This window comes from Papaver somniferum, chromosome 2, assembly GCF_003573695.1.
Source record: "Papaver somniferum cultivar HN1 chromosome 2, ASM357369v1, whole genome shotgun sequence".
NCBI lineage: Eukaryota > Viridiplantae > Streptophyta > Magnoliopsida > Ranunculales > Papaveraceae > Papaver > Papaver somniferum.
In genome coordinates, this window is record NC_039359.1 from 77,359,239 (window position 1) to 77,431,327 (window position 72,089).

The window sequence follows — 72,089 nt, forward strand, 5'->3', positions numbered from 1 at the left end:
TTTATTTATTCAACAAATACTTTTCTAATACGTGGTATCCAAGTATGTGAAGTCGATCCAGCTTATAAATGCCCTCGTCAAATCAGCCCTCTCATATCATCGTTCAAAACATCTATTTCTATTTGAAAATTTTCTTGATCTCCATTTGAAATTAATCTTCTTAATCAATCAACTTATATGTTCGCCAATAATCCAGAACTCGATTTTCAGAAGGATGATCCACTCGTCGTCGATGATAATATATTCTCGGGTGCACCAGAGGTGAACGGAGACTACGTGCACATTCGTGTACAGAAGCGAAACGGAGAAAAACGTCTTACAACAGTTGAAGGACTAAAGAAGGAACTGAATTATGAGAACATTCTCAAACAGTTTAAAAAAGAATTCGGATGCAATGGTAATATTGTAACCCAATATAAAGAAGTAAGCAGAGTTATTCAGCTCCAAGGCGATCAACGCAAGAACATCCGTTATTTCATTGTGAAGGCCGGTGTTGCAGATCGAGACTATATCAAATTGCATGGTTTTTAGCCTGAGTTTCGATTCAATTTACACAAGAATATGCGCTTATAGTTTGATAATTTGTATTATCAGCACAATTGCTGGTTAATTGTTGTTTAGTTACTTGGTACTTCAATTGTTGTCTAAGGTCACTTTAACATTACTTGGGAATGCTTGAAGAAAAGAACAGCATTACTTGGGAGATTCACCATTTTATTTGAGATCTTATATTTATACTTCCACAATTTAAGTAATGAAATTGTTATCATGTTACTGAGAAAAGATGTAAAACAGTTGTTTTCCACGGAATTGCATTAGCTTCTAATTACAACAAAACTTCTATAAAATGATAGGCCTAGGACCCTTGATCCTATTATTTTCATCAAAATATTTCAAATAATTTCAATTTACACAAAATTGGTTAAAAATATCAAAATCAACAATTCTTGGGTGAAAAGGACATTTATATTTTAATAATGTTTAAAGGGGAAGGATCGGCTCACAGCTTTAGTCTTTAGAGGGACAGAGTTTGTCACAGACTCTTACAGCCGTTAGATATCTCTACTATGAAGGCCGAGATTTTTAATAAAAACACGCAGGTTACAAACTTTACCCAGGTCCGTTTTAATAGTTAAAAAAATCTTCCACTTGTTATTTTCTCTCTCTTCTACTAAATCATATTTTGGTTCCTGATTTCTTCTTTATCGTAATTGTTTCCTCTCCCTGTAATCTCGATTTTTCTTTTGATGCTTTGAAATGGAAGATGAACTATGTTTATTAATCCTTCAAACAACCTAACTATATCAGAGGGAAGATTCACAAGGGAGCCTGGATCGCTGATGGTGGTCTTATTTTCATTTATGGTGTTTTGCTGTGTGAATTAGATTTTGGTGCAGAATTTTATCGTCGACGATCAGTAATTTTTAAACCTAAAATCATTTTGAACTTATTACAATTTCCAATCCCTTGTGTATTTTATTCTCAATTTAAGAAATTTTGTAGAAGTTCATCTAAATTACGATATGATAATGGTAGATCTGTATGTTTTGTTGCTGCTTATAAATCTGTTGTTCTATAAAGAAAATGTGATTAGGTCTTGATAATTTCATGATTATGTTTTGTTGGTGCTCATAAATTGCAGAATAGCTAACTATGATCAATTTATTTTGCTGTTAAAAAGTAGAAGAAAGAACTGAGAGATAGAAATGGAACGAAGAAAAGGTCGGGGGAAAAATCAAAATATAATTTAGTAGTAGAAGAGACAACCAAAGTCGAAGATCTTCTCAATTATGAAAACGGGTCTTCGTAAAGTTTACAAACCCGTTTTTCTGTAATTAAATCTCAGCCATCTATAGTAGCAAAATCTATTGGTTGTAAGAGTTTGTGACAACTCTGTCATTCTAGAGCTGTGACCCGATCCTTTCCCATGTTTAAATGGACAAAAATGTAAAAATAGCCAGGATGTAAACAGTTCCATCCTATCCATTTTCAAATATGTTTTCTTATTTTTAATTTACATCAGGATGCATCCAGTTTCATCCTTACTATTTTTTAAGTTTAAGTGAGGATGAATCCAATTTCATCCTTGTTATTTTTTTAGTGTACATTTCACCCATACTAATTTTTACTCGTCCATTTGAACCATGTTTTAAAAATATTTGGACAAATGACCCATTTTCCGTTCAATTTATTACTATAGAAGTATCAAATTTTAATAATAATCATTTAATGCAATCGTCTCAATTAATAAAGATTTTGGTTCCCAATTACTTCACTCGGACTCGATTCTTAAATTCTGCATAAATTGGTTCAAAATTTTTCTCATTTTTTTCAATAACCCTCTAATTTTTTCACCATATTTTCCCTCAATACAATTATAACTCCGCATCATCGGTCATCTAGTGGATAGAAGAGTCGGATATGGACCAAACCGATATGATTTTCTTTGTCTCAAATTTCTGCTACCGAAGCTGGTTTTATTTTTTTATTTTACTTATGAAATCGAATTCGTTCAAGTGATACATATTTCAAATAATTTGAAACCTTTTGTAGTTTAATTGAAAGAAATTTATGATAAATTCCATGGATTGGATCGAATTCGATGGATTTAAGAATAACTTGAAAAGCTATATTGTTTTAATTTGATCGAAATTGAAGTCAAATTCGGCTGAATCATTAAAATTTTACAAGAAAGGGAAATTGATATACTTAGTGTTTCAAAGAAATTTGGCTTTCCTAATTGTCCGAGCTTTTACATATTTTGGAATTGGGGAGGATTCCCTCACGCTTTTATTCTGACTCTTTGGTCACCATTTTTGTTAATAAAACCAAATGGTAACGGATTCAAGCTAATATTTCTTGGAGTATATGTTCCTCTTACAAACCTATAGCTTTCTACAGAAAACGAGCGTATTCTGAGATATATAACACCACCATCTAATACTTTGAAAATGAGCGGTTGAAAATCAACAAATTTTTTATCATTGGTTAAGACTGGTAGATTGTGAGGCTTAGTATTTCGGGATGTACTCATTTTGGTAGGTATATAGAGCTTTGTAAGAGGAACGTTTCCCTAAGATATTAATTTCGAATCCGATACCATTTGGTTTTTATTCACAAAAAAAAAAAACATCCAAAGGGTGAGATGGTGTGAGAATAAAAGTGTAAAGGCATCTTCTATCTTTTTTTTTTAAATGGAAAAGTTAAAATTCATTAACTAATTGACGTAGTACAATCAATTTACAATTTCATTTTTATCAAAAACATTGGGTAAAACACATGATTTTCGAACTCTTTATCGTAAATGGATTGACATATGTTGAATATTTTTTTATCCTTGTTTCCTTTGCTATGTAATTGTTTACGGGAGAAAATGATTTGCTGGTTTTATAGGAAAATAAAGAGACGACCGTGCGGAGGAGACTCCTCGACCGAGCAAATTGCTTTAACCTTTTGCAAATAGATGCACTTCAAAGGGAGTGCTTTGAATTCGAGAATTCAATCTGTAGGACTCCGTCCTAAACCAAGACAATCGTTGTTCCAGAGTCAATTCGGTCACAAGAGAGGATGGGTCGATCTGTAGGAGGGAAGCTGAGAAGTGAGTGAAATCAATGATGATCAAGGATTTTGTATGTGTTGTGTATTCTGCGAGAAGAAATAAGATAAGTTCTGATTGATTGAATGTTTGCTCTGTTGAGAGTGATTGCTCAAACGATGATAATTCTAGCGGGATGAGAATTCTTTGTTCAGGCGATCGTTCTTCATTCTTCAATCATGGATTCAGAGACTTATTTATATTGAAAGAATCGTGGACACGTTGATCCCAGTAAGTGTGACAGTTGCTGGATTGAAAGAGTGGAAAAGTGGGAAATCGTATTAAAACCAGTTACTCATCGTGCAAAGACTTGGTTGATTGGCCACCCACTATTCTGCTAACTCTTCTAACCGCTTGTACGACTTAATCACATTCTCATCGTGGATGAACACACGTGTCGTAGTCCGCCAGACCAAAACCCTAGTTAATATACCCCCATGTGACATGATTGGTGTCTCATGATTTGTGTGGTCTGTAGGGCAGACGTACATTTAATTAGTCAATTGTTGACTTGTTTAGACGATGATTCTAAGTATTGTTCAGTCGAGCATGGTTGTAGAATGCTCTATGATTCATGGATTGAACATGTCTGCTGGGACATATAATTCTCGAATAAATGTTGATAGTTGAATCAACATGATGAATACTGATAGTCTGAGCAAATATTGCTCGTATGATGAATTGTTGAATATTGATAGTTGAATCAATATTAATACTCTGAGCAAATACTGCTCGTCTGAATAAAATTACTGAATATTGATAGTTGATTAATATTCCTCGTCTGAGAAAATATTGCTCATTTGATAAATTATTGAATATTGATAGTTGAATCAATATTCCTTGTCTAAGCAAATATTTCTCATTTGATAAATTACTGAATATTGATAGTTGAATCAACATTCCTCGTCTGAGAAAATATTGCTCGTTTGATGAATTATTGGTAGCATGACCAAATAAAATATTAATTAAAATAGTGGTAGCTGGATTGAATATTATATAATTAGTTAAGATGTTGATTGTTGGATCAATAATAAAAACTTGCTTAGAATTATGATTTGCAGAGCGCTCAGTTCGAAATCCCAATTTTGATCAATTGCTGATCAATTGATGATTTACTGAAAATTAATCACTGAGTGACGGAGAGACCGGCTACATGGGATGATGGCCGACCATGTAGATCCCACGTGAGCGAGTGAGCATGCACCAAAGTCCTTTGTTAACCAGTTGGTGAAAGGATGATTAAAGTTTGGTTTAATCATTTATCAAAATAATGCTCGTCTAAGCATTAGGCAATAAAACCTAATTATGGAGAAATGAGGGTCCGACCAAGAGGGCATGGAACCGAACCTTGGTGTTCGTGGGACCGACTGACGATCGTTTGATGAAATTTCAAGTTATTTGGAAAGAGTTTGAACCCAATATGAACAAATTAGGTCAAGTTATGAAGATGCGTGGGACTGGCTGCTCGCATGCCAAAGGGACGACCCTGGTCGGTCATGGTGACATGTCCGTGTCACCATAGTGTCCGTGTCTTAGTCCTGAGAGTTTTGGTATTTTCTGGTGCGCGTTTGAGCAATATTTTGGATTTTCATAAGAGTTTGATCTTGACTGAAATTCTCAACTTTGCTTGAATGAGCAAGTAGGACATTGCTCATGTGATCAATATTTTAATATTTTTCGTGAGTAGCTTAGTCGGTCATGTGACCATTTGACTTTTTGGATTTTTGATGGTTTGAGCAATATTTGAGAAAATATGGGAAAACCAGGGTTTTTGCTCAAACAAAGGAGTTTCATGAGATGAAGGAAATAATAATGATAATAAAATAAGGGATCATAAGGTGTGGGACCGGCCACGGCTAGGGCATATCCGTACGGCTATTGGAACGGTCCCATGACACCTTTCCATCGTGTGAAGGAAATATGAGGAAACTGAGAGTTTTTCTCAAACGAGGGAGTTTTCTCAAATGAAGGAGTTTTCATGAAATAAGAAAAATAATAGATTAAAATAATATAAAATAACGGAAGAGGGGACCGGCCGATGGGCCGGTCCTACGCCTCTTGTTTATTTTATTTAATATTATTTTCCTTCCTATTTGCATAGGTTCCTCGTTCGTCCATATTTTTGAATGCTCGTTTGTGCATTATTATTAAGTACACTCGCACCATTTTCTCAGGGCTTACTCGGTGGTGGCCCGAATGCCCGTACGTTGAATATTTATTACTAATCCTTGGAATTCTGGTGGGAAAAGCCATGAATTAAAGTAATTAAATATTATAAAGAACGTATTATGTTTTCTAGGAATTTAATTGATGAATCTTGCGACTAGAAATAATTAATTGATGGCTCTATACTAGCAGGCACGCCATCTAAGATCATTATAATTATTCGACAATCGAGGTATGAGCTAGTAGAAGCGCCATACTCGTTCTGAATGTTTATTCTGTATAATCAGGGAACATTGAGACATCCTGAAGACGTTATTGATCTATACTAGTAGTTAATACATATAGGAACCATCCAATCATTTTCGATTTTATAAAGAAGTGATTACTGAGATTTCTCAGCATTGAAATATGTCGTGGTCTCAAGAGACTGCATATTCATATATTCTCTGACAGGCAATACACTCGGTCAGAGGTTCTTATGGATGTTCTGAGAGGCAATATACTCAGTCAGAGATCATCATGGCATGATCTTTCATGCTTAAGAGAGAGATATGAGTCTCAATATTCGTCTGATTATTGGATCAGGAATATGCAAGGCTATGATTTTACGATTTTATCCTTTGTCAAAAATCCACCATAAACAGTAATTTACTGCTATATATGTTGTGTTTTCTGCTTATGTACTTGACCTAATCTTGGGGTAGATTTCTAAAAATTGTATAGGTTTCATGCATTGTGTTTTCAGTTGTCCAAGGAGTGCCTATGCTAATCTTGTTGATTAAATCTGCCAGAGCTTTGCAGTTTGTTACTATGGATACAGTTGAGAATATGTTTTTACTAAAGGTTTTTATTTTTATTTTTTGGTAAGCATATCAATTCCTTTTATTTACCAGATTCCATTATTCAGAATATGGAAAAGTCTCAAAGAGACTTATGGTGGGGGAAGGATGGTCATAGAGGAGTCTATTTCAAACAATAGGACAAAGTGTGTACTAATAAGTTGCATGGAGGGTTAGGTTCCAAAATGTTAAGATAAATGAACATTGCTTTGTTAACAAAAACTGCTTGAAATCTCATTCACTCTCCAAATGAATTATGGGTTATCATCCTCAAATAAAAATAATTTACGGATTGTGACCCTCTTCATTACAGAAAACCTTGGAGCATGTCATGGGTCAGGTGTAGTATATGTCATGGTTATGATATTATTAAACAACATGCACATTGATACATTGGAGATGGAAGTAGTGTTGAAGCTTTCTTTGACGATTGGATTTTAGAAGCAGTGAAACCAATATGCATTACCAACCCTAATCTCATTATAGGGTTGCTGAATTTATAAAGTTCAGGATTACTTTATACCTACCAATAGGCAAAAAATATGTAGCATGAGAACCCCCTATCTGGTTGTGATAAACTCATCGGGCCTTACACTGAAACAGGGGAGCTCACTGTTAAGTCGGTGTATAAACTGCTTGCTAATAAACTACCTCACAAAACTAAACCTAACCCTACGTTTCCTATCGACAAGTATCTATGGAGTGATCTCATTCTTCCTAAGTGTTGATGGCGGATTTTTGACAAAGGTTAAAATCGTAAAATCATTATTTTGCATATTTCATGACCTAGCTTCATACACGTATGTGATATTGTATTAGACGTAAAATCTCATGTCACAATCTATGACTGAGCGTAAAACCTCTCAGATCATGCATGAATATGAGATCATTAAAGCCTCTCAGCTGAGCTTTCAATATTTCGCATATTTCATCAATACTGAGCAATTTCACTATTCACTTCTGTATAGAATCAATAATAATTGGACGACTCCTAGACAGATTGCTTGATAGTATAAAGTGATAACGTCTTCAGGATGTCTCAGTGAACGAGTATCTATGATGCTTCTACCATCTCATACCTCGATTATCGAATAAACATAACGCTCCTAGACAGATATATTGCTTGCAAGTATAGATCCATTCATTGATTAATTCTAGCGAACGATTTAATTCCTAGAAAATAATCATAACATCTCATTACTCCATTTCATGGCTTTTGTCAGCTGAATTCCATAGATTAGTAATAAATATTCACTTTTCGGTAATTTGGGCCAGCACCGAGTAAGCCCCGAGAAAATAGTGCGAGTGTACGTAACAATAATGAACGAACGAGCACCAAATTACGCATAAAAGAGCAACCAAATATGGACGAACGAGGAAATGGATCTAAGGAATAATAGTAAAGTTAGGGAAGAGGTGTCACGGGACCGGGCCCACCGACCGGCTGGCCATGCCACGGACGTGGACGGTCCCATACCCCCTATTTCCTTATTCCATTATTATTATTTTCTCCATCTCTTGAAGCTCCCTCATTTATGCAAAACTTTTAGTTCCATATTTTTCCAAATATTGTCCAACTCTCCAAAAACTTAGTCCCACGACTATTAGGTTTTATTTTATCAATAATAATATTAAATAATATTATTTTAATATTTCAAGATACAGAATGCACGTGCGAGAAAGTATGGACACCTATGCATAAAAAAAAGAATTAAAGAGGTGCACGCAAGGTACCAGGATCACTACACCATATGGCCCGATTAGCAACCTTTTGATTTTTGGGTGTGTGATAGGCTTTTAATGGTGTAAGAAATAAGAATAAATGGATGCCTACAGTGATAACCTGCAAGTGCACAGGGTCAAATTGTAGTAATGTGTGCAAGACAGGGTCATTCCACAGGGACTTGGGGTGTATTGAAGCATTCCTAAGCTAGTTAATCTAAATGCAATGAGTGACAATGACACAATGACGCAAAGAGAGCAAAACAGGGCCTATACAAGGTGAGTTAAAGGTGACAGTGGCATATACAATGGTATTTAGGCAGTGGCATATACAATGGTATTTAGGCAGTGGCAAAGGCAAAGCAAGCCAAGGCAGTGAGGGAAACAAAGATAATGAAACAGAGGTAGACATAGGCTTTACAGGGCAGTGACAGTTGCAAAATAAACAAAACAGATGCAAACCAAGGCTACAAACCAAGGCTGTGAGCCAAGGTCAGTGATGGAAGATAAGGGATAAGGTGAGAACTAAGGCTTCAATTCCACCCCTAGATGCATATAATTCTCTAAGATGATATACTAGTCTTCTCCTATCACAGCGATGCCTTAATCTCAGCTATCATAAGTCAATCCCCTAGCATTACTTGTCTTTCTAAGGTACAAGCAATCTAAGATTATACTACATTTAGTTCATATAGCCTTTTCGGAAATTAAAACATGCTTGTCATCAAACTGTCATGGAAAAGAAGTGCTCATACAATAGGGTTATATTTATCTAGAGTTTCATCTCTGCCTTAGTAGTAGAATTAAAACATGATGAAGTTCACCCTAGTTCATGCTATGCATTCTCTTATTGAAATGTTAAACACAACTATAGTTCTTTCCAAAGTACTAGTTGTCTTTTTAAGGTACAACTAGTCAAAGGTATGTGAATTCAGCATGAAGTTGCAGCTTAAACTAAGTTCAAGTGTTCCTAAACTTGTTTAACATTCTAAGGCTTTTGTCAAAGTATTACACAGCAGGGCTAGGGCAAATGAAACTATCCTAAGAACAAATCATAAGAACAAAACATAACATAACATAAACATGAACATGAGCTTGATGTAAATTGTAACAATCACACACTCAAATTCAATACATGTTGGAGTTCTGAACAGCTGATATTAACAATGCATTTGAATTGAGAATCATGGAATTGAAAAGATTGATAAACCCTCAAAGCTAACAGTTCATGGAAATAACAAAACTAAACTATTCTACTGATGCTCTGGCTAATCCAGGCATAGCCCATTACAACACCCAAAGACCCCTATTTATACATACAATGGAAATCCCAAAAAATCCCCAATTAACAGCAAAATTAGGGTTTGTAAAAAAATACAATTAAACCCAAAATTGGTTCACCTAACCTACTGATAACAACCCAATCAACCAGCCCATGCTTCAATTAGACGTACAATCATGTTCCCCCAATTATCCCCAAATTAAGAAATTAGGGTTTATAAGAAATAGAAATTAGGTTTACCTAATCACTGCAAACTCTTGATAGCTCTCACCCATGCTTCCTTACGGTCTTCTGATGCTTCCCACGCCTCCAATTGATCTATATCATCAACTAATTTCACCAACTCACTCCTAGGGTTCAGAGGTGAGAGAATAGGCGAAATTAGTTGTTTGAGAAAGATTAGAACGTGATATAGGTGATGGGTCGAGTGTGTATGATGATTTGAGAAGAGATGGTGGTGGTTGTGGTGGTTGAGAAGGAGTTGGTGGCGGAGCAGGAGAAGGTGGTGGTTGTTTCTCTGCAGAGGGATGGGGGAGGTAAAGTCGATGGAGAAGAAGGTTGGGGTGTGTTTGGTTGATGGGTATAGGTATTAGGTACTATGGTGTGAGGTGGAGATAGCAAAGTTTGATGATCTGCGATGCTGAGCCGTGGGATGTATAAATGATAGATCGATCTAACGACTATACGTGAAGAGCTTGTAGCGACCGTTGGATTGTATAATACAACGAAATTAACGGCGCAAGATGGAGTTAGGTGCTGTAGTGTTAGACAGGAGCTTCAGACTTTGATGTACTGGCGATGTTGCGACCATTGGATTCAGATGTGTCCAATCTGAGGGCTAGAAAGGGAAACGGGTATGGATATAGGAAATGGATCTGGGTGAGGGTTTTGGGCCTTGGATATGCCAATCTCATATCTTCTTTAAGAACAATTCTTCCTCTTCAAGCCCAGTTCTAACCTTTTGGTCTTGTGCACAACATTCTTCGCGGCTTCCTTGCGTAATTTCTCCCGGCTTTTCACTACTTTTCTGCTCTTTTCCGCTCCGCAATTCATCTAACTTTATTTATTACCTAAAAATGCAAAATTAATTAATAAAAATATTTATTCTTGAAAACAAAGAAAATACAGAATATGGGATAAAATGTAGAATTAATGCACAAAAGATGAGTTAAATGCCAAGAAAAATATATAGAAATATGCACTTTTTAGGACTCATCAAATACCCCCAAACCTGAATTTTACTTGTCCTCAAGTAAAACAAAACTAAGGAAATCCTACCTATACCACTGTCGCTGGTATCTCGAATGCATTTAGCGTATGCACTAAGCCTTTTAAACCACTAAGTGTCCCTAGTGGACGAGTGAAGTCTCGTGAAGGTTTGCTTAGAACGTACCTACAAAGTTCTAGGACAAATTATAAGCTCATATTCCATCAAATGTGACATGTGCAAGACAGTTTAAGCTCACAGCAAAATGGAGATGTCAATCTAGCTATCAAAGGCACAATCCTAGCACTGATAACAAATAAAAACATGTGATAAGAGTGTAAAGTGTATCTACACATGTTTCTAGAATGACCTGAAGTTATGACTACTAACCACCAAGAGATAGTTTTTAGGCTAAGAACCGAATTCTAAGCCAAGCTAGCTGTCCGGCTTTACGAGAATTGTGAATGTTCACCCAATGAGTTGGTGATATTTCAGTTTACCCGCGTTATACATCGATGGCTGCACCCTCCTTGCTTATTACAAGACTATTTACAACAAAAAGATGACTCTTTCCATGACTCTTATTTACATTGATTACTCTCTTTTATTTTTGGAACAAGAGAGAACTATTGTCTTTAACATGACAAAACATGGAATAAATAAATACTTGATTTTTTTATCTTCTTTTTTTTTTTTTTTTGTAAGAAATAACTTTGATCTTTACAACATAGTGACACTTTTGATACATGAACAAAAAGAAAAACATAATTACATGACTCTTAGCAAGAGGTGGCCCTTATCGAATGCATCCGGTCAAATTCTATGGTTGCTTTTCTTAACGTATCCTCCAACTTCTATCCCAGCCAACCAAAGAACAAGCTAGTCAAGTTTCATTCAGTATTCTAAAGTGATTGGCAATCTAACTTCCTATCAAACACCTTGAAGATCGAGGCTATACATGTATTGGTAGATCGTGCGTGTGCAAGTTTCTTATCACTATGTGAATTGTGCTAGAATCAGGGTGCCTAAATATCTAGACTAAGAATCCTTATGTTTACATACATGCACAAGAGTCAACATTTCAAGGTAAATGAGCTCCATTTTTATGATTTTTTTCATTTTTTTAATTTTTTTCATTTTGATTTTTTCATTTTTTTCATTTTTTTTTAACAAAAAGAAAGAGTTCAGTTTTCAATTATAGCATGTGATCGTGGTATCTATACCATACCCCCAAACCTAAACTAAACATTGTCCTCAATGTTCCAAAATATGAAAGAATTATAACATACGAAGAGGATTATGCTGAGTAGAGAGAAAGGAAAGAGAATACCCGATTTGACGGCGAAAGCAAAATTAGAACTCCGTTATTCAAGGAAAAAAAATCCAACATATTTCAGTTAAGAGTCACATTGGGAGCAAAAAATGTACAAAAGAAACAAAAGATTTAACTAAGAAACTATCTACTAGACTCTATACAAGAAAATTTGGTTTTTAATGGGATTGGACTTTTTGGGAAAAATTTGGTTTTTATCGGGAGACATTTGGTTTTGATGGGAAAAAGAAAATTTTTGGTTTTTAGGGAAACATTCGGAAAACTTTGGTTTTTATGGGAGAAAAACATTTGGTTTTTAATGGGATAAGGAGACCAAGCCCACTGTTGGGTTTTGCGAAGCCCAGCTACGTTTTTGAAAAACAGGCCCACTGCTGGTGAGTAAAGCTCACTGTTGGTTTTTGGAATTTTGAAATTTTGGCCCACTCGAACTTTGGTTCAGGCCCACAGTTCAGAAACAAGCCCAGGTAACAATTTGAAATTTGGGCTCTTAAATAGCCAAAGGTCGAGGCCCAACTGGGCTTTGAAAACGTTTTCTGTTTTTGGGTCAAGACCACGGTGTAAATGTTTAGTTTTCAAATGGATGTTAAGCCCACAGTCCCAGAAATTTAGTTGGGCTTTGGCTAGCTACTAACTAAAATATGAGGCCCAACTGGGCTTTCAAAAGTTCAGTTTTCTTTAATTAAAACAACAGGCCAAATCAATCTAAAACCACAAGCCCACAAGAAATTAAACAAACAAGCCCACAAGAAATTAATTACAAACCCAACAGAAAATATAAGCCCAAATGTTGGGTTTAATATTACAAGCCCACAAGAAAAATGGAAGCCCACAGTTTGGGTTCTCTTAATGGGTTTAGGCTTACTTGCTTAAGCACAGCCCAGCTGTTCAGTTTGGTTGCAAAAGCCCAGTTGGGCTTTGGATCATCCTAAGCTTGTGTAGCCCAGTTGTGTTTTGGTCTAGTTACGCAGCAGCAGACAACAACACAAGATCAACTCAGCAACAGCAATAGGCTTGGCCTGGAAGGAAACAGCAGCAGCACCAGGTCAGTTTGTGGCAAGGTCACAGCAACAAGAGCAGGGGCAATAGCTTCAGCAACAGCAGCTCTGCTGCAGCACCACAGGTAACAGCAGCAATACCATTTGGGCTTCACAGCAGCACAACAGCAGAAAGAGGCAGCAGCACCACAAGCTTGATAAGCAACACCTCATGTACACTCTTAGCACATCCCAGCTGCTCAGAAATTTCAGTTGCACATCCCAGTTGGTCTTGGTTCTCAGCAACAACAAGCTTGGCCTGGCTCACAGCAGCGGCAACAGGACAGCAAGGGAAGGAAAGACAGCAGCAGCAGCAGGGGACCAGCAACACAGGCTCAGCTCAATAACAGCAGCTGTAGCAGCTCAAGGAAAGTTGCATAACACAGCAGCCTTTGAACAACAACACATCAAGGTACCTGGACAGCTCAAGGAGAAGATTAGTTTCTTGCTAGAAGCTAAGAAGTTCAGCTGCACTACACAACAGCTACTAAAACAGCAAGTTACACTAAAATGCAAGAATGCAATGCATGATGAGTATGCTAGAATGAAACAATATGCAAAAGAGTATGCAATGATGCAAATGAACTAACATGCAAAAACAGCCAAGAAAAATTCAACATAACACAACCAAGTCCCCGGCAGCGGCGCCAAAAACTTGGTAGGCTTTTAAGGGTGTAATAAATAAGAATAAATGGATGCCTACAGTGATAACCTGCAAGTGCACAGGGTCAAATTGTAGTAATGTGTGCAAGACAGGGTCATTCCACAGGGACTTGGGGTGTATTGAAGCATTCCTAAGCTAGTTAATCTAAATGCAATGAGTGACAATGACACAATGACGCAAAGAGAGCAAAACAGGGCCTATACAAGGTGAGTTAAAGGTGACAGTGGCATATACAATGGTATTTAGGCAGTGGCATATACAATGGTATTTAGGCAGTGGCAAAGGCAAAGCAAGCCAAGGCAGTGAGGGAAACAAAGATAATGAAACAGAGGTAGACATAGGCTTTACAGGGCAGTGACAGTTGCAAAATAAACAAAACAGATGCAAACCAAGGCTACAAACCAAGGCTGTGAGCCAAGGTCAGTGATGGAAGATAAGGGATAAGGTGAGAACTAAGGCTTCAATTCCACCCCTAGATGCATATAATTCTCTAAGATGATATACTAGTCTTCTCCTATCACAGCGATGCCTTAATCTCAGATATCATAAGTCAATCCCCTAGCATTACTTGTCTTTCTAAGGTACAAGCAATCTAAGATTATACTACATTTAGTTCATATAGCCTTTTCGGAAATTAAAACATGCTTGTCATCAAACTGTCATGGAAAAGAAGTGCTCATACAATAGGGTTATATTTATCTAGAGTTTCATCTCTGCCTTAGTAGTAGAATTAAAACATGATGAAGTTCACCCTAGTTCATGCTATGCATTCTCTTATTGAAATGTTAAACACAACTATAGTTCTTTCCAAAGTACTAGTTGTCTTTTTAAGGTACAACTAGTCAAAGGTATGTGAATTCAGCATGAAGTTGCAGCTTAAACTAAGTTCAAGTGTTCCTAAACTTGTTTAACATTCTAAGGCTTTTGTCAAAGTATTACACAGCAGGGCTAGGGCAAATGAAACTATCCTAAGAACAAATCATAAGAACAAAACATAACATAACATAAACATGAACATGAGCTTGATGTAAATTGTAACAATCACACACTCAAATTCAATACATGTTGGAGTTCTGAACAGCTGATATTAACAATGCATTTGAATTGAGAATCATGGAATTGAAAAGATTGATAAACCCTCAAAGCTAACAGTTCATGGAAATAACAAAACTAAACTATTCTACTGATGCTCTGGCTAATCCAGGCATAGCCCATTACAACACCCAAAGACCCCTATTTATACATACAATGGAAATCCCAAAAAATCCCCAATTAACAGCAAAATTAGGGTTTGTAAAAAAATACAATTAAACCCAAAATTGGTTCACCTAACCTACTGATAACAACCCAATCAACCAACCCATGCTTCAATTAGACGTACAATCATGTTCCCCCAATTATCCCCAAATTAAGAAATTAGGGTTTATAAGAAATAGAAATTAGGTTTACCTAATCACTGCAAACTCTTGATAGCTCTCACCCATGCTTCCTTACGGTCTTCTGATGCTTCCCACGCCTCCAATTGATCTATATCATCAACTAATTTCACCAACTCACTCCTAGGGTTCAGAGGTGAGAGAATAGGCGAAATTAGTTGTTTGAGAGAGATTAGAACGTGATATAGGTGATGGGTCGAGTGTGTATGATGATTTGAGAAGAGATGGTGGTGGTTGTGGTGGTTGAGAAGGAGTTGGTGGCGGAGCAGGAGAAGGTGGTGGTTGTTTCTCTGCAGAGGGATGGGGGAGGTAAAGTCGATGGAGAAGAAGGTTGGGGTGTGTTTGGTTGATGGGTATAGGTATTAGGTACTATGGTGTGAGGCGGAGATAGCAAAGTTTGATGATCTGCGATGCTGAGCCGTGGGATGTATAAATGATAGATCGATCTAACGGCTATACGTGAAGAGCTTGTAGTGACCGTTGGATTGTATAATACAACGAAATTAACGGCGCAAGATGGAGTTAGGTGATGTAGTGTTAGACAGGAGCTTCAGACTTTGATATACTGGCGATGTTGCGACCATTGGATTCAGATGTGTCCAATCTGAGGGCTAGAAAGGGAAACGGGTATGGATATAGGAAATGGATCTGGGCGAGGGTTTTGGGCCTTGGATATGCCAAGCCCATATCTTCTTTAAGAACAATTCTTCCTTTTCAAGCCCAGTTCTAACCTTTTGGTCTTGTGCACAACATTCTTCGCGGCTTCCTTGCGTAATTTCTCCCGGCTTTTCACTACTTTTCTGCTCTTTTCCGCTCTGCAATTCATCTAACTTTATTTATTACCTAAAAATGCAAAATTAATTAATAAAAATATTTATTCTTGAAAACAAAGAAAATACAGAATATGAGATAAAATGTAGAATTAATGCACAAAAGATGAGTTAAATGCCAAGAAAAATATATAGAAATATGCACTTTTTAGGACTCATCAGTGTGCAACGGATATAGACATTGCACACCAAAATACGTTGCTCAAAACCATTAATACGTTGCACTATATCCTAATAATTAGATAGAAAATAAAAAATTAGGACACGCTAATCTTTATCAGTATTGTTGAGGACTTGAATGTTGATTGCGACCTTATCATCGCTCTTTTTTTTCTTTCTTTTTTAGTTTCATTTTCTTCTCTCTCGATACATCGAGTTCTCCGCTTCTCCTCCTCATTTTTTTTCCATCTCTTCTGATTCTAAATCTAGATCTACAAAATTAAACCCAATATTTGAGAGTTAAAACCCATTTCTCCTAAACCCTTATCTCATATCAAAACTAAATCACTCAATCTTTTAATAAATCAAATTAATCTCTTCTTCTAGAGATGAACTAATGGATCTTGCAGGGTATGTATAACCATAATCTTCTTACTTGTTTTTGATATTAATTGTTGCTTTATTTTGACCTAATTTTATGAATAACATTTCTTGATAGGTACTGTTCTGTAAAGATTTTGTTTGCTTGATTCCAACCGCAAGTTTCTTTCTATGGTGAGAACTAATAAATCATGCAAAGTACGTATGACCCTAATTTTTTTTCTTATGTTATTGCTTTCTTCTGAGCAAATTCTATGAATAATAATAGAAATTGGTAGGTAATGTTCTGTAAAAAATTGTAAATTTTGTTTTTGTTACTGTATTTTAGTATGGGTTTCTTGGTGGTGGTGATGCAGATAAAAGTTGGAGATTTGACAGTAGTTTGGTGGATATTTTTCATTCCTAGGGATTGTTGGTTATAAGTGGGTGATGATTTTCTCTTGTTGTAGTTATTGATGGTGGTTTGGTATTGAAGATGGAGGTTCTGCAGATGTTGGCATGTGGGTGGCTATTGGAGTTGTTGGTGCTAGTTTGTTGATAATGCTGCTGTTTTATAAGCCTGTTCTCTTATAATATTAATACATGTATGGAGGAATTTGAGTTGGGAGTCAATATTTTTTTTATATTAAGTCGTCTTATTCGAAGTCTTACTTGGTTTTTCTTGGATTTTGTTTCAGGGTGGAGATCTGAGATACTGTCAGAAACACCCCTGGTATAAAGCCCTTTCCGAACACCCCACTGTCGTGTTTGCAAGAGATGTGTTTTATGAATGGTAAGTATGGCCAGTGTTGTTGATAGACACATTTTTGTGTCCGATTTGTCTCGATTCTATATATTGTTAGGGCTCATTTTTGTATTTATTATGGTGTTTTATTTATTTGTAGATATTTTTGGCCAATAAACATTTTTGGAAAAAATTGACTCGAAAAGTTGTCCGAAAGCACCCGGAGGACATTTGCTATTCGAACTCCCATTTTGGATAAGGGGTAACCTAATTACTAAGGGGCATCCCATTTCCAGGCAGCTGCTAATCGCACCCCTACCCTGGATAAGGGGCAACCATCTTCAACATTTGAAATTTAAAAGGCGGGAAAGTAGATACAGTTCTGGCAGATTTAGGGTTCTTGATTTGAAGGAGTTTGAGGTCGATTAAACCTCTGATTTTCATAGGATAGACTCTTTATGGGTCTAGGAATCTTATATGGGTGTTGAAATCGATTAGACTGGGCTCAATCGACGGATTTTTATCACAACAAAAAATATGGAAAGTCACGTGTGTGACCTGTTTTAGGGAAATTTAGAGAGATTAAAGTGCTGTAAACCTTCCCAAAGATTTGTATCTATCTAAGGAAGAGTTTAGAATAAAAAGGAAAGCTCAGAAACGCGTAGAAATTCTAAAACAAGAAATTGCCGCAACTTTGCCGTGAAGAGAAGGAAAGAGATTTTGGAAGTTTTGGGAGAGATTTAATCGGCATTTGTGATATAAATAGATTGTTTGGGTCATATAGAAGGTGTGTCGAGAGTTTGGGGACCTAAGGAGAGCCAGAGAAGAAGAAATCAGAGCTTTACCAAACTCTGTTTCTGCTGTTGCTGCTGCTGAAGAGGAAGAACGCGAAGAACATTGATGCACGTAAAACAGTCGCACAACAGTGTCGTTGTTTAACAGGTGAAGAACATTAAGTTGTGCAGGACAGTCGTATTCTAGGGTCTTAAATTTCTGATCCTGTAACAGTTGATTAGTAACGTATATCTTCAGTATTGTAACACCAACTGTAACGGTGACTTCTGTAACATCTATACACCGTTGCAGATCTGCTGTTTTATATATTCTCTTCAATAAAACCACTTTTTGAGCCATGATTTATTCTTTTGAACTTGTTTTTGATATGAGGAGCTAAACCCCATTGCTGAGGCGATAAAGGAAGCTATTTTTCCAACAAAAAGCGGTACAATCTATTTAATTTAATTTATTGCAGTTATTATTATGATTATTTGCCTTGGACTATTATTGAATATGATTTTTATTTGAGTGATTGTGATCTATTTTGATGGAGTATGCTTAGTTTACAGACTCTTGATGCTTCATGCTTGGTATTTACAATTATTGCTTTTGAAAATATACTTGTTGCAATAGTAAGAATCAAATTGAACAAGAAAATTGCATCAATATAAATATTGGATTAAATCACTTTGAATTTGGAAAATAGTGGAATCTTAGCCTCAGTGTTCTTTTAATATTGATATCAACTTTGATTGAGTCTGCTATAATTTTTAGTGAGTTTTCTATTTTAATATTAGAATTTAAGTCTAATTAATATCCTTCACAAGTCTCAGAATCGAACCACTTTTACCACTATCTACAAATCACACCAATTTTTGGCGCCGCCGATGCGGACTTGTTTTTAGGGTTTTAGATTTATTTTATTTTTATTTTATTATTTTATTTTTTTTATTAATTTATTTTATTATTTTTGTCTTTTTTTTATGTTTTTGGGTATTTATCTTGTGTCTACAGGTTCTGGATCATAAAGAATATTGAGCCAAAGAGTTTGGTGATTTCATAAAGACTTGGAGCTAAATACTAAAGCAAAAAGAACAGAAAAGAAGATATTTTTATTTTAGACAATTTTAGTTTAAGGTTTGTTTATTTTCTTTTTTTTTTTACAAAAAAAAAAAACTGTATTAGGGTTTATTATTTTTGTAATTTTTTTTTTTTTTGGACTTTTGGACTTTGGGACATTATTTTTTTTTACCCTATGGAAGGGTACTTTAAATATGAACTGTTTGCAGAGAAGGAGGACAATTACGATATTGCCTCTGCACCTTGGGTTCGTACACTAGACATCGGAGTCAGTGGCCCGAGTCGACTATAACCGATTCATCCCCCATCTGGAACGGGAGGTAAGATTCTAAACACTCGCGAATCCCCTGTCAGCGAGTTACTGGACTCCTTCGTATGCATATATGTTGCTGACTGAATACAGACATTTATTTTTCTAGTAAAGGGCAAGGCCTGGCCATACAAGATAAGGGTTCGGATTTCATCACCGTTCTCTTCTTGCCCGCTTTAGGAACACGTAACCTACGCGAACCTAAGCCTAAAATTTTGACTAGAACGAGACCGATAGGGTAACGAGCTTAACAGGAAAGTCATTCGAAAAATATTGGTTACTCTTTTAAGCATACTTCGAAGTTCTTGACGGTTTCTGTAAGTTGAATGCGTGACTGCGCCGCCTTGTAATACCGGTGAGGCCTTGGGTATCAAAGCTCCACCGATCTTCCCTCGCCTCTATTCAACTTACGTTAACTCGGATTGATTCCAGAGGGGTTTGCTTAAATTGTAACGAATTCCCGTTCGAAGGATTAGAAGCTGGTCTAGAAAAAATCTAAGTGGATCCATCATGCTTTTTGTTTGATAGAAATAAATAGGTTTGATTTGGTTGAGTCGGCCTTGATCTGTGTTTGCATACCCTTCCAATTTAGAAAATTCTATTGTATGCCTGAACGTAATAGAGACGCACTAGGTAGATTTGTTAAAGAGAAACCTAGTAGTTCGAAGCGTCTCGATTACCTTAATCTAGAAAGTCCGACTTTTGAAGAATCTGTTTTTGAACGTCCTTTGACTGAGGAGAGAATCCCCGTTGCTCCAATAGCGCCAGAAATGGCAACTTTGAAAGCTTTGTTGAATCCAACTAGGACTACTCGTCCTTCGTGTATTAAGTTAGCTGAAACGGAGGCACCCTATGAACTGAAACTTGGGACCTTACAGATGCTCCCAATCTTTTTAGGGAAAAAAAATGAAAACCCTTATTACCATGTTAGGGATTTTGAGGAAATTTGTAGTACTCTAAGAATTAGAGGCTTAGATGATGATGCTTTGTTAGGTTATTCCCACTTTTCCTGAAAGATAAGGCCAAGTCGTGGCTGTATAGTTTGGACTCCGAGTCAATTAATACATATGAACAACTTACATCTTCCTTTTTCAATAAGTTTTTCCCTAGGCACAAAACATAGTCTATTAAGACGCAAATATGCACATTTTCACAACAAGAGAGAGAATCTTTATATAGGTATTTGGAAAGGTTCAATGATTTATTATCCCAGTGTCCTCATCATGGTTTAGAAAAGGTTAGGCTAGTTCAGATCCTTTTTGAGAGTTTAGATTATTCCACAACGACCATGGTTGAGTCTCTATGCACTGGTGGATTTGAAAACCAAACTGTTGATGCGGCGGTGGAATTTTTTAATGAAATTGCCGAAAAAACCCAGCAATGGGAAAATAGTAGGGGACGCCAGAAAACAATTCTTTTAAGTAGAGGAAACGTTAATAGGGTAGAAGGAGGCTATGAATCAGATGCCAAAATTGCTGCTATAGCAAAAAGCTTAGAAGCCTTAGAAGTGGGCCAGACTAGTGGTAGAGTGGTGCCTTTTTAGGAAGGCCAGAATATTGAAGAGAAGGCCAATGCTCTTTATAATAACACTAGATTTGATAACCGTCAAAAGATTGACCCATATTCAGAAACCTATAATCCTGTTTGGAGAAACCATCTGAACCTTTCGTGGTCTAAGGGCCAAAGTCAAGGTCAATTTAGTAATTCTAATGCTCCCCCAGGTTTTGGCTATACTAAGAATCCTTCAGGACTAGCTCAGTTTCAGAATAAGTCAGATAAGAAAATCCTAAGTTTAGAGGAATCTCTCGCCTTGTTAACTCAGCAAACTGCAAAATTTCAGTTATCCGTAAAACAGAGTCTACAAGCTAGTAACAGGATAGGACAAGAAAATAGTCAGGCTATTTCCGAGTTAAAAACCCAGGTTGGTCTGATAAGTGATTCTTTGAGAGAAAAAGGTAAGTTTCCTAGTCAAACACAACCCAACCCTAGAGGAGTTCATGAATTAGGTGCAAAACCATCGAATCAATTGAATGTTGTTAGAACCCTTAGAAGTGGTAGAGTTGTAGACAATAAGGTAACCATGACCGATAGTGAACATACTGTAGTTCACCCCTCAGGATCTCACCTCTCAGGACCAGTAGCTGAAGAGACTGATAAAGTTTCTGATGATGTGAATTCGGTTCCTGAAAGGTATGATTTTAGGCCTAGAGCCCCATTTCCTCAACTATTAGTACCAACAAAGAAGGAATCGAACTTTAATGATATAGTGGAGGTTTTTAACAAAGTTACCATAAACCTTCCTTTATTAGATGCAATTAGGCACATTCCTGCTTATACCAAGTTTCTTAAGGATATGTGTATGCGAAAGCGAAAACTTAACGTCCATAAAAAAGCCTTTTTAGCTAGTCACGTAAGTTCAATCATTCAGAACACCACAACTCCAAAGTACAAAGACCCGGGTTCTCCTACCATTGCTTGCACAATAGGTAACTACCGGGTAGAAAAATCTTTACTTGACTTAGGAGCCAGTGTGAACTTACTGCCATTCCATGTATACTTACAGCTAGGACTTGGTGAAATGAAACCTACTCAGATGACACTGCAGTTAGTTGATAGGTCTGTTAAAATCCCTAGAGGTGTTATCGAGGATGTTCTTATTGAGGTCGACAAGTTTATTTATCCAGTGGATTTCGTGGTCCTAGATACCCAACCTGTCCCTGACCCATAAAACCAGATACCTGTGATTTTAGGTCGCCCATTTTTAGCTACATCTAATGCGATCATTAACTGTCGAAATGGTGTGATGAGTTTATTTTTTGGTAATATGACTATGGAGATGAACATTTTTAATGTCAGTAAGAAACCTCATGAGCTAGATGACACATGTGTTGAAGAGGTGAACATGATAGAAGCCTTAGTTCAGGAGTCATTACCAAACATCTTGTCTGAAAACCCATTAGAAAGTTGTTTATCCCATTTTGGTTTAGATTTTGACGACGATAGCACTATTTAACAGGTGAATGCTCTATTAGATTCTACCCCTTTGTTAGACACTGACAGATGGAAAGCTAGGTTCGAACCGTTACCAGTTTCTGAGACTACCCTAATTCCTTCTTTAGAAGAGCCCCCAAATTTGGACCTTAAACCACTATCCGATACTCTAAAGTATGTGTTTTTAGGCCCATCTGAGACTTTACCTGTGATTGTAGCTTCCGATTTGGATAGTGATCAGGAAAGTAGGCTAGTAAATGTACTTCAAGACAATAAGGAAGCTTTAGGGTGGACTATAGCAGACATTAAGGGTATGTCCTATTGTGTGTATGCATCAGATTCATTTAGAGGAAGATTTCAAACCTTCTAGGGAGATGCAACGTCGATTGAATCCTAACATGAAAGAGGTAGTTCGAAAAGAGGTGCTTAAGTTGTTAGATGCGGGTAATATTTACCCAATTTCAGACAGTAAGTGGGTCAGCCTGTTCAGGTTGTCCCCAAGAAATCAGGTATCACTGTAGTCCAGAATGATAATAATGAATTAATCCCAAACCGAGTGACCACGGGATGGCGTGTGTGTATTGACTATAGGAAATTGAACAAGGTCATAAGGAAGGATAACTTTCCCCTTTCTTTTATCGACCAAATGCTAGAGCGATTAGCTGGACATAGTCACTATTGCTTCTTAGATGTCTACTCCGGTTATAATCAGATCGTTATTTCCCCAGAAGACCAAGATAAAACCACTTTTACTTGTCCCTTTGGTACCTTTGCGTATAGACGCATGCCTTTCGGGCTATGTAATTCCCCTGCAACTTTTCAGTGTTGTATGATGAGCATATTTTCTGATATGGTAGAACGGTTCTTAGAGGTCTTTATGGATGATTTTTCAGTGTTTGGTTCATATTTCGATGAGTGCTTGCATCATTTGACATTAGTGTTGACTAGGTGTAAGGAAAAAAAATTAGTGCTTAATTGGGAAAAATACCATTTCATGGTTAAATCAGGAATTGTGTTAGGGCACATCATCTCTTCAAAGGGTATAGAGGTAGACAAAGCCAAAGTTGACCTTATTAAGACTTTACAGGTCCCTGAAACCGTAAAAGATATTAGGTCATTCCTAGGGCATGCAGGTTTTTACCGTCGATTCATTAAGGATTTTAGCTTGATTTCTAGACCTCTTTGCAATTTGCTTACAAAAGATGTTAAGTTTGTCTTTGATGATGCTTGTTTAGAGGCTTTTGAGAAGCTTAAAACTTTACTCACTACTGCCCCGATAGTCCAGGCACCTAACTGGAACCTACCCTTTGGGATTATGTGTGATTCTTCATATTATGCTATAGGCGTCGTTTTAGGACAACGAGAAAACAAATTACTTCATGTGATTTATTATGCTAGCAAAACTCTGAATGATGCCCAAATGAACTATACAACTACCGAGAAGGAAATTTTATCCATCGTGTTTGCCTTGGATAAGTTTAGGTCCTACCTATTAGGTTCTAAGATCATAATCTATACAGATCATGCTGCTTTGAAATACCTTTTATCTAAGAAGGATACCAAACCTATATTGATTAGATGGATCCTATTGTTACAGGAATTTTCCCCAGATATTAGAGACAAAAAGGGTGCAGAAAATGTAGTAGCAGACCACTAGTTGTTAGTTCCCCTAGTGATTCCCTTCCTATAAGGGATAGCTTTCCTGATGAACAATTGTTCACTATTTCCCAATCACCTTTGTATGCAAATATAGTGAATTATTTTGTTACTGGTCGAACCCATCAACATTGGGGTAAGCAATATCGTTCTAGGTTTTTAGCCGAGGTTAAGCATTTATTTTGGGACGATCCTTATCTGTTTAAGTATTGTTCGGACCAGATTATTAGGAGATGTATATCTGAGAGTGACCAGCCTAGTATTATCTCCTTTTGTCATGAACATGCATGTGGGGATCATTTTAGTGTGCTAAGAAGACTGCTGCTAAGATTTTGCAGCGTGGATTTTACTGGCCTTCGTTGTTGAACCCTATTTTAGTGATTGAGGTCTTTGATGTGTGGGTCATTGATTTTATGGGTCAATTTCCTATTTCGTTTGGTTATCTTTACATACTTGTCGCTGTCGACTATGTGTCTAAGTGGGTTGAGGCGGTTCCGTGTAAAACGAATGACCACAGGGTCGTAGTCCAGTTTTTGAAAGAGAATATACTTACACGTTTTGGTACGCCGCGAGCTATAATTAGTGATGGAGGTTCACACTTTTGTAATAGACTATTTGCTCTTTTAATGAAACAATACGGTATTACCCATAAAGTAGCAACCCCATATCACCCTCACACTAGTGGTCAGGTAGAGGTTTCCAATAGGGAAATTAAACGTATTCTAGAGAAAACATTTAATCCAAATAGGAAAGACTGGTCGTCGAGGCTTATTGATGCCTTATAGGCTTACCGTATTGCGTTTAAGACACCCATTGGAATGTCACCTTGTCGTTTAGTGTTTGGCAAGGCATGTCACATGCCTGTTGAGTTAGAGCATCGAGCCTATTGGGATATTAAGAACTTAAACTTTTCACTTGACAAGGCAGGAGCTCAAAGAAAGCTCCAGCTCAATGAGTTGGACGAGATTCGTAGAGATGCATACGATAGTGCTAAGAAGTATAAGAACAAAATGAAACTTGTGCATGATAGGAATATTTTACGAAAGTCATTTTCTCCAGGTCAAAAAGTTCTTCTGTATGACACTCGTTTGCTTCTATTCCCCGGGAAGTTGTGCTCTCGGTGGACCGGTCCTTTTGTGGTCCGTACTGTTTTTCCTCATGGCGCTGTTGAGATTGAGACACCAGATGGTAGTAGTTCTTCGAAGGTTAACGGTCAGCGATTGAATCATTTTTTAGAGCCTTTTCCTACAGGTGATGTTGAGGAGGTCCCTCTGGAGGACCCTGTTTACCTTGATTGACCATCGAGGCGATTTTGTATGTTGTATAATATTTTTGTTGGTTTTTGGTTACACTTCGCCCGGGTACTATCTTTCCGACTTCTCTATTTATTATTTCCTCATGTTACTTATATTTTTGGTGTTGTTCTTTGATTAGAAACATTGAGGACAATGTTAGATTTAAGTTTGGGGGTGGGGTAGACTTTTTGTTACCTTTTCGTTGCAATAAATAAACTCCAGAGCCTAGAAATTTATCCCTATTAAGGATGACACTAACCAATCTAAGTGGATGGAAGAATTTTGGTTGTAGGAGTTGAGGAACCAATCTAACTAGATGGCAACATCGAAAGAGTCTATTCATAAAAGCACAGAGCTCAGGTGTTAGAAATAACATGATAGTTTCACCATATCTCGTTGAGTCCTTTTCACTTCTGTTTTTATTTTGTTTTGTTTTTAAACTATGTTTCTCTAAGTGATTAGGTGGGGCTCACGATTCAAGTTGTTACCGATGCTAGGGTGAATTAGAGTGATTGAGATACAAAAAAAAAGAAAAAAAAGAAGAAAAAAAAGAAAGAAAAAGAGACCAGACTATCAGACCAAATGGAATAAATTCAATAAAATCGACCACTGGAACCCTTGTATATGCCAGCTGTGTTTACCTAGAGTTAGGATTATCGACCACTGGTACCCTTGTATATGCCAGTGTGTTGATATTAGTCAGACCGGTATCTCAATCCATTAGGATAAGTTCATTTTGGCGGAGGCCTTCAGACAGATATGAGAAACACCGTTCACCTAGTAAACATCAAAACCATCTATGTTTTTCTCTATACCCATCTTCTTGATCTATCCATGTGATTACTTTCGACTCCGGATATTGATGTCCATAGTGCAACTATCTGAGTAGAGATCTGTCACTTATATATGAATTTTAGTATGCTTGAGTGCAAACTCGTGTACAACAATTGGAATTTCGCATCAGGGTACTTCCTCCTGTAGTCAATAAGTATGCCAACCAAGGAGATTCTTTAGTGCCTTCCAAGGTTCTGTGTAGATAGCTAGGGTCTGGAGTATAAAGGTTTTGTGGGTATACCTCTGGTAAGCCCTCCGGAGACAACACTCCGCCACTAGGGACACCTAGGGGTTTAAAGGGTTATTGCATGCGCTAAATGCAATCGACGATGCCTGCGACAGTGAGTTAGGATTTTATTTCTATTTTATTTTTGCTCGAGGACTAGCAAATAATAGGTTTGGGGGTATTTGAAAGACACATTTTTGTGTCCGATTTGTCTCGATTCTATATATTGTTAGGACTCCTTTTTGTACTTATTATGGTGTTTTATTTATTTGTAGGTATTTTTGGCCAATAAACATTTTTGGAAAAAATTGGCTCGAAATGTTGTCGGAAAGAACCCGGAGGACATTTGTTATTCGGACTCTCACTTTGGATAAGGGGTAACATAATTACTAAGGGGCATCCCATTTCCAGGCAGCTGCTAATCACACCCCTACCCTGGATAAGGGGCAACCATCTTCAACATTTGAAATCAAAAGGCGGGAAAGTAGATACAGTTCTGGCAGATTTAGGGTTCTTGATTTGAAGGAGTTTGAGGACGATTAAACCTTTGATTTTCATAGGATAGACTCCTTATGGGTCTAGGAATCTGATATGGGTATTGAAATCGATTAAACTGGGCTCAATCAACGGATTTTTATCACAACAGAAAATATGGAAAGTCACGTGTGTGGCATGTTTTAAGGAATTTTAGAGAGATTAAAGTGCTGTAAACCTTCCCAAAGATTTGTATCTATCTAAGGAAGAGTTTAGAATAAAAAGGAAGCTCAGAAATGCGTAGAAATTCTAAAACAAGAAATTGCCGCAACTTTGTCGTGAAGAGAAGGAAAGAGATTTTGGAAGATTTGGGAGAGATTTAATCGGTATTTTCGATATAAATAGATTGTTTGGGTCATATAGAAGGTGTGTTGAGAGTTTGGGGACCTAAGGAGAGCCAGAGAAGAAGAAATCAGAGCTTTACCAAACTCTGTTTCTGCTGCTGCTGCTGCTGAAGAGGAAGAACGCAAAGAACATTGACGCACGGGAAACAGTCGCAGAACAGTGTCGTTGTTTAACAGATGAAGAACATTAAGCTGTGCAGGACAGTCGTATTCTAGGGTCTTAAATTTCTGATCCTGTAACAGTTGATTAGTAACGTATATCTTCAGTATTGCAACACCAACTGTAACGGTGACTTCTGTAACATCTATACACCGTTGCAGATCTGCTGTTTTATATATTCTCTTCAATAAAACCACGTTTTGAGCCATGATTTATTCTTTTGAACCTGTTTTTGATATGAGGAGCTAAACCCCATTGCTGAGGCGATAGAGGACGCTATTTTTCCAACCAAAAGCGGTACAATCTATTTAATTTGATTTATTGCAATTATTATTATGATTATTTGCCTTGGACTATTATTGAATATGATTTTTATTTGAGTGATTGTGATATATTTTGATGGAGTATGCTTAGTTTATAGACTCTTGATGCTATGCTTGGTATTTACAATTATTGCTTTTGAAAATCTACTTGTTGCAATAGTAAGAATCAAATTGAACAAGAAAATTGCATGAATATAAATATTGGATTAAATCACTTTGAATTTGGAAAATAGTGGAATCTTAGCCTCAGTGTTCTTTTAATATTGATATCAACTTTGATTGAGTTTGCTATAATTTTTAGTGAGTTTTCTATTTTAATATTTGAATTTAAGTTTAATTAATATCCTTCACAAGTCTGAGAATCGAACCACTTTTACCACTATCTACAAATCACACCAGTTGTATACCTCGGATAGCTTCTGTTTGGAACTTCATAAATATTTGCAATGAAGGACCACCAGTGTATCTGGATCAGTCATGCTAACTATAAGATTTGTTTTGTCTTTGTTCATGGGTAAGTACTTCTTCACTTTGTTTTTATGTACCAAATATTTGTAATATGCTCATAAATGGTTGTTGTTTTGTTTCTATCATTACAGCCAATGGACAAGTACGGTTTAGCAATGACTATTTGTAGAAACAACTGAGAAACTACAAGTTTCCTTCGAGTAGCAGATGCAATTAAAGTTAAGAGATCCAGAGTTGGTAGTTAAATTTGTTATTTTACTTGAAGATGTTTCAACATGCAAGTTCTTCATTTTGTGTAATCCACATGCAACACGCAATAACTCGTTTAACAAGACATATTTAGGTGCTCTATCTCATTTTTTACGCGCCTTTGATTTTTAGTAATGAAGATTATACCAGGTTTAATTTCCGTAGATAAGATCACTTAGAGTTCTGTATCCATAGTGCACACAGTTGTTCTTCATGACGCACATCTGCCTAAAAGTGACAATAATATACTTGTTGTATTGGACAATTCTGTTTATGGACTGCTACCATTTCTGTTTTCGGACTCCTTGAATTATCATTTTAGATGGGATGTTCCTCTTTATTACTCTTTTACCATCTACATGTGCCAAACTGCCCAAAAGATCTACATGTTATTTTAATCTGTGTGATTGTGCTCTTTCTTGGTTTTCATTTAATTTATGCTGCTCTCGAGTGAGTGGAATGATGAAAATATTATGACATAGTAAACCCAGAGTCCCAGACGGTATAAAAGTACATTTTACAAGAGTTTCTCTTAAACATTGTATAATTTGTTACTTCTCAATGCATATTGGTTCGTGGGGTTTTGCAGGTTGAATGTCCTGGATTCTGCATAACTCATCAGAGAAAAGACTACCCTTGCATCGAGATATTTGGTAGCAACGAACAAGAAGTAAGTTCCATTCCATCATAAGCTAAAGCTGGAACTTCTCTGGTGTTGCCCCCGTATTGTTGTTTAAGAGAAATGGAAGTTTAATGTTCTTATTAGGTTTATTTCTTCTTTACTGGAATGATACAGTATGAAAGTTCATTTTTTACTTCGTTTTCCTATTAAATCTTTTGTATAATGAAAAAAATTGAACCATTTACAGGCAGCTAACCAAGGAAAGACTAATGATGCAAATACAACAAAATATGCAGTTAGAGTTGTCCACTTAACCTTAACCTCTTCCTCTTTTCAGACCTCAAGTTGAACTTTACCACCAGAAACAATGTTCTAAGTAAGTTTTTTGTTAAGTTTTCTTTGATTCCATATGTTCTGAACCATAAATTGCATTAAAATGACAACATTTTAGTTTTTTCAATAAACTTTGAGGCTTCTTATACTTTGCAGGATCGATAATGTTCTTCCACCATTGGTAGTGCTGGAACCAAAAGAATTTCTCATTATACATGTCAACAACATGAGGTTAGGTTTTTATGAACTAATGTTTCATAGTTTCAAATTCAGAAACTTGGCATAAGTTGGTGTTTAATCTTTGAAACATACCAATTAACTGTATGGGTTTATGATAGTTCTTTTATTACATGTTGAATGTATGAATTATTCTTGATCGGTCGTGATGATTAGTCATATGTTTGTGATTATATATCAATAATATGTTTATGGAAATTCTTTCCAAATGATAAATTGGGTCTTCTAGTTCATTTAAAATATTATATGCGGGTGCAGAAATCTCCCGGAATCATATGAAAAATTGGTCTTCATATGATCTACAATGGTATATGAAGGTGAAAAATTCAGGTGCAGCAGAAATCTGTCGGACCTTTGGTCGGACTTTTTTTTTTTACCTGGAAATAGTTTTGCAACGTATATAAGGTTGCGCAAATTCGTGTAATACGTTGCCTAAATTAATGTATCCATTGCACAAATTTAGGAATCCGTTGCTCAAATTTACAAAATATAACGTTGCTAAACCGGTTGAGCAACGTTTTTATACGTTGCACAGATTAATTTGTGCAACGGATTTTGGCGTTGCACAATAATTTTCTACGTCGTATTACCAACGTATATAAGCGTTGGTTAAAGTCGTTGCAACGTGTATATCCGTCCCAAATTGGCTGTTTTGGTGTAGTGGACCACCGTCTGGCCGGCCATGCGCGGGCCGTGGTCGGTCCCACGCCTGTCCATTATTTTTAATTTTATTTTATTATTTTTCCCCATCTCTTGAAAACTCCCTTGTTTGACCAAACTTCCTCGTTTGAGCAAAACTCTTAGTTTTCCATGTCTCTTCACACAAGCTAAAAAATAATAATAAAAAATAGGGAAGAGCGTCACGGGACCAGGCCCACATAGGGCTGCACATGAGCCGGTATGGTACGGGTTTCTGAAGAACCCGGTACCTGTACCTCATACATACCGGTTCCCATGTATCACTACATGTACCTATACATGTACCGGTACTTGTATCTATACCGGTGATACCAGTCCGGTTCTAGCCGATACCGAGTTTTTACCTGTTATTTTAATACATATTCTTGATAAAATTAGAATAATTAGACTGAAATCGAGAAAAATAGAAGTTTATAATTCATCTAGTAGTACACAATCATGCGCACAAATTTGAATAATTTAAGAAAACACCGCATTTCCATTTGAAATTGAACAAAGCACTGGTAATGGAGAAGAACCAAATCAATGAAGAACGTGATTACTCCGGCAGTTACCAACAAGCCCATATCTTTCACTTTTATCAATTCATACACATAGCTCCTACGGGATCCATCTCAATCTCCATACATAAAACCCATTCCCATCTGAGTTCAAACACCAGCAACACCACTATCTATATATTCCATCACAGACACGTAATACCCATATATCTTCACTCTTCAGTGTTCATCACCAGCAGCAACACAAACCCAATTCTCTAGCAAACTACAGATCCATCTACTTCTCCCTTTTCTTCAATATTTCAACCAATGGCAGCTTCATCACATCATCAATCGAGCTTTGACAATAACACAAGAAAATTCAGTCAAAACCCATCTCAATTTCACCATCAATTCCATCACGTACACTTGCCACTGAATGAGATAGGGTAAAAACCACACATCAATCCATGGATAAATAAAAATAATACACAATGAAAATAAAACCTAGTTGAATAAATCCAAATCGATCCCAATAAAACCCTAAATCATATTAAAACATATAATTAACCACGTTAATCAAACATGTAATTAATAATTAAGAACCCTAATTTAATCAAATAAATTACCCAAAATAAGATGAATGAATTACATGTTGTTGACCTGTGAGATGATGAAGAATAAGTAATTGATTTATTTTCGCTGATGATGAAGAAGAAGGTGGTGGTAATATAGACTCAGAGATGACGAAGAAGAAAGAAGTGAGCGATGGTACAGCTGCTGTTGTTCTTCACTTTCAGTTCAGAGAAAAATATGGAAAAAGAATAATGATGAAAGAAATAGATGGTCGATAGATAAGATAGTTATAAGACCTAGGATCGACGGCTACTATTAACTTCTTATCAAAAGATCAACAGCTAATATAAATCGGTTTTTTCAGTCCGGTACATGTCGGGAATGTCAATGAAAAGAGTACCTTTACCGGTACCACGTCGGTTCTCTGTTTGGTTACTTGTACTCGTTATATCGGTCCCGGATCGGTTTTTCCAGTTCTAAGCCGGTTCTTCGATTCCAGGATGGTCCTGTGCAGCCCTAGGCCCACCGGCCGTCCATGCCACGGCCTTGGCTAGTCCCACGTCTCTTCAATCCCTTATTTTTTTATTATTACTTCTCTCATCTCATGGAAATTCTCTCATTTGAGCAAACTTTTGGTTTTCATATTTCTCCAATATTGCTCAAACATCCAAAAATCCAAAAAGTCAAATGGTCCCATGATTGTCCGGGCTTCTCACGACAAATATTAAAATATTATTATTTTAATATACTTAAAATATTGGTCGCACGAGCAAAGTCCTACTTGCTCATTCATGCAAAATTGAGAGTTTCTGTCAAGATCAAACTCTTCTGAAAATATAGAACATTTGCTCAAGCGAGCAACAAAATACCTAAAGAATGCATGTGCGAGGGTCATGGTGGCCCTTGCACCACCACAACCTGACCTGATCGATCGGTCCCACGTCTCTCCATTATTATTTCAATAGTAATAATTCATATTTTCAGGATTTTCCAATGAATCCTCGTTCAGGGAAATTCCTCCGCACGCTTGGACGACCGTCCACCATCAATGGCCGGCTCTCATACCCATTGGTTGGTCGATGTTCCTTAATCCATATTGGACAACTCTCCATATCTAGGATCTAGAGTTCTCTGAATTTAGGGTTTCGAATTTACAATAATTAGATAACTTTTGTATTGATCCAGTAATCAATATTTAATGTTTAGTCCTGTTACTAACATTTTTGCTCGACTGAGCAACATGGTTCAAACGGACAACCATTTAATATTTACATGATTCCTACTTTGCCATTCGAGCATTCATGACATAGTAGATCAGAAATGAGCACTTTAGATGACTCATTAACTCAACAACATCTGACATCTGATTTCATGTCGAATACTTGGCATATCAGAATAGGTTCATGATCAAAATATTATCGGACGCGCGTGAATCCAAATAATCAGAACATCATTATTACCTCAACTAGTAAAATGATATATATCAACTCATCAAGACTCAACGTCTGAGCATCGTTATTGTCCCAGAAGACATCTTGCTCTTAATTCATGAGTCTCAGATAATATCTTATTTGTTCATTATGCTCGACTCATCAATGCTATAACTCATAGTTTAGCCAAGTCAACAATTGACCAATTAAATACGCGTCTGTCTTGCAGACTCCACATTCATGAGACATCAATCATGTCACATGGGGGGATATTTGATGAGTGCCAAATATTGTATATATTTATCCCTTTTTGTTGGCATTTAACTCATCTTTTATGCATTAATTCTACATTTTATCCCATATTCTGTATTTTCATTGTTTTCAAGAATAAATATTTTTATTAATTAATTTTGCATTTTTAGGTAATAAATAAAGTCTGGATGACTTGCGGAGCAAAAAGAGCAGAAAAGTAGTGAAAAGCCGAGAGAAATTACGCAAGGAAGCCGCAAAGAATGGAGTGCACGTCCAAAAAGCTGGAAATGGGCTCAAAAGAAGAAAGTTGTTCTTAAAGAAGAAGTGGTCAAGGTTTCCAAGCCCAAACTCATTCCCAAACCCATATTCTATACCCAAAAGCCTAAACCCAAATCCATACCCGCTTGCGTCTTCAGCCGTCAGATCAGTTCTCAGAAGCATCCGACGGTCGCTCCCTTGATGTGCATCGAAGTTTGATATCTCCGCCTTACACTACAGTACCTAACTCCATCAAGTACCGTTCGTTTGTATCTCTTCATCCGACGGTCGCTCATCGCCTGCCTCCGCATCGCCGTCAGATCCACCTACCATCTTCCCATCCATCGGCCAGCTTCGCGAAACATCAAAATCCTCTACAACCTGCTCAACACCCTAGTACCTAATACCTATACCCATTGCCAAACAACCCTTCCTCAAACCCCATCGACACCATCTTCCCCCCCCCCTCTCTGCAACAGTACCACCATGTCCGTCTCCATCACCACCATCTTCTCCCCAAATCACTCCACCATCTACGCCACCAAATCACTCTACCTACCTATAACCAAAACCCCATCATCACTATCACGTTTTACCTCTTTTCATCAACTATCTCCTCAATTTCTCATCTCTCATCACTGAAACCCTAGGTGAGAATTGAAGATATAGTTGATGTTAGCATCAATTGGCAGGATGAACGAGGAGAAGTAATTGGAGTGGGTCGACGAGATGGAGTGAGTATCTCATCAAAATTAGGTAAACAATTTACCTAATTTTCTGTTTTTGGGGAAAAGGGGTTGAACCCTAAACTGATATTTGGGGGTATAAATTGGTATTATGTGGTTGTGTGAAGGACACTGTGTATCCTCTGGATTAGCCAGTAGAGAATTGAACAATTTTTAGTTAATGAATTTCAATTTCAGTCTTCTTATGCAATTAACATTGATTGTTATGTTATGTTTGAATTATTTCTGTATGATGATGCTTGTGTTTGTAACATGTTGAGCATGAGCTAAGTAGCAACAAGCTAAGGCTGTGATGACCTTGGTGCACTGTCAATGGTAAATTGCTAGGATAGGATGCCATATGCTTGTTTTTATCTTGTGCATTGGGAAGAAAGAAGTGCTATGATGCTTGTGATTGATTGTGCTGTCAAAAGACAGTCAATACTAGGAGTATTTCTGTTAGCAAGCTGTTTTTCTCTTTCCTTCTATTGTATGCATAGGACTCAACTCAACCTAGGAATATGCTATTTGATTAGGACACCAGGTGGAATCCATGCCTTAGCTTAGCCACAATTCCTTTTCTTTTTTCAGTCATACTCAAGTTCAGTTTGTGTGCTTTCAGTTCAGTTTTTTTCTGCTTTTTTTCTTGCATTTGAAGCCTTTTGTGCACTGAAGTCAGTGCACAAACTCACCTCTGCCCTTGGCTTCCAAGCCTTGGTTCTTGCTGTTTTCCTTGCTGCTTTGGTTCTTCACTTCTTGCCACTTTGTATGCCATATTGTTTTGCCTTGCATTGTCACCATTGTTAGCTTAGGTTTCTCTTATAGTGCTCCCACTCCCTGTGGACTTTCCCCGCTTTCCTCTTATATTATAAACTTGGCCTTGTATACTTGCAAGTTTCGTGTGTCTTTCCTGTCACACCAAGTTTTGGGCCGCTGCCGGGGAGTGGTGTTGCCACTGCTGAGTTCCATTAGCATCTCTGCCTTGCAATCATTGCAGGCCTGCTTCACTATCATTGCAACCCTCTGCTTGCAAACTTGCAGCAGATCATTGCATACTTGCCTGACTATCTTTGCAGGGTTGGCCTGACTATCTTGGCTGACTATCTTGCACTCTGTGATCATTGCAGGTACCACCTTGGCTGTGCTGCTGCTGCTGGGCCTTCTTCTTTGCCAAAGCCTGCTGCTGCTGTTGCTGCTGCTACTGCTGCTGTTGCTGCTGGCTGGCTGCCAAGCTGTGCTGTGTGTTGCTGCCAAGCCAAAGCCTGCTGCTGCCAACTGAAGCTGTCAACTGGGCTCGCCTATTGTCTGTGTCTGCCGGGCTTGTGCACGCTCTGCTGCTGGGCTCTGTTCCAACCTTTGTTGCTGGGCTTGAACCAACTGAGCTGGGCTTAGTAACCTCAATTTCGTGGGCTTGCAACTTCTGCTCCTGGGCTTGCCTTTTCTGCTGGGCTTCGCTGCAGATTCTGCTGGGCCTGTGTTGCTGAGTCACTTCAATGCTGCTGGGCTTGAGCGTGAGCTGCTTAGGACGATCCTAAAGCCCAACTGGGCTGTGCAACTAAAAGGGGACTAAAAGCCTATTTTTGGGCTTCCCTCCAAAAAACAAGTAAGCCTAACCCATGAGTTAACCCACTTGGGCCTCATTTAAATTCAAATTCGGGCTTGTAATAATTAATTTAATTATTTATTTGGGATTGTAATAATTTTTATTTATTTTCTTTTTCTTTTTTTTTATATTTGGGACTGTAATTATTTTTTTTTTTGTTTTTTTTTTTTTTTTCTTTTTTCTTTTATGGGCTTGTCTTAATTATTATTATTGTTTTTATTTTCTTTTATGAGTTGTGCTAATTTATGCTAGGTTTAGTTCAAAAATTTTCCAAAGCCCAATTTTAAACCAAAAACAAAATCCCTTGTTAGTCCAAACCCATTCAAAACCAAATCTTCATAACCCTTGTGGGCCAAATTGTTTCCGATTGCTCTGTCTGACCAACATGTTAGTTAAGGTACCTACTAGGACATGATTGTGACCTACAGAGACCAACAAACAGACTTGTTAGAATTAACCCAGACGAACCTATCGAAATTCTAAGTTCTGAGGGAGACAGTCCAGATCAACCAGAAACAATGGGAGAACCCCGTACCCTCAAGGATTATATGTACCCAACTAGAGCCAGTCAACCTTCTTGTATTGTGCTACCCGAGGCTAATGGCCATTATGAGCTGAAATCAAGCACAATACAGATGCTTCCTATTTTTAGAGGTGTTGAGAATGAAAACCCGTACCACCACGTGAGAGAATTCGAGGAAATTTGTGGAACTCTGCGTTTCACTCAAATGTCCGACGAAACCCTGAAGTTAAGGCTTTTTCCTTTCTCCCTGAAAGATAAGGCAAAGGCCTGGCTCTATGCTTTACAGCCTCAATCCATCATGACATGGGATGACCTCATAAAGGAGTTTTTCAAAAAGTTTTTCCCGAACCACAAGACTGCGACAATTCGTCAAAGTCTGAATAGCTTTGTGCAATTAGAAGGTGAGACCTTAGCTAGATACCTGGAGAGATTCAATGAATTATTGCTCCAATGTCCCCATCATGGTTTTGAAAAATGGAGACTTGTGCAAATTTTGTATGAAGGTCTAGATGTGTCCACCCGAACAACGGTTGAGTCGATGTGTAATGGTCTATTCGTAGATAAAACTGCTGACGCGTCTTGGGACTTCTTGATTGAAGTAGCTGAAAAGACGCAACAGTGGGAATCCATCCGTGAAACCAGAAAGACTACATCCGAAGCAAAGGCTTTTAGGATTGAAGCGGATTTTGAGGGAAGAGCAAACATGGCATCAATAGTTAGGAGATTAGAAGAGTTAGAACTACATAAAAATTCAAAACCTTCCACCACTACTCTCCGAGAACATGTCGCTTCGTCTGTTTGTGCTTGTAACGACCCCAACCATCAATTCCAAAATTGTCCCGATTTGCTTGCAGTCCAGGAGTCTAGGCTTGAACAGGCACATGCCATGTTTCAAAAACCAGAGCATAACCCTTATTCACAGACCTACAATCCAGGATGGAGAAACCACCCTAACTTTTCATGGTCAAAAGGACCCACTCAGGAGGACCATCTCAACCCAATCAGAGCTATCAAAACAATCAGGGATATCAGAACAATCAAGGTTATCAACACCCGAGAAACCCTCAACAACAATCAAACTCTCAACAACAATCATATCCTCAACACAATACCGACAAGAGATTATCCACCCTAGAGGAAATGTTCCAGAGTTTGATGCAAAGTCAGAAAAATCTAGATCAAAAGATGGATCAAATGTGAGAGAGAAAAGGGTAAACTTCCGAGCCAACCCCAACAAAATCCAAAGAGGATATTTCAAACAGGCACAACATCCTGCACTGAAACCTCACCCGATCAAATCCATGCCATTACCACCCTCCGAAGTGGTAAAGTCATCGAGAACAACGTGGGCGAACCTAATGAATCTGATACAAATTCCACGCTGTCTCCACAACCCCAGAAAACCAAAGAACTGAGCAAGTTGGAAAATCTGACAATTCTACTGCTGTGAATGTCCCTTTGCCAACTCATTCTCCTGTTGCCCCATTTCCTCAAAGATTGATCTATCAACAGAAAAGTACCCATTACAATGAGATGTTAGATCTGTTCAAGAGAGTCAACATCAACATTCCTTTTCTTGAAGCAATCAAGCAAATCCCTGCTTATGCCAAATTCCTCAAAGACTTGTGTACTCAAAAGCGCAAGCTCAATGTGCAAAAACGTGCTTTCTTAGCTGAGCAGGTGAGTTCCATCATTCTGAACAAAACTCCACCCAAGTTTAGGGATCCAGGATGTCCAACAATTTCTTGCACTATAGGAGAACACACGGTCAATAAAGCGTTATTAGACCTAGGTGCAAGTGTTAACCTACTGCCATATTCTGTTTATGAGCAGTTAGGTCTTGGGGAGTTGAAACCAACATCTATCACTCTACAACTGGCAGACCGATCTGTCAAGATTCCTCGTGGAGTGGTCGAAGACGTTTTGATCAAGGTTGACAAATTCTATTTTCCCGTAGACTTCATTGTCTTAGACACTCAACCTGTACAAAACCCAGACTGTCACATTCCTGTCATCTTAGGACGTCCTTTCTTGGCTACGTCCAACGCGATCATTAATTGTCGTAATGGAGTGTTAAACTGTCTTTTGGTAACATGACGGTAGAATTGAATGTGTTCGATATTAGTCAACAACCTGTGAATCTTGATGATGATGATGTGCATGAAGTTAATATGATTGAAGGATTAATGCAAGATTCGTTGACTAACATTCTATCCGTCGACCCCTTTCAAGCATGTATGGAGAACTTTAACCCAGATTCCTATGATGATGCATACTGTAGTGACGTCCTATCTCTGCTCGAATCTGTACCTCAAATGGACGTCACTGAAAGGAAATATGAAGTGGAACCACCCTTACTCTCTGATTCCAAGCTTATTCCATCCATTGTTGAGCCACCCAAGCTTGAATTGAACATTGCCTAGTACGTTGAAGTACGCATTCCTAGGTTCTTCTGATACTTTACCTGTCATTATTTCATCATGTTTAGACACGGAACAGGAAAGTAAGCTTTTAGAAGTACTTAAGGAACACAAAGAGGCCTTAGGATGGACCATCTCAGATCTCAAAGGAATTAGTCCCACCATTTGCATGCACCACATTAACCTTGAAGAGAATGCCAAACCATCGAGGGAAATGCAAAGGAGACTTAATCCTAACATGAGAGATGTAGTCAAAGGAGAGATCCTGAAACTACTTGATGCGGGTATCATATACCCAATTCCCGATAGCAAATGGGTTAGTCCCATTCAAGTTGTGCCTAAGAAGTCAGGCATTACTGTAGTTCAGAACGACAAGAATGAATTAGTCCCTACTCGTACAACCACAGGATGGCGAGTATGCATCGACTACAGGAAGTTGAACACAGTAACAAGGAAGGATCACTTCCCGCTCCCTTTCATTGACCAAATGCTAGAACGTGTGTCTGGACACAGTCACTACTGTTTTCTAGATGGCTTTTCCGGTTATAACCAAATTCACATTGCTCCGAAGATCAGGAAAAAACTACATTCACGTGTCCATTTGGGACGTTTGCTTATAGACGTATGCCCTTCGGGTTGTGTAATGCACCTGCTACTTTTCAGCGTTGCATGATGAGCATTTTTTCTGACATGATAGATAGTTTTCTCGAGATCTTTATGGATGATTTCTCTGTTTTTGGTTCCTCGTTTGACGAATGTTTGAAGCATCTTGCCCTCGTGATATCCAGATGTAAAGAAAAGAACCTTGTTCTAAATTGGGAAAAATGCCATTTTATGGTGAATTCAGGAATAGTTCTAGGACACATCATCTCAGAAAAAGGAATTGAAGTGGATAAAGCTAAAGTTGACCTCATTCAACATCTACCACAACCTTGCTCTGTGAAGGAGATCAGATCATTTCTAGGTCATGCTGGTTTTTACCGGCGATTCATCAAAGATTTCAGCAAAATCTCCAGACCTCTGTGCAGTCTTCTCTCCAAAGATGTTGCCTTCAATTTCGATGCTGCTTGTGTGAAGGCATGGGAGGAATTAAAAACCCTTCTCACCACCGCTCCTATAGTCCGACCACCCGATTGGAAGCTTCCGTTCGAACTTATGTGTGATGCCTCTGATTATGCTGTTGGTGCTGTTTTAGGACAGCGAGTTGATAGACTACCATATGTGATATACTATGCTAGCAAAACCCTTAATGATGCCCAACTCAATTATTCAACTACCGAGAAGGAATTGCTTGCCGTCGTTTTCGCATTAGACAAGTTTAGATCTTATCTGATAGGGTCTAAGATCATCATATACACAGACCATGCGGCTTTGAAGTATCTTCTTTCCAAGAAGGATGCTAAAGCTCGCCTTATTCGATGGATACTCTTATTACAGGAATTCGATCTCGAAATCCGTGATAAGAAAGGTTGTGAGAATGTGGTTGCTGATCATTTGTCTAGATTAACTTTAGAGTCTATTGATGAATGTGAGCTGATTAGAGAATCATTCCCAGATGAACAGCTGATGTCTATCTCAGACCTTCCTTGGTTTGCTGATATTGTTAACTACCTCTACAGGTAGGATGCCCTCACGTTGGTCGAGACAAGACCGCTCTAAATTCCTGGCTGAAGTCAAACATTTCCTTTGGGATGACCCATATTTGTTTAAGTACTGCCCAGACCAAATCATTAGGAGATGTGTCCCCAACACTGAACAGAAAGATGTGATATCTTTCTGTCATGACCAAGCATGTGGAGGCCATTTCAGTGCCAAGAAAACCGCTGCAAAGATCTTGCAGTGTGGATTCTATTGGCCATCATTGTTCAAGGATTGCCATGATTATTGTGTTGCTTGTGAACGCTGTCAAAAGCTAGGAAGCATTTCGAGGAGAAACATGATGCCATTGAACCCCATTTTGATTGTGGAGATTTTTGATGTTTGGGGGATAGACTTCATGGGTCCATTTCCCATGTCTGACAGCAAGTTGTACATCCTAGTCGCAGTTGATTACGTTTCTAAGTGGGTAGAAGCCATAGCAACCAGAACAAATTGACCGCACAAGGTGGTACTTTCATTTCTAAAGGAAAACATATTTGCACGTTTTGGTACCCCTAGAGCTATCATCAGTGACGGCGGTTCACATTTTCGTAACAAGTACTTTGAGTCTTTAGTACGCAAGTATGGCATAACTCACAAGGTTGCTACTCCGTACCACCCTCAGACGTGGACAAGTAAGTTCTAATAGGGAAATTAAGCACATTCTGGAGAAGACGGTCAACCCGTCCAGGAAAGATTGGTCATTGAGATTGAATGATGCTTTGTGGGCCTATAGAACAGCTTATAAGACACCAATTGGCATGTCCCCCTATCGTCTAGTGTATGGAAAGCCGTGCCATCTACCTGTGGAATTAGAACATCGTGCCTACTGGGCAATAAAGAGCTGAACTTCTCTCTGGACGAAGCTGGAATTCAAAGGAAACTTCAACTCAACGAGTTGGAAGAATTGAGAAATGAGGCTTATGACAGTGCCAAGCTGTACAAGCAGAAGATGAAGATGTTTCATGATAAGCGTATTCTACGCAAATCCTTCACTCCTGGTCAGAAAGTCTTGCTGTATGACTCCCGATTACATCTTTTTCCAGGAAAACTGCGTTCCAGATGGAAGGGTCCGTACCTAGTACGCACAGTTTTTCCTCATGGAGCTGTAGAGCTGGAGGATGTCTCCAACAAGAACGTTTTCAAAGTCAACGGGCAGAGATTAAAGCCATTCCTTGAGCCATTTCCACCCGACATTGAAACAACCAACCTGGAGGACCCAGTCTATGTGGACTAAACTGGTCCACTCTTTCCCTAAATAACCAAAAAGTTTTCCAAATCTTTCCCTAAAAACCAAAATTTTTCGTTTTCCCATCAAAACCAAATGTTTCCCAACAAAACCAAATTTTTTCCAAAAAGTCCAATCCCATTAAAAACCAAATTTTCTTGTAGATAATGTGTTAGTTAAATTTCCTTTTGTGTATATTTTGTGCTCATCCATTGTGACTCCTAATATGATGGATTTTTGCCTTGAATAACGGAGTTTTAATCGAGCTTTCGCCGTACAATCGGGTATTCTCTCTCCTTTTACTCTACTCAGCATGTTCCTCTTCATATATTGTTTTATAATTCTTTCCATATTTTGAAACATTGAGGACAATGTTTAGTTTAGGTTTGGGGGTATAGAGTAGATACCATGATAATTTGCATAATTGAAAACGAACTCCTTCTTCTTTTTGAAAAAATTGAAAAATTCCAAAAAAATTGAAAAATCAAAATAAAAAAAAAAAAAAAAATTAAAAAAATAAAAATGGAGCTCATTTACCTTGAAATGTTGACTCTTGTGCAAATATGTATTTTTATTAGGAGTCTTAGTCTAGATATTTAGGCACCCTGATTCTAGCACAATTCACATAGTGATAAGAAATTTGCACGCGCACGATCTACCAATACATGTATGGCCTCGATCTTCAAGGTGTTTGATAGGAAGTTACGATTGCCAATCACTTTAGAATACTGAACGAAACTTGACTAGCTTGTTCTTTGGTTGGTTGGGATAGAAGGTGGAGGTTACATTAAGAAAGACAACCATCGAATTTAACTGGGTGCATCAAAAAGGGCTACCTCTTGCAAAGTGTCATGTAATTTTTGTTTCCTTTTGTATTGTATCAAAAGTGTTTCCTTTGCTAAAAAAAAAAAAAAAAAAAAAAAAAAAAAAATATCAGAAAAATAAAAAAAATCAAGTATTTATCAATTCCATTCTCTTGTTCCAAAAATAAAAGAGAGTAGTCAATGTAAATAAGAGTCATGTAAATAGTCATTTGTTGTTCATTGTAATAAGCAAGGAGGGTGTATGCCATTGATGTACAACGCGAGTAATTGTGAAATACCTCCAACTCATTCACAATTCTCGTAAAGTCCGGACAGCTAGCTAGATTTCGACCTCAGTTCTTAGCCTGAGAAACTATCTCTTGGTGATTAGTAGTCATAACTTCAGATCTTTCTTTACACATGTGTAGATACACTTTACACTCTTATCACATGTCTTTTTTTGTTATCAGTGCTAGGATTGTGCCTTCGATAGCTAGATTGACATCTCCATTTTGCTGTGAGCTTAAACTGTTTTGCACATGTCACATTTGATGGAATCTGAGCTTATATTTTGACCTAGAACTTTGTAGGTACGTTCTAAGCAAACCTTCACGAGACTTCAACTCGTCCACTAGGGACACTTAGTGGTTTAAAAGGCTTAGTGCATACGCTAAATGCATTCGAGAGACCAGCGACAGTGGTATAGTTAGGATTTCCTTAGTTTTGTTTTACTTGAGGACAAGTAAAATTCAGGTTTGGGGGTATTTGATGAGTGCCAAATTTTATAAATTTATCCCTTTTTGTTGGCATTTAATTCATCTTTTATGCATTAATTCTACATTTTATCCCATATTCTGTATTTTCATTGTTTTCAAGAATAAATATTTTTCTTACTTAATTTTTGCATTTTTAGGTAATAAATAAAGTTCGGATGAGTCGCGGAGCGAAAAGAGCGGAAAAGTAGTGAAAAGCCGGGAGAAATCACGCAAGGAAGCCGCAAAGAATGGAGCGCACGTCCAAAAAGCTGGAAATGGGCTCAAGAAGAAGAAAGTTGTTCTTAAAGAAGAAGTGGGCTCAAGGTTTTCCAAGCCCAAACTCATTTCCCAAACCCATATTCTATACCCAAAAGCCTAAAACCCAAATCCATACCCGCTTGCGTCTTCAGCCGTCAGATCAGTTCTCAGAAGCATCCGACGGTCGCTCCCTTGCTGTGCATCGAAGTTTGATATCTCCGCCTTACACTACAGTACCTAACTCCATCAAGTACCGTTCGTTTCGTTGTATCTCTTCATCCGACGGTCGCTCATCGCCTGCCTCCGCATCGCCGTCAGATCCACCTACCATCTTCCCATCCATCGGTCCAGCTTCGCGAAACATCAAAATCCTCTACACTTGCTCAACACCCTAGTACCTAATACCTATACCCATTGCAAAACACACCCTTCCTCAAACCCCATCGACACCATCTTTCCCCCCCCTCTCTGCAACAGTACCACCATGTCCGTCTCCATCACCACCATCTTCTCCCCAAATCACTCCACCATCTACGCCACCAAATCACTCTACTCTACCTATAACCAAAAACCCATCATCACTATCACGTTTTACCTCTTTTTCATCAACTAATCTCCTCAATTTCTCATCTCTCATCACTGAAACCCTAGGTGAGAAATTGAAGATATAAGTTGATGTTAGAGCAGCAATTGGAGCAGGAGATGAACGAGAAGAAGTAATTGGAGAGTGGGTCGACGAGATGGAGTGAGTATCTCATCAAAATTAGGTAAACCAAATTTACCTAATTTTCTGTTTTTGGGGAAAAGGGGCTGTGAACCCTAAACTGATATTTGGGGGGTATAAATTGGTATTATGTGGTGTGTGTGAAGGACACTGTGTATCTCTCTGGATTAGCCAGTAGAGAATTGAGACAATTTTTAGTTAATGAATTTCAATTTCAGTCTTCTTATGCAATTAACAGTTGATTGTTATGTTATGTTTGAATTATTTCTGTATGATGAATGCTTGTGTTTGTAACATGTTGAGCATGAGCTAAGTAGCAACAAGCTAAGGCTGTGATGAAGCCTTGGTGCACTGTCAAGTGGTAAATTGCTAGGATAGGATGCCATATGCTTGTTTATCTTGTGCATTGGGAAGAAAGCAGTGCTATGATTGCTTGTGATTGATTGTGCTGTCAAAAGACAGTCAATACTAGGAGTATTTCTGTTAGCAAGCTGTTTTTTCTCTTTCCTTTCTATTGTATGCATAGGACTCAACTCAACCTAGGAATATGCTATTTGATTAGGACACCAGGTGGAATCCAAGCCTTAGCTTAGCCACAATTCCTTTTCTTTTTTCAGTCACTCAAGTTCAGTTCTGTGTGCTTTCAGTTCAGTTTATTTTCTTGCCTTTTTTTCTTGCATTTTGAAGCCTTTTGTGCACTGAAGTCAGTGCACAAACTCACCTCTGCCCTTGGCTTCCAAGCCTTGGTTCTTGCCTGTTTTCCTTGCTGCTTTGGTTCTTCACTTCTGCCACTTTGTATGCCATATTGTTTTGCCTTGCATTGTCACCATTGTTAGCTTAGGTTTCTCTTATAGTGCTCCCACTCCCTGTGGACTTTCCCCTGCTTTCCTCTTATATTATAAACTTGGCCTTGTATACTTGCAAGTTTCTGTGTGTCTTTGCCTGTCACACCAATATTCACCAGGTTTTTGGTTTTATGGGCTACGACACGTGTGTACACCCACGATGAGAAATGTGAGTAAGTCATGCAAGCAGTTGAAGGAGTTAACAAAGTAGTAGGTGGATACGCACATGGAACTGTTTTAACCACGATTTCCCACTTTCCCACTCTTTCATTCCAGCAACCGTCACACTTACTGGGGATCAATGTGTCTACTATTCTTGCAATATTGAATCCGTGATTGAAAAAGGAAATAATTCTGATCTGAGCAATAACCCTCAACAGAGTAAAATTCAATCAATCAGAACATATAACTCAACAGTTCACAAAACTTGCAGAAACCTACAACACATCCACAATCCTTGATCATCATTGATCTAACATACTTCTCAGTTTCCCTTCTACAGATCGACCCTCATCCTCTTCGTGACTGAATTGACTCTCAAACGACCATTGTCTTGTTTTAATCCAGAGTCCTACAAATTGATCTCTCGAACTCAAAGCACTCTCGTGCAGTGCATCTGTTTGAAAAATGTTTAAGCAATTTGCTCGATCGAGGAACCGACCGCTCATCTCTCAACTTTTCCTCAAAAACTAGAAAATCGTTTTCACCCATCAACACTAAGGTTCAACTTTTCCTCTGGAAATGTGTGGAACATATTCTACCAACTAGGAGTAAACTTTTTAGATTCAACCATAATCAGGATAATGCCTGCAAATCTGGACAAGCTGAAACTACTGCATATATTTTTCTAAATTGCCCATTCTCCAGATCTTCCTAGTCTTCCATCCTAGCTGGTCACTATGTTCTACCAGACATAAACTATAATATCAATATACAAGATTGGATTATGAAATGTCTTTCATCCAGTAATCTTAAGGATCAAATATTGGAAGTTATGACTTTAGCTTGCTGTTTATGGAAGAAAATGTATGCAAAAATCTTTCAGGATAAACATGTGCACACCCGGTCTACTGTGAGCTATGCTACAAAACTGTATGATGAAACCCGAAACTATTTAGGTTCAAATGATGGTAATCCTAGTCAGCTCCTGAACATTGCGATGAATACTTATTTAACTTGTACTCTGCCACAAAGACTGTATGCTCGTATATTTTGATGCTTCTTTCAATAAAAATACTGACAATTGTGGTTCTGGAAATGTCTTAATGGATATTTCAGGAGTCTATAAAGGGTGCAAAGTTGTTCCAGGCCTTGCAGGCAGCCCAGAGGAAGCTGAAAGCCTAGAAATTCTTGAAGTTGTCAAATGGGTTAAGGAAAAGAATTATACGAATGTCTGCATTAAAAGTGATGTGAAAAATGCTATCTCATATCTTAACAAAAGTAAAGGACAGATTAGCTAGTCCACTTTCTCAGTTCTAGATGATTGTTTATTTCTCTTACAGGGAATTAATTTCTTTAGTTTTGAACATTTGAGTAAGAATCTCGACGGTTAATTAGCACGTAAGGCTGCAAAGTAGAAATTTCAATGTTATGGATGAATGGAACGAGGATAATCTACCTTCCTTCCTTTGAAGCTCTAGAATCTGAGCTTAATTTAATGAATTTTTTTTTTCCTAGCGAAAAGAAAAAATAAAATAAATCATTTAATGCAACTCCCGGTCTCAGAATTTCGTGCGCTTGGCAAGACATTGAAACTTTATGGGCGTCATGCCAAGAACCGAGAACCGAAACCCATTTTCCAGTAACAAATATCGGGTTTGGGTAGGAGACAATGTTAGTTGTACTTGGGTTTGGATAGGAGACAATGTTAGCTCCCAAATATAGGACATAGTTTCTACGCCGGCCTGACCAAGCCTTACACAACCCGTAGGCAAGGCTTCATGCCATCATGTTTTAACGAGGCACTCTAGTCTTGCCAGGCATATTATAGTCCATTGGTTGAATAGGTCTCCCAAATGAAAAAGTCAACTCTTTCTTGAGTAGAAGGCATTTATCCAAAATCTAACGCCAAATACACGTATAGCTTGAGAATTGATGGTAAGGCTGAGTCTTATGGAGACTCGATCTTTATTTTCAAGTCAATATCCACATCAGCTTGAAGATGGGGCTAAGATTTTAAGGCTTCGCGATTTGGGGCAAAAACATTTAGCAAATAATTTCAGTCATTGGATCTCCAACGGTGCCAACTGCCAACTCCTCGAACAATTAATGAAGTTTAGATTCCCCGCTATACAGTTTAGATTCAAGCTTCCGCCTAGTGAAACCATGAAGCAGAACTTCAAACTAGCCATGAAGGCACCAAACCTTGAAGCACCAGAAGAGATAGTCTAAGGAGCAGGAAGTCAGAAATCAAGTTTTTGAACGATTCTTGATGCTGATTATTCCTCAAATAATGGCTTCCAATTAATCGATGACGATAATATAAAAATTGGAGAATTCATTACTTTTTCACTTTTTTTTTTTATGTCAACTGAGTGGTCGTATTCAGCAGGCCTATCAGATCAATATACATACACTCGGTAAGCATAATGAAGAACCATACTTTATTTGGCCCCAAAGGTTTTTTTTATTTTTTTGATACGAAAAGGGAATGCATTAGAGGATAGATTAAAGAACTAATCCATTTGGATAAGGATGATGATTGGTCAGCACGTCGATGATCCCAGTAAGACTTGTAATATACTACAGTAATGTTGATATATGAAAATATTCTGACATGCATATGGAGAATACAGCGATGATCAAAGTCTACCCTATTCAGCTCCATTTAGTTCAAATATGTTAAACCAAACGGAGTGTCGTGCACTGTTGTGTATATTTCAGAGTGCAAAGTGCTTTTGCACACGGTTAAATTTGTGTTTTCAAAGGTTAGTTTAATAATCATTTTTGGGAAATGAGGTCGATCATGGAAAGTCCTGTTTCCGGCTATAAATATCTGTTTTTATTATAGAATTTTCAGGAAGTGGAAACAATGGCAACAACAAATACAAGAGCAGGAACATCAGGGACGGTAGGCGTAACAGGGGCCTCATCCTCATCTACTGGTGAGCATTATCAACTTATTCTGAAAGTAGATTATCTCGATTTTCCCAAGGCTGGCAACTGATTCTTTTTTCTTTGCATGCAAGCTTTACCATTACGAGTAAAGGACCCCAGTGAGTACCTTGGCCTACACAGAGCAGCCTTCAAAGGTGACTGGAATACTGCCAGGGATTTAATCAAAGATGATCCCTCTGGCAAGACAGCAGTCGTCGCTGTACACAATGCGACAGCATTGCATGTCGCTGCAGCTGAAGGACACTGGTTATTCGTGGAGGAGCTTATCAAAGAGTTGAAACCCGAATCACTTGAATTTATGACTGATATGAGTGGTCGAACAGCACTCCATTGTGCTGCTAATACAAAAACTGCTAGGGTTTTGGTGAACCGGAACCCAAAATTAACGCAGATGAAGTGTACATCTTTTGAAGTCGTTCCTCTCATGTATGCGGCAATGGCTGCTTCACCATCGAATGAACAAAAGGGCATGGTGCAGTATCTTTCTGAGGTCACCACTGATGATCATTCGAATCCTTTTTCGGGTGACACGGCTGGTGCTCTAATCTTCAATATCACGAGTGCCGGTTTCTATGGTAAGATAAACTGTTGTCTTATACTAATTAATTAACTTTTAGGGGTATTTTGTGGCGCTTTGAGACTAATAAGCAATCGTTAGGCTAGTATACAACCATTAATCAGGACACCTTATTTTTTGATCAGTATATATGCTCCATTAAACTACTTTAATACTTTCACATACAATTGTCCTTTTTGTTGTTGTTGTTGTTGTAGATATTGCCTTGGCACTATTTGAGCGCTATCCCAACCTGGTTCTTGACCATTCTGTGGGTGCTTGTGCTTTAGCAGCTATTGCGGGAATACCAGAAGCATCCTTGAATGGAAGTCAGTTGTCATTTTGGCAACGATGTATCTACTCATGTTAGCCGCTTAACATAATTTTCCATCTTTTTTCACTATAGATCTTTTAGAGCAGCAAACTAACGGATATCTATTATGCTCTCTAGTTGCATTAATTAATCATCAGTATGATAATGGTAAATACTGGAAGGGAATATCTTAATATTTTGAGCGTACTGATGGTTATGGTGGTATACATACAGTTGTGATGGTGGATCACTTGCATGCGAAAAGGGGAGACATGGAAAATCCTCCACAGAGCTTGACATGTAGATCTATTGGACCTACAAGTACGTTTCTCCAACAAACATCCTTTCCCACTCTTTTGACATAGTGCTCACCATACAGGTGAAAAATCTCTTTCTCCCCCACGTACAACAAATAGATAACAAAGATTTATGTTACAGTTTTCAGGTGGATCCTTAACGAGCTATTCCGCAAAGGTAATGTAACATAAGCAACCTAGTGGTAAATTAAATTAAACTAAAGTGTTTGAAAACGGAGTTGCATGGAAGAAGAATCACATAACCCATTTTGTCATTTATAAGTAAGCGCTAGTTAACATACTATATATTGACAACCCAAATTTGTTGTTGGCTTTTTACAGTTTTGCATGATAGAAGTACCTTTTTAATTTGGATTGCATGATAAGGTTGACATCTTTTGCAGTCCCTGGAGTCGAACGAGTTTGCAACATGAAGCTGATGCACAAACAATATTTGAGTTTAGTCAAGTGCATTTTTACAAAACTCGCACAAGCCAACCCCTTAGGAGTTTCTATGGTTATCCGAATGACACACATTGCGAGGATAGCTATTCTCAATGAATCAGTTGAGTTTATAAAAGAATGTGCTCTGATGGATCCTGATATGCTTTGGCATCCAGTGGACGGGAAGTCCCACTTAGGGTTTGAGATAGATCAAAGATGTGAAAACGTTTACAATATGCTCGTAAGTGGGAACAAGTCGCGTATGCATGCGTGGACTTGCAGAAAAGATAGCTCAGCAAACACTATTTTACATTTTGCAGCCAAGTTAGCACCTCCGCATAAACTCATTTCAATTTCCGGTGCAGCTCTAAAAATGCAACGAGAGCTACAATGGTTTAAGGTACTATAAATTTCCATTGCCCTTCTTTTGTCTAACATTTGATAGATTCATCCAAGCATTGACCGAGACATTTGCTGCTGGCAATCTTCTAAGTTTCTCATGATTGCCTTCCCGGCCTGCAGCTGGACAAAGTATTTTCTTTTTACTTTGCGTGTCCATACCTCATAAGATGAAGGACTTTAGTCTTCTAAGTCCATAAGCATACCTAGAACTGTTATTTATAGCATTTGGTAGACTGCAATTTACATCCTGTTTCTGATACTCCCCCAGATAATAAACTGTAATTTGTTCCTCGGCCAATTCGAACGACCCCTGTTGTGTTGTGGTAAATAAATTGAGCAATCAGTTAGCTTACATTTTTTTGCCATCCTGATCCAGAAGACTTGCTTTTATGTTATTATTTCTATAATGAAAGAAGTATTTCCTAGACTAGTGTCACTAATGAGTAATTATTACATATACTCTTCATGCCTTTTCTTCCAGGAGGTGGAAAGAATTACCCCAGAGACAACTAAAGACTCCACAAACAACGACGGACAGACAGCTAGAGTACTATTTACAGAACAACACGCAGACTTACTAGACAAAGGAGAGAAGTGGATGAAAGATACAGCTACATCTTGCATGCTGGTGGCTACCCTTATTGCTACAGTGGTGTTTGCTGCACCTTTTACTGTACCAGGTGGGAGCATTAGCGACATTAACAGCAAAGATAATGGCATACCGATATTCTTGCGCAAGAACTCCTTCATGGTTTTTGCAATTGCCGATTCCTTGGCTCTTTTCTCTTCACTCACATCTTTTCTCTTCACTCACATTTTCGGAGTAGGATTTCCTTACTTCGTTGCCAAGAAAGTTGATAATAGGTCTGGTAATCTTTTTTTATCTATCGCTGCCATGATGGTATCCTTTAGTGCAGTACTTAGTATTGTACTAGGACGTAGGTTTGCCTGGTTTCCGGTTGCTGTGGCTTTGGTGGCATGTGTACCAGTGGCCTTATTTGCAATGTTGCAATTCCCGTTACTAGTGCAAATGATCATATCCACATATGGAGCTAGCATCTTCCGCAGACACGACAGTCTCACGATCTGGTAATGTTATCAACAATCGGAAAGAAGAAAGAACTCGTTATTTTTAACAATTAATGTGCCTCTTGATACAGAATATGTGAACTCTCGGAATCATTATAATGATACCATATTGAAATGTCATTTTCTTTTCATCAAGAAAAATATAATATGTTTGAAGTGTCATTTGGGAAAGAGATATTCACAGTACTCGTGTAGCCTCTTATAACGCAAAACCTCTTGTGCAAGTCCGGAGGATATTAATCTATACAAATAAAGACAAGGCCTTATGTCTGTAAAAACAAATGGCGCCACCACTTCGTACTTGCCAACCGGTGGCACACTTGCCTCCTCAGCCAAAGCATTTAACCACCGGGTATCGCCGTCAAAACTCTGCCAACACTACACCAAGCAGGGAGATTTGATCCCAAGGATTTAGCTAAGCACCAACGATAGTAGGTTTTACCTCTACTAGGGAGACATGATATGATATGATATGATATGATATGATATGACCCAAGGCGTTGCATAAACCTGCTTCAGTTAGTCAACCAAAAGGTTAGGTAGCTCAGTTGCTAAGAATGATAGAGGCGCGCGCTTTTATGAGAGCGGGCACGAAGGTCTGACTCCCGGTTGAAGTTGGCTTTTAAAATTCCACAAGATATTTTAGGGAAAAAAACAACAGAAAAAATCTTGCTCTCTGTCGGTGTTTGACATTGAGTCGGCACAAAGTATCCTAATCATAGCATACAACAGTTTCCTAAACTACCGCTATTGCCTTGGTCTCCAAGTATTGCAAACTTATAAATAGCCTCCATTCCATCTCTAGAATCTCATAAAGAAATAAACGCTTAATTAATTAAACCTCTTTCGGTCTAATCTCTTCCCGCATCTCTCAGTTTTCCAATCCTCTTCTTCTAGCTCTTTCGTTTTTCATAAACCGGTCTCTCTACTTTTCAACTCTTATGCTCGACGAACTCAACCTTAGGATTGTTGGTGACGATCCGTTTGCATACGAAGACAACTTCTCAGGCAAGCGGGCGGCGAAGTCGAAGGGAGCATACGTGCACCTTCGGATCCACAAGCGCAAGGGGAAAAAGTGTCTTACTACTGTTGAAGGACTCAACCCGGAGGAGCTCAACCTTGAAAACATTCTCAAGGAGTTCAAGAAAGGTTTCTGCTGCAATGGGAATGTAACTCGGGATAAGGAATTGGGGAAAGTCATTCAACTCCAGGGTGATCAAAGGAAGAACGTGCTTGATTCCCTTGTCAAGGCGGGTGTCTCTGATAAGGAGGATATCAAGATCCACGGTTATTAGGCTAGTCATGGTCGGTTTAGTGGTTTTATGATTGTTAAGATTAATATTTGGTGGTTCTTGGGCTAGCTTTAGTTTTGATTTCAATTTATATTTGGTTCTTAGGCTAGTTTTAGTTTTGATATTGTTTCGGCTTTTCCTTTCCAGAGATTAAGAGTGTTATATTATGATTAAGAATAATAAAATAATTTTCTGCATGATTGATTGCGTCTTTCAGGACAGTTCTACAGATAATCCCTTGAAATCTTTCAAAACGACATTCCTGTTAAAAAATATTATTTCTTCTGATTGATACCAACATTACATTTAATCCTTCACTGATAACGAAAATCAAATACTCAACCTCATGACCACATGCCCTTTCGAAGACAAAACAAAAAGTTAACTGTTGACAGTGGGATTTGAACCAACGCCCTTTCGGACCAGCGCCTTAAGCTGGCGCCTTAGACCAACTCGGCCATATCAACATTATTGAGATGGCAGACAGACAAAAGGTTATTGAACTTTAAGATTATTGAACTTAAAAGGGCAAATTAATAAAGTGTCCTGCTTCAAACCATATAATTAATAAACCGGCCAAGCTTTTAAATTCTTTTAGAAACTGGCCTTTCTGTTAGAGTTGACACCCGGGCCCACCAGATCGGTCAGCTGCGTTGAATAAGTCAAACTCGGTAGGAGAATTTACGACTGTGCCCTTGCCCATTTAAAGACGCGTGTGGTGTAATCTCGCACCACACTTTCTCTTTCCCCCTCGTTCTCTTCCTCCCTCGTTCTCTTCTCCTAGGGTTAGGTATTGAAGCTGTTTGAAAAGAAAAAGAGTCCTGATGTTATTGAAGTTGTTTTTGCTGAAGACATAGATGTTAGTGAAAGACCAGAGTGTATTTGGAAGAAAAGTTCTACATATTTAGGGATTCAAAGATAGTGGTGATACAGTGAAGATGAGGTACAAACCGGGATTGAAACAGTCTGAATCAAGGTAAGATTAACGAAACCCGTGACTTAATATATGATGAAAATCATTGTATTCATAGTTAATTGATTTAATTGATCGATTGATTTTTAGGGTTTCTGTTTTTTTTCCTTTGTAATTAGGGTTTATTTGAAACCAAATTTTTATTGTTTAATTGGGGTTTAATTTTCGTGATTGGGTGTAATATTGCTTAATTAGGTTTTCATTTGGTTTTCATAGGTTTATATCTGATTTTGTTTCATTTGTGTTGCAGTCAGTTCAAATTTAGGAATATCAGTGTATATGCGGAGCCAAAGAATGAGACTTTGGTATTTCCTGATTGCCATAGAGATGAAACAGAGTTGATGACACTTAAGTATATGGTGTATAAGGGTTTGTCTATGGATGTTAAAGAGAAGTTTAATTTATATATGGTGAAAGACATGCTTACATGGATGACTTTGATGATGATTTTGGTCAGTACATGAAGGGTGAGCATGATGTAGATCTTTTCCCTGAAGAAGAAGTTTTTACTCCAGTAGATCCTAGCAAAATGGAGGTAAAAACTAGATTTGCAAATAAGGAAGCATTTAAGAAACATCTCAGGGGTTATTGTGTTCTTAATAAGTGTCAATATATTTTGGATAGAAGTGCTCCCTCTAGAATTAAGGCTGAGTGTAGGTTTAAAACAGAACATGATTGTCCTTGGTTTGTGTATGCTAGCAAGAAAGAGGGTGAGAAGACTTTTGTTCTTAGGAAAGTGAATTTGGAACATAAGTGTGAAGGGGATCCCCAAAATAGGAATAGATCTGCTGATCCTCATTTTGTAAAGGATTTTGTTCTTGATCAGATGAAGAATAAGCCTAAAAAAGTTGTTCCAGACCCTTATAAAATCAAGGAAGACTTCTTAGCTGAAAAGAGAGTAAATATACCATATCAGTGTGCATGGAAGGCTAGGAATCTAGTTTTAGAGTCATTATATGGGAACTATAAAGAAAGTTACAATGAAGTACCAGCATTCTGCAAGATGTTTACTAAATGCAATGATGGGTCTGTTGCTAAGTTCACTTTTGACACAGTGAATAACACCTTTGAAAGCATGACACTCTCATTTGAACCTGCAATGAGGGGTTGGCGAAAAGCATGCAGGGGAGTTATAGGGCTTGATGCCTGCCATCTAACAGGGGAATATGGGGGAGTATTGATGGCTGCAACTGCACTTGATGGACAGAATGGGTTAGTAATGTTAGGAATTATGGTATGCAGAGCTGAAACAAAGGAAAATTGGATCATTTTTTTGAAGCATTTGAAGGATGCAATATTAGCACATCCAGTGAAAGTGGCTTTCATTTCAGATAGGCAAAAAGGTTTATTGGAAGCTGTTGGTATAGTGTTTCCTGGCCATCACCACAGATACTGTTGGAGGTAACTTTCTTGTCTAACTTTGTTTCTTGTTTCTTTTGTTTGTCAGATCAGATAAAGACCATATGTTAATTGCAATGTGTTAAAATGCAGACATTTATACAAAAATTTCAAGAAGGATTACAAGGGTCTTGAATTATACAGTTCTTTATGGAATGCAGCAAAAGCATACAAAGAAAAGCATTTTCAGGTTTGACAGTTCACAACAGTTCTTTGTTATTGGTTTTATGCACTATTTGACAGTCAAGTTAGCTAGTTTTTGATTGGCCACATATGCACCAACTTTTGCACCACTAGATGATAAAAGTGAATGGGTCCAGGTACTTTTTCTTCTTAAATTTGTAACTATATGCCATATTTATATTCTCAACTACATTAATATAAGTGCATTTGTTCTTGCAGCCAAACATGAACAAGAAGATCTTGAACCCTCCTCACAATAGGAAACCAGGAAGACCCAAGAGCAAGAGGGTAAGAAGTTATGATGAACCTCGTGTTGAGAAGACAAAAAGGAGGTGTGGGAAATGTGGAAATGTTACTAACCACAACAAAAGAACATGTGCTGGTGGTGAAGTGGGATCTAATCCAACTGCAAAGAGGCAAAGGACTGAATGTGATGCACAAAGCTTCACCTTCAGCAACATAGAGCCAAGTCAGACCACCGGAGTTAGGGGTGCAGCTAAGTCAAACAAGAAGAAGAGAACGGCATCATTTGTTGGTGAATGTTTTACAGGGCCTGGCAGTCAGCCTTTGGCAACACCATCTTCTACTCCAGCTTCCACAACACCTATGAGTCTGCCATCTATAGCACCATCTTCTACTCCACCCTCTACAATAAATAACCTTTATCAGAACTTCTTTGGCATTGGATCTGTATCTCAGAATATAAAACAAGGAAAGGGAAGGGGAAATGGAAATGCTAAGAAGAAATGATTTGAGATCCGTTTTCTGATTTTTTGTGTTTAAGAAGACAATATTTTTTTCTTTTTAGACTTGAATTAATGCTGAATCAAAAGTGGATGGTTGTTTATTAGTACATTTGCAGGTTACATTTTCAGATTGTTGAGTTCCTTACATATAGCATTAAGTTGTAACTGAGCATATTCTGTTTTTTGCAGCAATGAAGACTTCATCTGAGACCCATTTAAAACCGTCACAATCTGTACAAGTGAGGTATGCTAGTTCTTGTTGTTTCATTCTTGCAAATTTCATCTCCATTTTTGATTTGCAGTGATCTTTGTTGCAGGTTTGATTTTGCAGTGGGCAGTTTTTGAAGCAATGACCAGATTCTCCGCAAGCGTAACAACCATTCTCTACTGGTAATTTCACCATCTTGCATTTGACAGGATCGATGGCATCGTCAAACCATTCAAAGTACTGACAGGTTGGAATTGAACACTTCAAAAACATTTTTTCGTTTGTTTCTTTTGCTTTTGAACACAATAGTTGCCTTATACCATTACATGGTATATATTTGCACCTGGAATAAATCCAAGGACATACCATTGGATCATGAATTCCCTGTGCACAGATAGAACATGAAATTAGGGGTTGTTTTAATCTTAATCTTACCTTGCTGCTGCTACTGCTGCCTGGAGAGTTTACTTCATTTTGGCTCATGTCTTATTTATTTTTATTTTTTTGATCTGTTGAGTATGACAAATACTATGGTTCTTCTCTGCAGGGCCTAATTTATATGAATGAAGCTGAATCTGACCGTTACAAATCCAACCGTTACAAATCCGACCGTTGCAATGAGTCACTGAGTTGACTCGATACTGGTTTGTTTACGAACTCAGACGAGGGTTAAGTCGTCTTTTACCTAGCAGGTTAACTGCCACGTAGCCAGTTAACTACCTAAATCCGTTTTTTGAAAAAAACGGGATGGAAAATGTCAATATCGGCCAGTTTATATAAAGATTCAAAAAAACGGCCAGTTTCTTAAATATGGTTCAAAAAGGTGGTTACTTTATTAAAAAGCCCAACTTAAAATCCATATGCATTCCATGCCGACAGTATTATAATTATTCAGGTTGAATACATGTAGAAAACCAGTGCTTAGCAATTTTCCTCGGGCATCGAACTTCAACCAGTGGTTCAACTCCGGTTCAATTAATATATTTTGAACTTAAGTTAGCTCCAAAATAATATCTAGCCTAACCAAAATATACAAATGTGGTGCCCATATAGAAAATGTTTCTCTGTGATTATAGTGATTATAGTAATTATACATATTTTATATGATTATTACCACCAAAGTGTTGCTGGCTCAGTGGTTAGTGCTTTTTTGTTTGTTTGTTAGTTTTGACACAATCAGTGGTTAGTGGTTACTTAAACCAGCGGTAGGTTCTGGGATCAAACTATGCTGAGATAATGTACAGTTACATGGATGATTCCTATTTATAATGATATAAGAATTCAGTAAACCCTAGAAGATGATAACTAGCTAATTATATTGACCAGGTTAAACTTATCTTGCTGAATTACACAAATATCGTTGCTGACTTGGTCTTCTGTGCACGTGCTTGGAATGCACCTGACATAACTTCATCTTTCCTCTTTGTACGTGTATGATGTTTCAACTGTAACAATAAAACACTAAAAGAGAATGTTAGAAATAAATTTCTGAAAGGTAAATAAACACTCAATGGACAGCAAACAGAGGACAGAGTCACGTGTTCAACACATTGTCCTTAACACGATAGTTGACTGGTACGCCTCAAAAATGAGTGATGGATATACCCTGTGGTCAAGTCGTATCCAGGATAAAACTGCCCGTTGCAAGCATTGTTAGCACTGCAGTACTTTCCCACTCTTACGAACTCAACAACAATGGCACATAAGAAATGAAAATACCACAGAGAGGGAGAGAGACGAAAAGAAGAAGGATAGTAGATTCTTCTGGACACAATTGAAATGAAAATCTCGAGTCTCTTTTATAGCAGAAAAGGGAGAGGTGCGATAAATGCAATTGATGGAGAATCAATTCCTTGCGCCATGCAAGGCAATAAAGAATAAAACAGACAGAAAACAACTATGACATTAACTCAAAATTATGTCAATATATTTTGATTTTTGGAAAGAAATCAATGTCAAAAATATGTCATTATAATTTAAACTTGGCAACAAAATAATGTTGCGCGGATCAGACGCCCCCAAACACATGCACAACATTATGACAAAATTTATTTTAATTTCAAAATTATTTAGGTAATAAAATCAAAGTATTTTGTCCAAAAAAGATAAGTCTTGGTTGACATGTCCATGGCGGAAGCACGAGCATGAGCCCTAAGCTCAAGCCTTAGTGAAGTCAAAAATATCCCCCCCCCCCCGTTCCACCCACATTGTTTTACTAAATATCCATAAAGAAATAGATATATAGTGGAATTCCCCTTTAGTAATACTCAATGTGGGACTAAAGGTTCTATTTCATTCACTCATAAGAAAATGAGTAAGTGCTCTTAGAGACCCAAAGGTCCTAAGTTCCATTCCCACCAAGACCATAAACAAAAACAATAAACTCATTTTCTCCAACAATCCCCCACATGAATGAAATACTGATAAAAATCAGAAAACGGAAAGCGAGAAATACCACTTAGGAAAAAGGTGTCCACGAGGTCTTGAACCTTTGCTTGGTGAAAAATTGTCGAAACTACTTGACGGATAGTGAACGCGATGTCTTGAAATGCCATCGTTTGGTGTAATCCGCGATAATAACTACACGTGATATCTCTCTAGGTGATGTCAAGTTCGTGCCGTTGTGTCCTTCTTGGCCCTGGACAAATCCCATTTCTCAGAATGCTCTAGAGAATCAGCTCTATTCTCATAGGAAGCGACCCACTTCCACATTCAGATAGGTGAGTTCCATCAAGAGTGTTTACTACTACACCCCACTTCAATCTTAAATTGAAACTATAGAACTCATAAAGACTTAATTGTAAAGCATCCTCCACATGCAGTCACACTATCACGTCTACACCATAGGGAAGGAGAAGAGAATGAAATTATATGATAATGTTTATCTTAATCTTCCACAAATTAGTTGTCTCATTCAAAACCTTGATCTTGGGATCTCCAGTCATCAAGGTTGAGTATCCTTCATGGCAAGTTTAATTAATGAGCCTAAGCCCTATCCCCCTCGATGCATTACTAATTATCTCCTTGGACAAGCCTTTCGTCAAAGGGTCCGCGATATTCTCCTTGAACCTTAACCATTCAATGTAAATAACGCCTTTTGAGATTAGTTCTTTCTGGCTATCCTGTATTCTACGAATATGTATAGACTTCCCATTATAGTAGTGTTTTTAGCTTTAGCTATGGCAGCTTGATTATCACAATGTATAGATATAGTTGGCACATGCCTATGCCAGAGAGGAATGTCTTCTAAAAAGCGTCTTAGCCAAGCGGCTTCCTCGCCTGCTTTATCTAACGCAATAAACTCGGATTCCATAGTGGATCGAGCTATGAAGGTCTGTTTGGAACTGAAAAAGCGGGAGTCTAACAACACCACCCAATATTTCGCTTAGCAATATGTATGGACAAACTCAAATATACTTTTAAGAGAATCAACAAGACTCAATCAATTAAAAGTATATCAACGAGTTTATATCTCTCTCTCTTGACTTGATTTCCTCAAACAGAAACTGCGAGTACTAATCAAATACAAGGAATAACTTGGATGGTACCAAAGACCAATATCCAAGGATCAATCAATGACAATCAACAACCAAAGGTTGGATTACTCTAATTGATGATCTAACGGCCAACCTATATTATTTCAATTATAAAGATAAAACAATATAATGCGGAAACTGAAATAACACAGACACAAGAAATTTTGTTAACGAGGAAACCGCAAATGCAGAAAAACCACGGGACTTAATCCAAATTGAACACACACTGTATTAAGCCGCTACAAACAGTAGCCTACTCCAAGCTAACTTCGGACTGCACTGTAGTTGAACCCCAATCAGTCTCCCACTGATCCAAGGTACAGTTGTACTCCCTATGCCTCTGATCCCAGCAGGATACTGCGCACTTGATTCCCTTAGCTCATCTCACCCACAACTAAGAGTTGCTACGACCCAAAATCGCAGGCTTTAACAATAAACAAATCTGTCTCACACAGACAAGTCTATCAAAGGATCAATCTGTCTCCCACAGAAAAACCCTAAAGTTTTTGTTCCGTATTTTGATAATAATCAAGGTAAACAGGAACCAATTGATAATCCAGTCTTATATTCTCGAAGAACAACCTAGATAAATCAATCACCTCACAACAATCTTAATTGTATGGTAGTGAAACAAGATGTTGCGGAATCACAAATAATGAGACGAAGATGTTTGTGACCACTTTTCATATCTTTCCTATCGGAGATATTGATCTCAATCCAATCAATCTGATTTTACTCGTACGATAGAAGATGCAAAATCAGATCACACAACTACGATAAAAGTAGTATCGGTCTGGCTTCACAATCCCAATGAAGTATTTAAGTTGTTAACCTGGTTTTAGAAGAAGAAAACAAAATGTTAAAGGAGAAACGACTCCAGCATGCAAACTAGTATCACAAGTGAGGTGTGGGGATTAGTTTTGCAGAGTTGCTAGATGTCCCCTTTTATAGTCTTTCAAATCAGGGTTTCTCCTTGGTCACAAAGCAAACAATATCCACCGTTAGATGAAAACCTGATTTAGATTCAAGCTAATATTTCTCAACCGTTAGATCGAAAACTTAGCTTGTTATACACAAATGAAATCCACGCTTCTAGGTTTGTTAACCGTACCCAAACATGTACATTGTTGGTTCAACAATAGTTAACCAAAAGGTTAGCCATATGAGCATTTCATACCAACCATATTCTTCTTCACCATAACTAGTTCAAGTGACTCAAATGAACTAATTAGAGAGTTGTTCAATTGCAAGGAAATCTTATGTACTACACAAGACACAATTGAAGCAAAGATGATTTGATTCACTTGAATCGATTCATGAACTATATATCCAAGGCTTGCAATTTGCATTCCTTAATCTTTATAAGTTTAAGTTTAGAAATCATCTTCAGATATTTAACTTTCTTAAGTTCGCGCACTAGGTTCGCGGACTTAAGAAACCGGGCAGAGTTTACAAACTCCAGCAGAAAATCTCGGCAAAGACTTTCCGCCGGTTCGCATACTGGGTTCGCGGACGCAGCTAGTTTGTCAACTCCAGCAGAATTTCTTGGGATGATAAGTTCGGCAGTTCGCGGACTTGGCAACAAGCCATTCTTCCGGTTTCTCTTGATCAAAAAATTTCGCAAACTTTGGTTCAAGGGATAAGACTTATGCACATATGTGTTTCCACAATAATACTTATGTCCATCATTGGTTATGTAGTCTAAACTCTCATTCCAACCATTGAAATATTCTTAGAGGACGTTATATAGTTGTTACACCATTTCTCGTCAAATCAATTTTCAAAGTGATTGAAACATATCATGACTTTCGTCACTAGGTAAAGATAAACATGGTCGAAGTGAAACGCTTACTAACACATATTTCGAGATATAGATAGGCGAGGTATACTCGGCTCGAAATACCAAATGTGTATAATCTAAGTCTATATATAGCATAAGACGTTTTGTCTCAAGAAGTAGGAGAGAGAGTAGATAGACTTTTGAGTGACAGATAAGTTCAAGTCTTCACATACCTTTTTGTCGAGAAGTTCCACCGGTTCCTTGAGCAGTTCTTCTTATTGTATGATGAATTTCCATGAAGTCCTTGAGCTCAAATACACTTTTTATCCTAGTCTGAGACTTAGCTATAGTAGATTAGAAATCAAGACTTATAGTTTCGATCACTAACATTGACAAACATGCTTGAGATAGCAACGCATGCGAGTTCGACCGAGCAATGATCTAACAATCTCCCCCTTTGTCAATTTTAGTGACAAAACTATCAATACATATGGAATACAAAAAAAAGATAAAGAAACTTTAGTATCTCCTATTCCACATGTCTAATCTTCAACATTCCTCGAAATCTTCGTCACTTCTAAGTACTCCAATGATTCCAAAGGTTGTAAGTTTAGCATCACCGTTGTTGAAGATCCGTAGATATAACAATGAGAAAGCAGCGGTCTCGATCATTGTTATACAGTGTCATAGTATTATTACACAGTTTCAAATTCCAATTGTATCACAACTTCAACAATAATACTATGGTGATATGTATCACTCCCTCTTAGTCAATACTCCACATCACATGGAAACCACTCCCCCTTACACAATGATCCGAAAACCATATGTATTTGTAGTGTGAACTACATATTAGTTATCTCCCTTTTTGTCAATAAAATTGGCAAAGGTACAAGAACAGGATCATAATGAAATTTCCGTAAGAGACATTTAATGACTAAAATAAAAAATACATACCATCTAATTTAGATGCAATCATATAGCCGAAGCTAATAGCACTCATCAAGGAGTTTAAAGATACAAAGATAACCCCTTTAAAATTCCACAGCCGCACACCCCTCAAGATATGACCATTAAGCAGAATTTCAAAAGAACTCTCCCCCATTTGATGTCATTCCCAAGGGAACAAAAAGAGCGACCTTAATTTCAAAATAAAAAAAAATGATTTTTATTGGACACCAAAAACCATGAGAATGATTTTCTATATCCAAAAACTCAATCAAATTAATCATATGCAAACCCATGATTAATTTAATCGGAATACACAATCAAATTAAACACAAAAGTGATCAGTTTAATTGATTATGCTCGATATAAGAGAACTTACGGACCATACGACTAACATACCCATCAGAAAATGAATAGTATAGTCGTTCATATACTCAACATAAGAGGAATCTTACGGAGTATGAAAATACTCAACTAGATTAATTACAAGAGAACCCATAATTAATCTAATTGGAATACACAATCAAACTAATTATAAAAGTAATCAATTTAATTGTCATATGTTTTGCTCGATATAAAAAGACTTATGGAGCAATAACTAAATAACCAAACAAGATGATTAATTTAGTTCAAGAATGCTCAACATAAAGTACCTTTCGGAACATACAACAAATCTAACGAAAAATTAATCAACTTGGTTGTATCATGCTCAACATAAGACACATTACGGAGCCTCACAGTATTACATAAAATATGGATCAGTGAAGATCAATATTGTGGAATACACAAGGATTCATTCTATCTTCCATCACTATTTGCATAATGATTTTTAATAGACATAATCCTTGAACACAAAAGATTTTAACCTATCTTCCATCAAAGAATTGACAATATAGGATTAATTTTTGTGTATGTCAAAAGTCTATTCATCCTTAAATCAATACATGAATACTGATCATGAACGACTTTACTTTTGACAAATATGGGATAACATAGTTCACGGACGTAAACACCAATATCCCATAACAAATTGCAATATAACAAATCATAAAAATTAAATATTGCAAACCATCATCCTCCAAATATTTTTAGAATTTAATACCAATTAACCTAAAAAATAACAAGAACATGAAAAATAATAGTTATGTGTAGTTGATAGACGCACTTATGTGTTTATATTGTCTTCAATTTTCTGCATTGTTGGTTCTCGATTTCGTACTTATTATGGTGTTTTTTGTATTTGTAGGTATTTTTGGAAAATACACATTTTTGGAAAATTCGGCTAGAAAAGTTGTTCGGGGCACCCCGGAGGACATTTGTTATACGGACCCCAGATTTGGCGAAGGAGCACTCATGGCTATGTGTAGCCCAAATTCATCCATAACACCCATTTTCTATCGGCACCCCCACTCTGGTTAGGGGGTACCCTTCTTCATCATTTGAATTCAAGAACTAGCTGGGAAGTTTGGTTCTTCCCTGACAGATTAGGTTTCGAGAATTCAAGGGGTTATAGTGTGATTCAACGGCTGATTTCGATTGGAATGAAAGTGATATTCCCAAACAATGTTGTTATGGGTGTTCAAATGAGTTTACTTGGGCTGGATAATCGTTGGGAAGAAAACATGGGAGTACGTGTGCAGTTGAGATAATAACGGGATTTACATGAGTTGGAGAGAGTTTTGCGCATGCTAGGAATATTCTAACAACCATTTGGGTCGTGACAGAGATAAATAAGGAGAATTTGCAGCTGTATAACGCGTGCAGGAGCAGAAAAGGGAAAGAATATTTTCCCTTTCTTAGGGTATAGAATTGATATTTGAGAATTTGCCTGATTATTTGTAAGTTAAGAAAATAAGGGACTTAAAAGATAATTAGAGTTTGGGTTATTTACCATCATTCATTCATGTGTAATAGTGGAATCAGTGTCTTGGTTATTTTTAAATCTTGAAATTAATTTTGCAACAATTTTTCTATTTGTAAGTTTTATAAGTCTAAAATCTTTTGCTTTCACAAATCTCAACGAACTTATTACTACAACAACTTGAAAATCACATCAGTAGTCACAATCATTGCTATTCAAGCACTAGTTATTCTTCCAACTAAACCAAAAATAAGACATACTAGGAAACAATAAAACTCAGTTTTCCTTGATGACTTCATACCTCCAGAATGGTCCATCGAAATAGGAGTCACGGATATCCTTGATTTTGTTGACCGTAGAGATACCATGTTCGTGAGCCAGAACGTTAGTTTTTCGATCAACAATTCGAACAAAGTGTCGGGCCTTAGAGGAGTCAAGAATAACTTTCTTCTGATTCCTGATCAAGATATTCTGAGTACCAAGGATTTGTGCATGTCCATCAATAAGCTGGTTGATCTGCAGTTGAAGGTTAGCAAGTTCGTTCTTTACTTCATTCTGAACGAGAATTAAATCCTTGACAGATTCTCCAATCCAAGAGTTATACTCTTTCCTTTCAAGCATCTTTTTCAGAATAAACTCTTGAGCAGGATCACTTCCTTTGAGATCATCCTCTACAGTAGGGTTAACTTCTTCTTTGGAAACAGTTTCCATTGAGTTCCTTTCTTGAAGTTTAATGAACGCATATATGAAATATATATATGTTCAAGTGTACATCTTGGTTGGAAACCCTAGAGTTCCTTGAGGAGATATGGACGTTCATGGACTAACCCATACACCAAAACGAAAAGGACCCAACCAGGAAAACTGCATACTATGTCGCTTTCAAATATTTTCCATCCCTAAGAAAAAAGGTCACAGTGAAGAAAGAAAGGAATACTAAAAACTCACATCATAAGATATCAAACATACAAACTAATGAAAATCAGCTAATTACTTGAGCATCTCTCAAACATCATCTTTGTATCTCTCAAGTTAGATACAAGAACGGAACTTTATGCTACTAGGTAGCAGAGGGAGACATAGTCTCACCATAGGTTTTGAGAGAGCAGTTGTGATTTTCACCAGGATATCTGATCTCAGCATTTCTTGTCTTCCCATGGTAGTTTCCATTTTTAGGGAAATTTCTCATAGCTCTTCCTGAAAGCTCAAGAGAATGAGCTTTCTGATTACTGAGTCTAGGACCTCTAGGGATTGGTTCAAGAGGATTTTTCGAGATGGGTTTCCAAACTCTAGACTTAGATTCACCAAAGCTATTCTTATAAGCACATGTCATGCTTTCATCAGCAGCATAAGACTTTATACCACTAGAATGCACAGAAGTCCTGTAATGATTCCTAGGAAAGAGATCATTTTTATAAGATATCTGGTTTCTTGTGAGCATGAGATTCACTGCAGTAGTCGACTGACTTACCCCATTGACAGTGGAAAGAAGAAAATTACGAAGTATAGAAATGTATCTCTTCCTGGAAAAACAACAGATAGCATAGTGATTCCCTTTTCCACAGAAAGTACAGGTTCGTGGAGAAGACACAACAGACGGCATTTGTTTTAACTTTACATCCCTGTGAGAAGATTGTAAGTTATATACACTTTTCTCGACACAATCTTCTTTTGGAGGATATTTCTTCATGTACTGTATGTCAAGAGGAACAGTTGGAACAGAAGAATTTTTCCTTAAGACAAAGTTTTCCTTTTCCAAGGTCATACGTTGTTCATGGGCTAGTGAAAGTGATGCTTCTAGATTCTCTTCTTTAACACAAAGTCCGTCAAGATTAGATGAATGCATTTTGATCAAACGTTTTTCTCTAATTGATCCTTCTTTTATAACCTTTTCAAGATCACAAATCTTTTCACGCAGTAGATTATTCTCTTGAAGAAGTTTCTCAATATCATTAGAGAAGGACTCAATAATGTTATAGAGTACACGTTCTCGATCAATACACTTTTCAAATTCATCGATGAGTTGATCATGATTCTAAAGATCAACAAACTCAGTATAATTTTATGCAATTCTGGTAATCTCCATTTCAGCTTTCGCCATTGTGTCCAATGTCTCATAGGAGGAAGAGTGACCAACACAAGATGAGACAATCTTCCTACCTCGGGATTCGGAAGAATGGGCTAAGGAACAATCCTTTGAGGTCACTAGTGGAAAATGAAATAAAAAAAGTTTGCCAAAAAGACACTTAAAACCTCGAAAAACGACTTTTTATGGGAGTCAGAACTTTATAGTCTTATTTCTCAAAACGACTACTTCTGGGATTTTTAAAAATTTTCAAATAACGACTAACTTTGGTAGACTGTGAAAAGATACTAATAAAAGCAGCCGTTTTGCTGGATTATATTTTATAAAAAAATAAAATGAATTCAGCTGAATCCAAAACTGCAACTATCTATAAATATGAGACTAAATCAAATATGATGAACAAAAAACTGAACCAACATTATATTAAAAACAAAATTTGTTATACAAATTAGAAAAATCAGATCCAAATTTGAATTCCTATTTACTTCAAAACTATACTAATCAAAATATTAAACTGATAATAACTTTAAAACCGAATTTATATTGAAATATAGTAACAATTTACAACCTTAACTATCTAAGATACTTAAGTTGCAAATCTGACAACTTCAAATGCTCTCATTTATATTTGTATTACAAGCTTAACTACCAGAAAGCTTAAACACGAAATTGAAGGAAATGCTTCACTATCTATGCCTTCGATTACTAAAGACATGGGAGAAGAGATCAATGTTGAGCGGTACCATCAATTGCAAGAAGGAATTAAAAACAGTCTGCAAGTTCAACGAGAGAGTATAAGGAATATCAAACGTGATAGCCAACACAGAGGAGAGCCCATCATGACCAATAGTTTGGCAGGACATCACAATCATGTCTGGAAAAAAGGGCATACAGCGGTTGTGGCAGCAGAGAAGCAATCATATTTCATCTGGCTATCGATTTACAGATATTAGATTGAGCACAACACCTTAATAAAAGAACAAAAGGAAATGAAGAAAAGAGAAAGAGCATTACCTACAACATACATGGCAACATCCTTGTTTATAGCAGAAATGATAACCTTCTCGTTTCCACCCTTGATTATCAACCAATAAAACAATAATTTTCAAGTCAGAGAAAGCTTAAGAAAAGTGTCTCAGTAACAGACAAATGAGAATGTTAAAACCTTAACAGTGGAGGAACCAGAATTCTGGAATAGGGGGGGCTAAAAAAAAAAATTTTGGACGCACACAAGATAATGTCAAGTCCTAGCAGGATAATAACCAAGCATAAGAAGATTTCCTTCTATCCCTAACCTTAAAACCACATGAAACATGAGGAAGCTTTCTTTAGTAACCTTGTAAAGCTGTGTTAGTCGAACAAAAACCATTCCACCTCCAGAACAGTAGTGCAACATATATATTTTACACCAACATGTTTTGGTACATACAGACCAAGCATCTTATTCTACACATATAGACAATCGATTTCCTTCGCGGAGATACCTAAAAACCAGAAGGGTTTGTGCAAGCTTTTGAGATAATGGAAATATGCCCATTAGAAGTAGATTCTGATTCAGCTGAACAAACTACAAGTTAAACAAGGATCACATTTGGATATAGCGTACTCTAAATTCAAATTTAAAAGCTACCACTTGCCTAAAATTCCAGAACTCAAGGCAGCATCCACAAGCTTATTCTTCCATAATTGCGGTATTTACCTAACTAAAAAGTACACGAACATAAACTTGGATTTTTGCCTTTTAGAAGAGCAAACATTTATCGTTCTATGATCTTGGCTGGGTATAAGCAGGTAATGGAGCATTACTCAATCTCCGCATCATTGCATCAATAATCAATATAAATCTAGAGAAATATTAACTCTCAATCATCAAACCCAAACCCTAGAAAATAGTTAACATCATTGGTCCTTTTTTTCAAATTCTGCAAAACCTAATTTAATAAGAACTAACATGAAACAAAATCCTTACCTAATATTGTTCATCTTCTGAACACTAGGTAGCTAACTGTCTGTCCGATTCTTTCCTCTTTTCTTTCTTCTTCCGGCTCTGCTAACAAGAACTCCACCAATATGATGAATATGGTGGACTAAACTACCGGGCTTGCTGGACTAAAATGGTAAGTTGGAATTTTTTAAGGGTAAAACACTAACCTGGTGGCGTTGGAATCTACCATCTAAGATTCATATCTAATCATATTTCATACAACTAACTTAAACGGCTAAAACCACATACAATCCAAAAATCAAAAAATCAAAAAACTCAACAATTAAAAAACAAATTTAAAACTCAACAACACAAACCCCAAACTTCTTAACTGCATTTGCCGTCCCTTACAATACCTGAATCACGGAAAATAAAAACTCAAAAAGCAATTCAGAAATCAAATCAACATCTAAAACAAAACATATGATTAAGATGTGTATATGAAACACATAGAAAAGTGAACTATCACCGAAAGATAAAAGTGTTTTCCTGGCCAGATTTATGTTCTTTGTAAGTTCCAGAATATCTGAACCATGGGAGAGCTTTAGAAAACTTGATATTTTTTTCTTCCAAATGTCTAAACTGAAACAACAACATCAACTAATCAATCATCATCAGAAAATCAAAAAAAAAAAAATGAAGAAAATTTGAAAATAACAAAATCTTAATGTAAAATCTCTGCGATATCTTACCTACTAAAGAGAATTTGCATCATAAATATCTTCTCTTTTATCTGCAAAATACTAAACTCGCCTTTCTTCACTTGTTTAAGACGACCTCGAATAGATCTAGTGAAGTGAAAGATTATTAGGGTTTTGAAATTGGAAAATTTTGGGTTTTTTAAGAGATGGCGAGAAGATGAAGTTAGGGGTTTTGCTTAATGGAAATGAATATAGTTCAGGGTTTTTCGTTTTGAAGGTGACAAAGAAACTGTTTTCTTCGGATTTCTTTGGATTTGTCAAAGGATTTTTGTTTTGGGAGATAAATGAAGATGGAGAAAGGGGTTTGGAGTTCAGGAGAAACAACAGGGAAATCACTTGATATTTTCAGTTTCACCATTATAGAAGAGGGGGTTTCTGAGGGAGAGTCTTTTCAGATTTGTTTCATGGAGGAGATGAAGATAGGAAGTAGAAAGAGAAATAAAAAAAGAGTGAGAGAAAACCGAGAAAGAACTGAAAGAAAAGGAAGACTAGAAAAAGAAAAAAAGAGAAGAGGGACCACATAAACTAGTTCCTCCCGCAGACTTGATTAGAATCCACGTGGAAACTTTTATTTTTCCTAAATTACCCCCAAATATTAAGACTTTCACGGAACCTCTTTTGTTTCTATCACAAATACGTCTATCTTTGGGAGACTGTTTCCATAAAGATTATCTTCCGAAGTCGTATCTGTGATGCCATAACTGACTTAATAAATTCATTTTCCACTAGTGGGTATTCCCGAGACAACTGACATAGATGAAAGCTTTAGGAGGCATCTTGGTATGCGTAAGAGATTCTGTCCTCGGACTCAGATTGCTAGAAACACAGACTTGTAAGGTCTTGAACGTGTTTGCCTGCTCTGATACCAATTGAAAAATCGGGGTCTAACAACACCACCCAATATTTCGCTTAGAAATCTGTATGGACAAACTCGAATATACTTTTAAGAGAATCAACAAGACTCAATCAATTAAAAGTATATCAACGAGTTTATATCTCTCTCTCTTGATTTGATTTCCTCAAAAAGAAACTGCGAGTACTAATAGAATACAGGGAATAACATGGATGGTACCAAAGACCAATATCCAAGGATCAATCAATGATAATCAACAACTAAAGGTTGGATTACTCTAATTGATGATCTAACGCACAACCTGTATTATTTCAATTATAAAGATAAAACAATATAATGCGGAAACTGAAATAACACAGGCACCAGAAATTTTGTTAACGAGGAAACCGCAAATGCAGAAAAACCCCGGGACCTAGTCCAGATTGAACACACACTGTATTAAGCCGCTACAGACACTAGCCTACTCCAAGCTAACTTCGGACTGGACTGTAGTTGAACCCTAATCAGTCTACCACTGATCCAAGGTACAGTTGTACTCCCTATGTCTCTGATCCCAACAGGATACTGTGCAATTGATTCCCTTAGCCGATCTCACCCACAACTAAGAGTTGTTACGACCCAAAATCGCAGGCTTTAACAATAAACAAATCCGTCTCACACAGACAAGTCTATCAAAGGATCAATCTGTATCCCACAAAAAACCATAACGTTTTTGTTCCGTCTTTTGATAATACTCAAGGTGAACAGGAACCAATTGATAATCCGGTCCTATATTCTCGAAGAACAGCCTAGATAAATCAATTACCTCACAACAATCTTAATCATATGGTAGCGAAACAAGATGTTGCGGAATCACAAACAATGAGACGAAGATGTTTGTGACTACTTTTTATATCTTGCCTATCGGAGATATTAATCTCAAGCCAATCAATCTCATTGTACTCGTACGATAGAAGATGCAAGATCAGATCACACAACTACGATAAAAGTAGTATCGGTCTGGCTTCACAATCCAAATGAAGTATTTAAGTCGTTAACCTGGTTTTAGAAGAAGAAAACCAAATGTTAAAGGAGAAACGACTCCAACACGCAAACTAGTATCACACGTGAGGTGTGGGGATTAGTTTTGCAGAGTTGCTAGATGTCCCCTTATATAGTCTTTCAAATCAGGGTTTCGCCTTGGTCACAAAGCAAAAAATATCCACAGTTAGATGAAAACCTGATTTAGATTCAAGCTAATATTTCTCAACCGTTAGATCGAAAACTTAACTTGTTATAAACAAATGAAATGCACGCTTATTGGTTTGTTAACCATACCCAAACGTGTACATTGTTGGTTCAACAATAGTTAACCAAAATGTTAGCCATATGAGCATTTCATACCAACCATATTCTTCTTCACCATAACTAGTTCAACTGACTCAAATGAACTAGTTAGAGATTTGTTCAATTGCAAGGAAATCTTATGTGCTACACAAGACACAATTGAAGCAAATATGATTTGATTCACTTGAATCGGTTCATGAACTTTATAGCCACGGTTTGCAATTTTCATTCCTTGGTATTTATAAGTTTAAGTTCAGAAATCATCTTCAGATATATAACCTTCTTAAGTTCGCACACTAGGTTCGCGGACTTAAGCAACCGGGAAGAGTTTACAAACTCCAGCAGAAAATCTCGGCAAAGACTTTCCGCTGGTTCGCGAACTGGGTTCACGGACGCAGCTAGTTTATCAACTCCAACATAATTTCTCAGGATGAGAATTTCGGCAGTTCGCGGACTAAGTTCGCGGACTTGGAAACAAGCCATTCTTCTGGTTTCTCTTGATCAACAAAGTTCGCAAACTTTGGTTCAAGGGATAGGACTTATGTACATATGTGTTTCCACAACAATACTTATGTCCATCATTGGTTATGTAATCTAAATTCTCATTCCAATGATTGAAACATTCTTAGAGGACGTTACATAGTTATTATACCATTTCTCGTCAAAGCAATTTTCAAAGTGATTGAAACATATCATGACTTTAGTCACGGGGTAAAGATAAACATGGTCGAAGCGAAACGCTTACCAACACATATTTCGATATATAAATAGGCGAGGTATACTCGGCTCGAAATACCAAATGTGTATAATCTAAGTCTATATATAGCATGGGACTTTTTGTCTCAAGAAGTAGGAGATAGAGTAGATAGACTTTTGAGTGACAGATAAGTTCAAGTCTTCACATACCTTTTTATCGAGAAGTTCCACCGGTTCCTTGAGTAGTTCTTCTTCTTGTTTGATGAATCTCCAT

The 72,089-nt window shown here is 37.5% G+C and overlaps 2 protein-coding genes, 2 long non-coding RNA genes, 1 other non-coding gene and 1 pseudogene across 7 annotated transcripts; 3 read left to right on the forward strand and 3 right to left on the reverse strand.

Annotated features, from left to right (window-relative positions):
- The first annotated feature begins 16,506 nt into the window (after positions 1-16,506).
- Positions 16,507-17,414, forward strand: LOC113353580. Its single transcript, XR_003361388.1, has 4 exons — positions 16,507-16,678; positions 16,767-16,846; positions 17,098-17,232; positions 17,326-17,414. It is a non-coding gene; the product is annotated as an uncharacterized LOC113353580 (long non-coding RNA).
- Positions 17,415-20,669: 3,255 nt separating this feature from the next.
- Positions 20,670-20,769, reverse strand: LOC113354618 (annotated as a pseudogene).
- Positions 20,770-30,904: 10,135 nt separating this feature from the next.
- On the reverse strand, positions 30,905-31,805 carry LOC113353581. The gene is made up of 2 exons (XR_003361389.1): positions 31,619-31,805; positions 30,905-31,424 (listed from the first exon to the last, which is right to left on the reverse strand). It is a non-coding gene; the product is annotated as an uncharacterized LOC113353581 (long non-coding RNA).
- A 21,117-nt stretch (positions 31,806-52,922) lies between these two features.
- On the reverse strand, positions 52,923-53,003 carry TRNAL-AAG. Its single transcript has one exon. It is a non-coding gene; the product is annotated as a tRNA-Leu (tRNA).
- A 944-nt stretch (positions 53,004-53,947) lies between these two features.
- Positions 53,948-56,689, forward strand: LOC113348108. Of its 3 annotated transcripts, XR_003359498.1 has the most exons (5): positions 53,948-54,910; positions 55,001-55,097; positions 56,026-56,080; positions 56,154-56,291; positions 56,592-56,689. XR_003359498.1 is itself a non-coding variant. In XM_026591813.1 (4 exons), the coding sequence occupies exons 1-3, from the start codon at positions 53,970-53,972 to the stop codon at positions 56,029-56,031; spliced, it is 1,044 nt and encodes a 347-aa protein (XP_026447598.1). In that variant the 5' UTR covers positions 53,948-53,969; the 3' UTR covers positions 56,032-56,080; positions 56,139-56,401. The 3 variants fall into 3 exon arrangements, 2 of the variants coding, with proteins under 2 accessions (XP_026447598.1, XP_026447597.1); XM_026591813.1 differs by lacking the exon at positions 56,592-56,689 and having other exon boundaries at positions 56,139-56,401; XM_026591812.1 differs by lacking the exon at positions 56,592-56,689 and having other exon boundaries at positions 56,154-56,401.
- LOC113348109 lies at positions 55,172-55,855 on the forward strand. Its single transcript, XM_026591814.1, has 2 exons — positions 55,172-55,227; positions 55,482-55,855. The coding sequence occupies exons 1-2, from the start codon at positions 55,218-55,220 to the stop codon at positions 55,838-55,840; spliced, it is 369 nt and encodes a 122-aa protein (XP_026447599.1). The 5' UTR covers positions 55,172-55,217; the 3' UTR covers positions 55,841-55,855.
- Positions 56,690-72,089: the final 15,400 nt, after the last annotated feature.

Coding starts and splice junctions, on each gene's coding strand:
- LOC113348108 (XM_026591813.1), top strand. CDS start 53,970: ATGAAGGGTGAGCATGATGTAGATCTTTTCCCTGAAGAAGAAGTTTTT. Junction 54,911..55,000: donor CACCACAGATACTGTTGGAG/GTAACTTTCTTG, acceptor GTTAAAATGCAG/ACATTTATACAAAAATTTCA.